The following is a 72089-nucleotide window of genomic DNA, read 5'->3' on the forward strand; positions in this document are numbered from 1 at the left end:
TGAGCATGCCCCGGCTCTGCTTCCTGGTTCACTATGATCCCTCCTCTGTGTGTGTTCCTCTTCAGACACCAGCCCAGTGTGCTACCCAGTCCTGGACCATGGACCTCCAAAGCCATGAACCTAAGCAGCCTCCTTCCTTCATAAGCATCTTGTCTCGGGTATTTTGTTGTAGTAAGAAAAAGCTGATTAATGGCCAGCGCCGTGGTTTAACAGGCTAATCCTCCGCCTTGTGGTGCCGGCACACTGGGTTCTAGTTCCAGTTGGGGCGCCGGATTCTGTCCCAGTTGCCCCTCTTCCAGGCCAGCTCTCTGCTGTGGCCGGGGAGTGCAGTGGAGGATGGCACAAGTGCTTGGGCCCTGCACCCGCATGGCAGACCAGGAGAAGCACCTGGCTCCTGGCTTCGGATCAGCACGGTGCACTGGCTGCAGCGTGCTGGCCACAGCGGCCATTGGAGGGTGAACCAACAGCAAAAGGAAGACCTTCCTCTCTGTCTCTCTCTCTCACTGTCCACTCTGCCTATCAAAAAAAAAGAAAAAAGAAAAGAAAAAGCTGATTAATGTCAGGTCCACTTCCTCTGAACATCACCACACTGAGGACCAAGCTACCTTGAACCATGAACCTTGGTGACACCCAAGACCTTTAAGAGGTGAATGGTAGAAGGTGATTGGGTCAAGACCAACTCTGTAAAAGGATTAACACTGGTCTTGCAGGAGTGAGTTTTGTCGAAAGCACTTAATATGAGAGTCAGTAAGCCTGACCCCGCCCACTCTGCTGCGTCCTCTCTCAGCAAGTGCTCCCACCAGGAGATGCCATCGCTGTTACTACACAGCCTTTCCTCAGAGGCTGACCCCACGGAACCACTCCATCTTGAATTTTCAGTGTCCAAAACCAATAAACTCCAAGCCTAATAAACTTTTTACTTTATAAAGCATCCAATCTCTGGTATTTTGTTACAGAAACACACACACACACACACAAAAAAAAAAAACAGGCTAAGACACATTTTTAAGCAGAAATTCAACTACTAGGAATTTGCTTAAGGCAACAACTTAAAATCCCAATACCCTATAGCAGCTGAGACCCAGCCCTTGACATCGGTAGTACCTAGGCTCGTGTCCTGATTCCACTGATCAGCTGAATGAACCTTCAGACACTGTACTGAATGGGAACTGTGAGGCCTGGATATGTGAACTGGGGATAGGAACGGTACCCATCTCACAAGGTTGTCATGGGGCTACAATGAGCTCAAGCATACAAATGCGCTACACTACGTCCAGCAAGGTGTGAGAGTGTGATAAATATTGCTGCTGCTCTTGAATCATATTACTCTCCACACATCTAAAAGGCCATGGTACAAGGACAGTCGTAACAACCATTGTTTGTAAAATAGGAAAGCTAACTGCAGCCAAAGTATCTCATGAATGATTCGTGAAACAAATTATGACACATCTAATATGACTTTTAGCTTGTCTTTAAAAACAATGTTATGAAAATGTACCTATTGCTATAGAAAAATGCCCACATTAGCCGGCGCCGCGGCTCACTAGGCTAATTCTCCGCCTTGCGGCGTCAGCACACCGGGTTCTAGTCCCGGTCGGGGCGCCGGATTCTGTCCCGGTTGCCCCTCTTCCAGGCCAGCTCTCTGCTGTGGCCAGGCAGTGCAGTGGAGGATGGCCCAAGTGCTTGGGCCCTGCACCCGCATGGGAGACCAGGAGAAGCACCTGGCTCCTGCCATCAGATCAGCGCGGTGCACCGGCCACAGCGCGCCAGCTGCGGCAGCCATTGGAGGGTGAACCAACAGCAAAAGGAAGACCTTTCTCTCTGTCTCTCTCTCTCTCACTGTCCACTCTGCCTGTCAAAACAAAAAACAAAAACAAAAAAAAAATGCCTACATTATTACTTGGTGAAAGAAGCAGGTTTACAAACTGGCATGCACAGTGTGATCCATTATTTGTTGATTTATGCCTATGTATTTATAGAAAAGCACACAGAATGATAGACTCAAAGATATTAAGATGGCTGTCTCGATGGATTTTTTTTAACCTCTATTATCTGTGGCTTTGTGTTATGTATTGCATTTATAATAAGCAAAAAATAATTTTTGTGGAAATGTCATATTTAAAGTGCAAATCCTCCTTGGGAAGTCATAGGTAAGTTTTATCAGGTAATTATTATCAAATATCAAAACTGTCTCTTATAGAGGAATTCTAATTCGATAATGTAGAAGGTGTGAAGAGAATAGAAAATCACTATCAGAACACTCCAGGAATCATGGCCACCACAGGCAATCGCTGCAAGTGGTGCTACAATCTGCTCATGAGAGTTCAGCAAGAAATACAAGGGAACTTCCAAAAGTTTGTGGAAAAAATGAAATTAGAAGGCGTGATCATTTTGATGTCAAAAATTTTGAAATCTATGTACAGTTTTTTCATACTATGTATTTCCCTAACTTTTGAAAAACCCTCATAGAATATTTGTACAGTCTCAAACGACCTCTGCCAAGATAGTATTAATTATCAAGAGGGAAAATAGCTACTTTAGAGTGGAGAGGCCTGGGGCAGGCACTCTGGCATAGCAGGTAAAGCTGCTACCTACAGTGTTGGCAACCCATATGGGCGCCAGTTTGAATCTGGCTGCTCCACTTCCCATCCAGTTCCCTGCTGTGTGCCTGGGAGAGCACCTGGGAAGATGGCTCAAGTACTTAGGCCCTGCACCCATGTAGGAGACCCCAAAGAAGCTACCAGTTCCTGGTTTCAGATCGGCCCAGCTCCTACCATTGCAGCCATTTGGGAAGTGAACCAGTAGACGGAAGATTCTCTCTTTCTCCCTTTCCCTCTCCCTCTCTCTCTGTATAACTCTGCCTTTCAAATAAATAAAAAAATCTTTTAAAAAATTGAGTGGAGAGGCCCAGCAGATAGCACCTTAATTAAGTGATCAAGTTTAACATCACCAGCACTGAGACCCAGCAACATCACGAACCTTCCGATAGGACAGCCAGCGTAAGAAGCATGTGTCACTTCTACAGTGTTCTTGCAGAACTTGAATCTCACCATGAAAAGACAACAGACTCAAAGTGAGATAGTTTCTGAAATCCCCCACCAGAGATCTTCAGGAGTATCAAGTTCACAAAAGATAAGGACAGGCCAAGGAACTATCACAGGTGCAAAGAGACAAGACAACTAGTGCGACACTGGGGTCCTGGATGGGCTCCTAGAAGAGCACAGCAACTTGGGGAGAAACTGAGGAAATCCAAACAGAGTCAGCCACTTGATTATAATAGCATGTCCCAACATTATTTTTTTTTTAGTTTTTATAACTATTACATGGCTATCAAGACATTAATACTAGGGGAAATTGAGTGAAAGGAATATGGGAACTGCCCATACTAAGTTTTGTAATTCTTCTGTAAGTCTGAAATTATTTCAAAATAAAATGCATAGATAAAAAGCAAGACATGAAGGTGGACATATGATGCAGCTGTTAACATGCCTCTCGAGGCACCTGCATCCCATTCTGGAACTCCTGGGTTCAAGTCCCAGCTCCACTTCCAGTTCCAGTTTCCTGCTAATGCACACCCTAGGAGGCAGCAGCTGGTGACTCGAGTAGTTGGGCTTCTGCTACCCATATAGTAGATCCAGACTGAGTTCTGGGCTCCTGGCCTCTGCCTAGCCTGGCCCCAGCTGTTGCACATATTTAGAAAGTGCTTTGTGGTTTTTTTTATTATTATTATTATTTGACAGGTAGAGTTACAGACAGTGAGAGAGACAGAGAGAAAGGTCTTCCCGCCATTGGTTCACTCCCCAAATGGCTGCTACGGCCAGCACTGCGCCGATCCGAAGCCAAGAGCCAGGTGCTTTCTCTTTGTCTCCCATGCGGGTGCAGGGGCCCAAGGACCTGGGCCATCCTCAACTGCCTTCCCAGGCCACAGCAGAGAGCTGGACTGGAAGGGGAGCAACCGGGACTAGAACCGGCGCCCATATGAGGAGCAACCGGGACTAGAACCGGCACCCATATGGGATGCCGGCGCCACAGGCAGAGGACTAACCAAGTGAGCCACGGTGCCAGCCCCAGGTATTTGGAAAGAGAATCAGCAGGGATAAGATCTCTGTCTCTTATCTGTCTACCTTTAAAATAAAATGAAAATGTTAAACTAAAAAGCCAGACTGACGTAGGTACTTGGAGCTAGGTACTTGGCTTAGACTTACGCATTATTGGAAAAGTCTCCCAAAGGGTCTGTGCAGGGACCAGCATTGTGGCAGAATGGGTAAAGCTGCAGCCTGTGACCCCTGCATCCCATAAAGGGGCTGGCTTGTGTATCAGCTGCTCCACTTCTCATCCAGTTCTCTGCTAATGTGCCTGGGGAAGCAGCGGGAGACGGCCCAAGTGTTTGGGCCCCCATCACCCAGGTGGGAGATCCAGATAAAACTCCCGGCTCCTGTCTTCTGGCTCCTGGCTCCTGGCTCCTGGCTTCAGGCTGGCCCAAGCTGAGTTATTGCAACCATTCGGGGAGTGAACCAGTAGATAGAAGATCTCTCTATGTATCTCTCTCCCTCTCTCTATCTGTACTTCCTTCAAATAAAAAAATAAATCTTTTTTAATGCAAAAAGGTCTGTTCAGGAAACATCATAGTTCTATGTATCCTCATATTTGAAAAGAACATATTACTTTTACAGCTTGTTAACTCATAATAAGATTAAAGCAAGCACAGGAAAGGTGGCATTTCAGTGTTCAGCACATGCCAGTGAGAACATCCACAGATATTATCAAGACTCAATACTTCTCTTTTGAATTGTCAGTCTTAATTTCCCCATTCTAGTGCATTGGTCCAATTCTTTTTATTTTTTTTTTAATCTCAGGAATCTCTTTTCTGCATGCCATATCTGTGAGTCAACAAAAAATCAAAATCAAGGACTTTTGAGTTTTAAATCTTCCTAAAACTATCTTTATTATCACCTAATTTTTGTATTTACCCTGTCAAAATCAGATACAAAATATTGTCCTCGATTGCTACCATACTGGTGGGGACACAGAGAGAAAATCACCAGCCCAGACAAGCTCGTGGCCCTCACGCCTCCTAAGGGCACAGACGCATAATCTCTCATTCTAAGACTCTTGGTGATTAAAACAAGGAGCAGCTACAAGCACAGCTAAATTTATTGAGCTTTACTTCACCCTCCTAACCACTCTCTAAGTGGGTAATATATCATTTCCATTTTACAGGTAACAAAGCTGAGGCTTAAGGGAATACATGATTTTTTTCACGGTAACAGACTGAGCGGATGAAGCAGGTCTGGGATGCCAGATTTATTTATGATTTATTGCTTAGTTTCCAAGATTTTGTCAATATTTATTGGTGGTATTCACTGGTATTAGAGGTTTACCTAGAAACGTAGAAATCTAAAACAATGGGTGAACACAGGAAGCCTCATGCGTGCGAGAGCCTGCTGCAAAGGAGAGTCACTCAGAATAGATGACTTTCTACCATTTATAGGGCGATGAAGAACACATAGATATGATTGCAACACAGCAAACCGAACTGACACCATGCCGATCAGTACAAGCTTGCTAAGCTAGTTGTGTGGGGGTACTCATGTATGTTGTAGTATGCAAAATGTCAGTGGGTTCAGGACGAATACTACATTTGCTGACCACTGAAAGTCGTGTGAAGAGACTGTCCGAGGGAGAGGACTCCTGCCCATGGGGTCTGTCGTTCCTCCTGGAAAACACCCCCCACCCACCCACCAGCTCAGTCTCCTCGGAGTTTTAATCACCTCCTTTCTCAGCTGGAGAACACGAAGTGACTCCACATGCCTTTGAAAGATTGTCTAAATTCCTCAACAGTCTGTCCAACCTCTCCTTCCAACAAAATTTTATTATCAGTTAGGCTAATTTCTATAACAAGGAACAGAAATCCTAACTCAAACTGGCCAAAACAGATGGAACTTATTTTCCTTAAAATATTTATAAGCTTTAAAAAATAAAATATGTATGTACATTTCTTTTTTAAAAAAGGTCTATTTATTTATTTGAAAGTCAGAGTTACACAGAGAGAGGAGAGGTAGAGAGAGAGAGAGAGAGTGAGGTCTTCCATCCAAAGGTTCACTCCCCAAATGACCGCAATGGCCGGAGCTGCGCTGATCCGAAGCCAGGAGCCAAGAGCCTCTTCCTGGCCTCCCACGTGGGTGCAGGGGCCCAAGGACATGGGCCATCTTCTACTGCTTTCTCAGGCCATAGCAGAGAGCTGGATTGGAAGAGGAGCAGCTGGGACTAGAACTGGTGCCCGTATGGGATGCCGGCACTTCAGGCCAGGGCTTTAACCCACTGCACCACAGCGCCAGCTCCATGTATATATATTTCTTAATTCACCTAAGAGGCAGAGAGACAGAGAGAAAGACAGGCAGACAAACTGAGAGCTCCCTAACACCAGCTCTTTTCCCAAATGACCCAACAGCTCCCTTAGATCAAAGCCAGGAGCCAGGAATTCGATCTAAGTGTCCCTCGTGTGTGGCAGGAAGCCAATCACAGGAACCATCACTGCTGCCCTCTGACTCCACATTAGCAGGAAGCTGGGGTCAGGAGCCAAACAGGATATGGAACCCAGGCACTCTGAAGGACAACTTATACAACCAGGACAAAAGAAATAGGATTGGGCTTCGCGGAGACTTACTCTAGCGGTCTCGTTGTGTCTCCTGCGGTCTCTCCCTCCCTCCTTGTCAACATTGTATACAAGCTCTAAAATGAACACGAAAGCCCCCGCTTTCCTACTTTGTCCAAGGGGTATTCTTCCCCCCACTTCTTCTCATCCTCCAAAGCCCACGTGTTCCACAGTCCATCGCTGTGTCTCCCAGGAGAAAGCCTGGCTGGCTTTCTCTGTGACCATGAGACGCTATACCTCTGTCTCTGGCCCGACCATGACCTGGCTTGTAAAACTGGCATTCCTCTCTGTGCCTCTCCCGCTGTACTGAACAATGAGCTCCTTGAGGTCTGAGTCCAAGTTCAGCTCCTCTGTAGCCTCATTTCCTGATGAGTGCTTTGTATGTGAGCACACAGTGAACAATCCAGTGGACAAAGAAGAGGACCTTGTGAGAAAATCCACATAATTAATCATTCTGAGACACCATTTGCTCTCCCCTGTTTGGTGGTCTTCAGGGCCTAACACAAATACAACAAGTATTTGTTTTTGAGTTACATGTGCTATTCTCATCAAGTAACAAAGAGGATTTTGTATATATTTTTAGAGAAAGACTTATTTATTTGTTTGAAAGTCAGAGTTACAGAGAAAGAGAGATCTTCCATCCACAGGTTCACTCCCCAAATGGCCACATCTGGGGCCGGGCCTGATCGAACCTAGAAGCCAGGAGCTTCTTCCAGGTCTCTCACACAGGTGGCAGGGGCCCAAGGACTTGGGCCATCCCCTGCTGCTCTCCCAGGCATATTAGCAGGGTGCTGGATCGGAAATGGAGCAGGTGGGACCCAAACCAGCGCCCATACAGGAGACCAGTGCTGCAGACGGCAGCTTAACCTGCAACACCACAGTGCCGGCCCCAAAGAGGGCTTTCTTTAAAAACAAAAATCAAGTTTCACAAAAACTCCTAAAACTTGGATTGAAGTCAATCAAGGGACACTCAAGTCTGGAGAAGTTCTCAACACAAATAGACTTCTGAGCAGAAGAGCTACTGCAAAGCTCGTCTAAGAACATCAAGGAACCCTGGACAGGGCTGTTTCAGTGACGTCTCCTGTGCTCCCTACTTACCTGTGCATTAAACTTACCAAAGTGAGACGCCAGACTAAAGAAATTGCCATCTCCTGACATCACTCACTGTCTAATCCCAGGCAGAGTCCTGAAGCTAAGATGTGTCTACCCAGAAGTGGAATCCAAGAGAAACTCTCAAGAGAGTATGACCTGGGGGAAAGTACATGGTAAAGTCAAGTTTCTCTCTACCCGATGTCATCAGCCACATGAAACCACGGGTGAGTCTGTCTTACCAACAACCAGTACTGGAACAATTGCCCATGTACATGAAAAATGTGTGTGTGTGAGAATCTGTGAATCTAGACACAAACCTTACATCCTTCACAAAAATTAACTCAAAATGGATCAGAGACTTAAATGCAAAATGCAAAAAGAAAAATAAAATTTCTAGAAAATAACACAAGAGTAAAACTAAATGACCTTGAGTTTAACAATTAATTTTAAAAAAAAAAAGATTTATTTATTCAAAAGGCAGAGTTACAGAGAGAGAGAGGGAGAGGGAGAGGGAGAGAGAGAGAGAGAGAGAGAGAGAGAGAGAGAGAGAGAGAGAGAAATGGCCGCAGAGGTCTGTGCTGGGCCAGGCTAAAGCCAGGAGCTAGGAGCTTCTTCCAGGTCACCCACCTGGGTTACAGGGGCCCAAGCAGTTGGGGCTTTTTCTGCTGCTTTTCCTAGGCCATTAGCTGGGAGCTGGATGAGAAGTGGATCAGCAGGGGCACGAACTGGTGCCCATATGAGATGCTAACATTGCAGGCGGCAGCTTAACCTACTGTGACACAGCTCCAACCTCAGCAAATACTTTTTAGGTATGACAACAAAGGCATGATCCATGAAAGAAAGAATTGATAAAATGGACCTCATTAAAATTAAAATTTTCTGGCCGGCGCCTTGGCTTAACAGGCTAATCCTCCGCCTTGTGGCGCCGGCACACCGGGTTCTAGTCCCGGTTGGGGCTCCAGATTCTATCCCGGTTGCCCCTCTTCCAGGCCAGCTCTCTGCTATGGCCCGGGGAAGGCAGTGGAGGATGGCCCAAGTCCTTGGGCCCTGCACCCGAATGGGAGACCAGGAAAACCACCTGGCTCCTGGCTTCGGATCAGCGCAATGCGCCGGCCGCAGCAGCCATTGGAGGGTGAACCAACGGCAAAAAAGGAAGACCTTTCTCTCTGTCTCTCTCTCTCACTATCCACTCTGCCTGTAAAAAAAAAAAAAATTAAAATTTTTTACCCTGCTAAATACTGTCAAGAGAACGAAAAGACAAGCTACAACCTGGGAGAAAATATTTGCAAAATACAAATCTGACAAAGGACTGTTATTCAAAACATACAAAGAATCCTTAAAATTGAATACTAATAAAATAATCAACACAATTTTAAAAATAGGCAAAAGAACTGAGAAGTCATCACCTCGCCAAAGACATATACTTGGCGAATAAACATATGAAAAGATGCTCCATGTCCTATGTCATCAAGGAATTATTATTTAAAACAATAGTGAGATACCACTACATAGCCTGTTAGAATGGTCAAAATTCAGAACACAAGGGTGTTACAAAAGGTTGATGGAGGGGCTGGCATTGTGGCGTAATGGGTAAAGTAATAGCCAGCAACACTAGCATTCCATCCTGGGGGCTGGTTTGTGTCCCAGCTGCTCCACTTCCAATCCAGCTTCCTGCTAATGGCCTGAGAACAGCAGTGGAAGGTGGCCCAAGTGCTTGGCCCCTGCCATTCATGTGGGAGACCTGAGTGAACCTCCTGGTTCCTGGCTTCAATCTGGCCCAGCACCAGCCATTGCAGCCATTGGGAGGAGTGAACCAGTGGATGGAAGATCTCTCTCTTTCTCTCTCTCTCTCTCTCCCACTCTTTCTCTATAACTCTCACTTTCAAATAAATAAATAAATCTTTTTAAAAAATGGTTTGTGGAAAATTGAATTAAAAGATAAGTTTGGGGCACTGGTTCATGTCCCAGCTGCTCCACTTCCTAACCAGCTCCCTACTAATGGCTTAGGAAAAGCAGCAGAAGATAGTTCAACTACTTGGGCCTCTATCATCCATGTGGGAGACCTGGAAGAAGCTCCTGACTCCTGGCTTCAGCCTGGCCCAGCCATTGCAGCAAACTGGGAGATGAGCCAGCAAATGGAAGACCTCTCTCTCTCTCTCTCTCTCTCTCTCTCTCTCTCTCTCTGGAACTCTTTCAAATAAATAAATAAATCTTTAAAAAATATGTTTGGAGTTTGCATTCGATTCAGTGGTTAAAACATCCATTAAGACATTTGCATTCCATATTGGTGTTCAGGTTCAGGTTCAGCTGGGTTCAGGTCCCAGCTTCTGCTCCTGACTTCTGACTCCAGCTTCCTGCTAATGCAGACCTTGGGAAGCAGCAGGTGATGGTTCAAGTGGTTGTGTTCTTGTCGCCCATATGGGCGACCCAGATTGAACTCTCTGCTCACAGCTTCCACCCTCACCCAACACTGGCCATTGTTGGCATTTGGGGAGTAAATCAGCTGACAGGTTCTCTCTCTCTCTCTCTCTCTCTCTCTCTCTCTGTGTGTGTGTGTGTGTCTGTGTGTGTCTCCTTCTTTGCACCTCAAATGATTTTTTTAAAATAAGGAAAAAGATAAGTTTGTTTTGGTACAACAAATGTTGAAGTCCATGCATATGCACTAGCAGCACCGAATGCTGGAGAGGAGGTACAACAAGAGACACACTCACTCATTACTGGTGGGAATGCAAAATGGTACAGCCACCTTGAAAGACAGTTTGGCAGTTTCTTCTGAAACTAAACATAGTCTTAACATATGATCCAATCATGCAACTTGGTGTGTACCCAAAGGAGCCGAAAAGCTAGCATCATGCAAAAACCTGCACGCAGATGTTTATAGCAGATTTACTCATAATTGCCAAAACTTGGAAGTCACCAAGATGTCCTTCAACAGGTGAGTGGATAATTAACTGTATTATATCCAGACAATGGAATGTTATTCAGCCCTTAAAGGAAATGAGTTATCAAATCATAAAAAAGTGAAAGAGATTTAAATACATATTACTAAATGAACAAAACCAGTCTGAAAAGGTCTCATCCTATATGAGCCCAACTATATGGCATTTTGGAAAAGACAAAACTATGGCAATAGTAAAAAGATCAGAGTTGCCAGGGATGAGGGAAGAGGGTGCAGTATAGCAAGTTTTTAAGACTGTGAAGCTGTTCTGTGGTGATGGATACATGCCATTATACATCTTCCAAATCCATCAGCTGTAAAGCATAGAGAAAGAATCCTCAGGTAAGCTGTTCTCTTTGCATAATAATAATATTATGCCAATGTAGGTTCACCAATTGTTAACAAATGTACCACTCTCAAGTGGAGCATTGATACTGAGGGAGGCTATAAAGGGGCAGGCAGAAGCTATATGGGAAATATCTATATCTTCCTCTCAAATTTGTTGCTGTGAAAAATAGAGTCCATTGCAAAACTTTAAAAAAAAGCCTACTTTTTCTAAAAGATTTATTTTATTTATTTAAAAGGCAGAACTACATAGAGAAAGAGGGAAAGGGAGGGAGGGTGGGACGGGGGGGGGGGGGGAGAGAGAGAGAGAGAGAGAGAGAGAGAGAGATCATCCATCCTGGCTCACTCCCCAGATAGCTGAAATGACCAGGGCTGGGCCAAGCTGGAGCCAAAAGCCTGGAACTTCTTTTGAGTCTCCCATGTGGGTGGCAGGGCCCCAGACACTTTAGCCATTTTCCATTAACTTCCCAGGAGCATTAGCAGGGAGCCAGATTGGAAGTGGAGCAGCCAGGACCCAAACCAGCACTCACATGGGATGCCAGCATCGCAGGCAGCTGTCTAACCTGCTGCACCTCAACATTGGCCCCACAATACTATTTGTTTTTATTTATTTATTCGAAAGGAAGAGACAGAGAGCTTCCATCTGCTGATTTCACTCCCCAAATGCTTGTAAAGGAGTCAGGAATGCTGTGTGGGACTCCCATGTGAAACTTTATCACTTGAACCATCACCATGGCACCCCAGGATCTACATTAGCAGGCAGCTGGAATCAAGAGCTGCAACTGGGGATCAAACCCTGCACTGATGTAGGATGCAGACATCTTAATCTCTAGGCCAAGCACCTGCTCCCAAACATATCACTTCCGACATGCAAGTAAAGCTGCACTGTAGAAGGCGGGTGGGAGCAGGCTTTTGACTATACTGAGCCAGTGACAACCAGAGCACAAATTTGGGTGCGAGGCAGGGAGAGGGGGAGGCAGCATATTAATGGACCAGTGGCTCAGAAGGGCGACTATAATTGCTGATGAGATGTCAGCTGTTCCATCATCCATTTATTCGTTCCTATATTGATTTAGTAATTTGATAACCATTTATTGAAGACCCTCCATTTGTCAGTTGCTCTGCCCCGGAAGAGCTGACAGCCAGGGAGACAGAAATAAACAAATAATGACCACATACTAAGATCAGCGCTATACCAAAAACTAGCACAGAGTGAGACAAGCACAGGGAGGAAGTGACAAACTCTGCCTGGAGAATGAAACCTAGAAGGCTCTGAGCCGGGCTAGTCCTGGGTCAACAAAGGATGTAAACATCACAGATGCTCCAAGCCACAGGCAAGTCCTGAGCATGCAAAGCAAACGTTTGTATGAGCAGAGTGCAAGCCCCACTTTAGATACAGGCAGCGCTGGAGAAGAATAGGTCAGGACTGCTTAGCTCGGGATGGGGAGAAAAATCATTGCGTGAAGATAACCCACCTTGCTAATCATTTTTTATTGACAGTAACAACTTCTGTCCTGGGGCCCTTCCCTGTCTCTTTAGTTCCCTGTTGTTTGTGGGTAAATAACCACCTGCTATTTTACAGTATTCCTGCTTAATTGGCAACCAGCTGCCTCTAGGAAATAAGATATTACGTTCAAGTGTGACAATTTTTTTCCACCCCCATCTTATCACAGAGAAAAAAAAGGCTGAATACAGGAAATATGCTCCTAAAATAGATAGCTGCTTTAAAAAAATAAATCCAACAATGTGACATAAAATTAGTGCTGAGAATTCTTCTCTCTTCTAAGGTGTCAGCTCAAGACAGACAAATCCTACAGAATCATCATTTGGTGAGTTTTATTGCCTTTCACAAAACAACAGGGCCAGACCTGGTCAAATCTTGGTGCTCATTTTTCTATGAAATTAAAGAATTCGCTGCTCCCTGAATTGCCTCTCTTGAGAATGTTTTCATTTGAAACTTTTATGGCCCTTGGAACTTTTGAGACTCCTCAATAGAAAGTTTCCATAGTCTGGGAGCTGGGTTTCTGGGCCAGCTGGATGCCGCCACCCCGCTCTGTGCGGCGCTGGCCAGTTAAGCCAGAGGAAGAGCACCCTGGAAGAGCACCCTGCGCACGTGACTGCAGCGTGCACAGGCCGTGCAGGTAGGACCACCACTCTTAAAGGAACAGCCCAAGAGGACAGGGAAATCCCTACAGCAAAGGAAATGACCAACGGGATTCCAGCCCACTCAGTCCATGCAGCGGAAGAGCTTTGTTCATAGGGGTGTGGTGAGGATGGAGCACTGTTGTATGTTGCCTGCTGAGTGAACCCTACTTCCCAAAGTCCCTGTCACTTACATTCGTGCTAACAATTAATTTTTTCATCCAGAAAACAGCAAGACTGTGAGACAGCTATAAAAATGCAGGGTCTTATAGATGTAACAGATTAAGGCTCAGAGAAATGCATGGGCTTCTTACAGTCCCAAAGAACTTAATAATATAAGGAATCGTGTAGTAAACATTTCTAAATTGAAGGTGGAAATTTCCCTACAGGCATCTCTGATCCAGGGCATTTTTCTCAACCTGAAAGGGGCAACAAGAAATGTTTGGTAGAGGAGTGTATTAGTTCCCCCGAGGTCATCATAAAAATCATAGCAAATCATAACATTTTGGAATTCAAGAAAATCTAATAAAGTTCAACTCCTTCTTTTTACAGATGAGGAAGACAAGGCCTGAGGGGATACAGTGACCTCCTTGCAGCAACACAGCTACCAAAGGATATGAAAAAGCCCAGACTTGGGCTCGGTTCCTTTGAATCTAGCTATCTCCAACTAAAAACAAATTTAAGAAAGATAATGAGTAACCATAAAAATAAAATCTCTACTTTTGTTTTCCAAAGGTAGGAAACATTTTTACAGATGTCTGCAGTTTTGTGGAAATATCAGCCTTGGATTTATCTCTTTGAATTTATCTACATTCCAGGCCATCAGTACCCCGGGTGCACACATAGCTGCTACCCACTATGTAATGTCACGCTTCTTTCAATGACTATAATGGGGGCTTGTAGTTCTAGCTGTCCAGGAATTGTTCCATAGTCAATGCACTCATATCTTTCTTGGTTTTAAAAATTCACTAGATGCAGTTCAAAATATCTTTCTCCTTAGAAAATCTCTCTGAGGTTGCAGCTCGGTGTATTGAAAGCGCTTTGAGAAGAGAGCAAGAATAAAAATCTTGTGGGAAAACAGCCAGGCCTCTAGCAGAGCCCTCTGTGCCCATGCACACAAGCCTCCCTCCTCCCGAAGCACAGTATTTGCTCTTGGTTTTGACCTGTTTTCACTTCCTGGCACCTGCTTCTAGACCTCTGCATTCATAAGAGCCTGCCCCTGGTTGAACACAAGGCAGGCTGCCACCCGTCATCCAGCTGTCACCCCTAGTGTGTGCCTTGTCGCCTCTCAGCAGCTCCCAGATCTCTTAGCTGTGCCACAGATTCCCAGTCACCACCTCTGTGTTGCTAATCTTTATGTGTCTTGGGTTGTGAGCAATGATCAGGCTCCTAAAAAAGAGGCTCGTGTATGTGTAGGATTACCTGGAGCAGTTATTTTGTAATATTTTTGAGACAGTATTTTTAATTTATATTATAAAGGCTCCTGCAAAATAAAGAGATCAACAAATATAAATTAAAAAGACCTAGTTCAGCTGGAATATAGAAAAGGGTTAAAAACAATATTCAAGTAAAAAGATGTTCAATTTCACTTATATAAAGTACATTTTAAAATAGTCACAAAATCACTAAAATTATAGTAGTTTTTATGAATTTACTTGACAAATATTTAAAGCTGACTTTGACAAAACACTATATTTGCAGAAAAACTGATATGGGCATTTCTTACTGCATGTTCTCCCTTACATGTGGGAATTAAAATGATTTTTTAATTGAGTCACTGCATTTTATTCTGCCCAATAAGCAGATGTTTTAAGAGCTACACTATGTATTAACATTATTACTTTATTTAATAAATAGCACTTATAGGGTTTTTCTTAATAAATTGTATTTTAATTCAAAAAACATAAGAAAAACATTATCTTGTTTTTTAAAATTGGCTTAACAAAAAACTTAGTATTTGTCTTTCCTTTCCTTACTTCTCCTCCATTGGGTGAACATTTTGTTCACAGGCCTGCATTTGAGAATAATGGCTTTTAGGGCCTATAGATGAAATATTCAAGCATTAGGTCAGTACGGATCACAGAATCTGCACACAGGTCCAGGACTGGAGTGAGGGAAGCAAGACATTGGCCTTGGATGCAAAATTCAGATGAATGCCAATAAATTCAGTAATCAAGATAAATAACATCTTAATAAACCAAAATCCATGCAAAAATCCATCCATTTTTAGCAAAATATCAACATTTCCAATAAAACAGGAGCAGTATTGCACTGGTCCTCCCTTCTGCAGCAACCCCAAGGTGGCTTTGCCTGCACTGCAAGAGGACTGCCCACAGTGGGAACAGTGGGCATGAGACTGTGCGTGTCCTGAAACCGTTCACTCCCATATGAAACACTGTGCCGACTGCACACAGGGCTCAACATGCCCGCTCAAGTCCTGTCGCAGACCAAGAGTGTGTGAGTGTCAAGTGGCTCAAAAGTAACCTTCCTCTTAGAGCTCCTCTAAGATAGGCAGGACCAGGCCGACTGATGAGTTTTCTTCTCAGAAGGAATTGACATCCTTCATGCAGAGTGAGGGGAACTGAAAAGCCCAGGTGTGAGGATCCAACAAGGAAGAGCAATGGGGCTGTCCCTTCAATGCCTATTGTGGGTGCCAATGGGAGAAGGTGTCCCTCCTGAGGGGTTCAAGGTCAAGCCGGCGAGCTCCATCTAGGGACCTTGTTTGGATGTCAGCACAAAGTGTCAGTGCTTGATGCTGGTGGTCTGGTGATCTGGCGCATCAGGTGGACACCAAGACTGTCAACCTCTGTGTGTGGGGTCTAATTGTGATTGCTCATGGCCGGTGAGCACTCATAGTGCTGAGCACCTTGCCTACATCATCTCACTTCCTATGGATAACGTCTCTCTGAGGTCTGTATTATCTTTTTCTCATGATATAGAAACTGAGTGAGTGATGGGGCTGGGACTTGGACTCAGATAGTCTGATCCAGAGTCTTTAACTTGATCCAGTGTGTTTAACCGCTCACTATAGTGCCTCTTAGGAACTGAGACAAGTAGAAAGCACTTGTCCAAAATAATATTGATGGAAAGTTGTCTTGGGACTATGCAGTCTTTCAATCCCCCTGGACATGTCAAATTTAAGCCTTGGATCAAGCCGGAGCACCAGCGAGCTGTGTAGCCATCAGCTTGACATTGAAGGGCATCACAGTCCAAAGCTGAAGGGCAAAAGGAATCTAACACAAAGATGCTGTTGAAGGCGTCATCCACCAAACTGACACAGACCCATGGGGAGGCACTTCTTAATGCTCTCAATGCCAAGAAAAGCTGTATTCCATAAATAGTTACTCTGTTTGTAAATATGAACATACTGAATTCTTTACCTATTTGGTTTCCATCTTTGTTATGGATGCGAGAAATGTTTAAGGCAAGTGTATATCCCGCATCTGTAAATTCTGCAAGCCCATATGCCTGTAATAAGCCTTTAGAATACTATGTTCACTTGTCGCTTTATGAGAGTTTTACCCATATTCTACTTTCGTCCTTATTTCCACCTTTATTTTTATCCTTTCTTCATTTGTATACTGTCTCTATTGTCCTATAGAAGAACGTGCCGAATGAATGAATGATACTCAAATAATAAGTTGCCTTTTATGAATTGGAATAGATTCATAACAGTCATTCAAACCCCTGAACCCCAGCCAGAGGAAAACTCAAATTCAATCAACAAGCAAAGTCATGCTATGATTAGAAAGGGTGAATGATGACCTCATGTTAGCAAAGAGAGGGAGTCTAATGGCCAGCCCAGAGAGCACTTGGACTACTCTAGGAACCCTGCCAGCCACAGCAGAACTTTGAGGGACTGGTCTCCATTGATGATGGCAGTAAAGGCTTGAAACCGAGACTTCTAACAACATGATCCTCAGTCTTGAGTCCTTCTGCACTGCCAAGTTTTGTGAGACATGATAGTTTACATTCTAGATTGGGCTATAATTTGTCACTGTTTTGCTTCACTGGTTTGCAATGTGTAGCTCCACACCATAGTTAAGCTTTTAAGTACCAACTTTATCCCATGTCAACAAATGATTAAGTTGTTTTACTTTTGAGGGCCCCCTAAATATTACCAAAGTTACCCTCTGTTCAAGTCATCGATGTTGCTAGTTATTAATTCAATATTGACCCAGCAAAGCCAGGTTGATTGTTCCGCTCAAAATGGTCAGCAAACAAAAGGGACCCCCAGGAAAAAGGTGAATTTGCCTGAAGGGGCATCACATGCGTTAGAGTCTTACTCAGACTGTGGAAGCAAATCCACCCTAAATCCCATAGTCAAGCTTCCCCAGGTTGGATCTTGACTGACAGACTGATAAGTACTTTAGCCCATGCATTGGCAGTAATCTGGAGCCTAATGATGTTTGATGATTTCAACACTTCTCTGAGATAATCATACATATCTTAAGATAACTTCCTGGGGCCAGCGCTGTGGCACAGTGGGTTAATGCCCTGGCCTGAAGCACTGGCATCTCATATGGGCGCCAGTTCTAGTCCCAGCTGCTTCTCTTCCCATCCAGCTCTCTGCTGTGGCCTGGGAAAGCAGTAGAATATGGCCCAAGTGCTTGGGCCCCTGCACCCACGTGGGAGAACCGGAAGAAGCTCCTGGCTCCTGGCTTCAGATCAGCACAGCTTTGGCTGTTGCAGCCATCTGGGGAGTGAACCAATGGATGGAAGACCTCTCTATCTGCCTCTCCTTATCTCTGTGTAACTCTGACTTTCAAATAAAATAAATAAATCTTGAAAAAAAAAGGCAATTTCCTGTGCTGGACAAGAAGTATCTGGAGAAGACATCCATGTTTCTGAATCAATCAGGCAGCCAAGATTTAACTATCATCACCCATGTGTTTCTCACTTTGTTAAGCTTGTGGATGAAACCACAGAAGAAACCAAGGTGCGATTGTTGCCCTCAAAGAACTTACTCTTCGGTTGAAAAAACAAGCCACATATTAAAAATTAAAGCATGCTTATAATCAAGACATTTGGCAGTAGTGATAAAAGCTCAAAGAAGGAAGAAAATCCTAAAAGTGGGTTTGAGACGACATAAAGAGGAGCTAAAATTTAAGCAGAAATTGAGAGAACTTCTTCCAGGTTTGGGAGAAAAGAAAGCTAACTGTGGACACAGCCAGCCAACATAGTTTTGAGCTGGTACTGACGTCCGCACGTCCCTCTGATTGGCTTAAGGGATGCAGTCGGATGCTCCAAGACCACACAGCTTGGGCAGCTTTTGCAGAAGCAGCTCAGCCTTTCCTTCCCTTGCTTACAATGGGACTTCATCTGATCCTTTCCCCCTTGCAGGTGGGTCTTCTCCCAGTTGTTTTCTGAGCTAATTCTGAAAGTGCGTTTTTATCATTTGTAAAGAGTGTTCCGAGCACATTGCTGCGTATTTTCCGGCGAAGATCATGGCTCTTCCAGACAGCTGCGCTGCAAAGAGCACTGTGGCTCTCTAAGTCGGGATGTGGGGCCATCTTCTCACTGTGAACACGATGTAACAGAGTCCTGTTTCCCCAGTCTGCTCCTCCATACCTGACCTCCATTTTTCATGGAGAGAATGATGGAATCATGGAAGGAACACGGTGGATGGGGGCAGGGAGATAATAGATTCCCGGCCAGTGGATGCCTGGTCTCAGAGCAGCACTGATGTTCCTAGAGCAAACTGGTGCCTCCATCCCCCTATCATGAGAAGGGCTTTAGAAATCCCAGAGAGACCAAAACAGCACATTTTGCTTCTATGTAATAAATCTCCCATCTTATCATCAGAGACATTTTGCTCTCCTGAGGACACAGGGCCTGCTTCTTAGCCCTTTCCACTTGAGCCCTCCTTGCCTGCCACCCATTTCCACTAAAGTGGGTTGCTGGGATCCAAAAGGGGCAACCTGCCACATCAAGCTTTGTTCTTTCTCTGAGCCCTTCCTCGGCCCCCTCCAATCCCATTTAGACTTTCCCTCTTCCCCTCCCACCTCTTCCCTGCCTCCACACACCGGTCTTCCTCCATCCTCCATCACTACCCATTGGATCTCTTTCTAGAGGTCTGCAGAGACAATTCCTGGATTGCATGGGAGGCAAGGCATCATGAGACGCTAACTCAATCCCAACTGCTACTTAGCCCTACATTCTATGAGTGACACATGAAATAAGACAGTGCTTTCCAAATTTAACTAGCATTATATAATGCATTTCTTTATTACTGAGGGTTGCTGTTTATTTATCACCTGAACTATGGATTAATATGAAAAAGGCAGTGTACAGGTTGCCATATAAATAGATCATTATCTAAAGTGGTTAATCATATATCTAGTTTGTTACCATGAATTTTCCTCCAACAACCATACTGCATATCACACAATGTACCAGTGGATGAAAATCAAGTCCACATGATCAAACCCAGGATAGAACCCAGCAAGAGATTCAAAAAGATGGCTTTCACGTCTATTGTTTGGAATACTAGAAAAGACGACTTAAGCAGAGTGAACTACATTTCTCTTCCACATACCCATCCTGACTTCGCTCCCTTTGCTAATAACCATAAGCTAAAACCACTTAAGGATTGCAATGATCCGTCATCATTATTGCCTGTATTATGACGAAGCTGCTACCCGTTGCAAATGATGTTACCGAAAATGAAAGATACTCTTCCGAGAGATTTTTGTTTGTTTGTTTTTTGCTTTATAGGTTCCTTCAGGCAGAATGGGGGCAGGGGGGAAAGAGATGGAAATTCAGTCAGGAAAACAATTAACTAGCACAGCTTCACTGCACAGTAACATCAAATCATACAGCAATTAGAGCTCGGCAAAAGCCCGGGGTTTGGTTGCCTGCACATTTAAGGATGAAAACTGATATGTACGCTAGCTGCGGCTGGACTGCAAATGAAAAAATCAAAGAGGTAAACATTGTACAATCTCATTCTCTGCCTAATCACATCTCCAGAATGGTGATTGAGGCCGGGAGTATTTATAGTCTGTACACAAGAAAACTCACCTTGCTCCCCAAGCCTTGGTAGATTGCTACAGAACTATCCACCCGTCACTGTGTCTCCCATGCTGAATTTCTAAATGTTAATGCTTGCTGAAAAGTCTGGTTCAGCAACCCATTGTCCTCACAATTCACCACAGATTTACTTGTTAAATCCAGAAAAAAATCACTGCCAAGCTTCCCAAAACAGCAAAGTGGGGAAAAGTCTATTAACCAAACACCTGCGCCATCCTCCATTGCTTTTCCCAGGCCATTAGCAGGGAGCTGGATTAGAAGTGGAGCAGCTAGTTCACACACTGGCACCCATATGGGGTGCTGGCATCACAGGTGGCAACTTAACCCACTATGCCACAATGCCTGCCCCCTCCATGAACCTTTTGAAGTCCCCTCATACACGTCTCCTCCAGTTTCCCCATCTTTACATCCAACTAGAGTACAGTTGTCAAAACGGGGAAACTGACATTGACCGATTGCTATTCATGAACTCCATAGTGTATTTGGCTTCCACAGTTTTTGCGTTACTATCTTCACCTGATGGTACAACCTTGCCTGAAGTTGCATGCCTCTCCTATTCTGCGACACTGTCTCAGACTTTCCTCATTTTTCGTGCCCTTATCTGTCTTGAGTACCAGCCAGGTATCCTGTAGAATGTTTCTAATGTGGGTTTGTCTCATGATCAGACTAGGGTTTGGGTTTTCAGAAAAAAAAAATAGAGGCGTGCCCTTCTCACTTTACCCCAGGGGTACATGGGGTACATGATATTCATATGATGTCACTTGGTGAGTTGGTCCTAGCTTCTCCCACTGCTTCCTGGGTTGCTACGTGATAGACCTTCCCCACACTCCAGCATCTCCAGATGCCTGAACCAACGAGGCTGCCCATGTGAACCTCAGAAACTACAAGCCAAAATAAATATTTTTCCTTACTCAGCAGCTCCTCCCAGGTATTTTAGTTGTGGCAACAAAAGATTGACAAATACACATGTTCTTTGGAAAGGGAGTATCTAGAAAGCATACTGTAAAGGAGACCTGTCTCTTCTTCCCAATTTATTTAGCCAAGTAGTCACTTCCCTTAATTTTAAAATAAAGCCGGCACCACAGCTCACTAGGCTAATCCTCCGCCTGCAGCGCTGGCACCCTGGGTTCTAGTCCCGGTCGGGGCACCGGCTTCTGTCCCTGTTGCTCCTCTTCCAGGCCAGCTCTCTGCTGTGGCCCGGGAAGGCAGTGAAGGATGGCCCAAGTGCTTGGGTCCTGCACCCGCATGGGAGACCAGGAGAAGCACCTGGCTCCTGGCTTCGGATCGGTGCAGCGCTGGCCACAGCGCACTGACCATAGTGGCCGTTTGGGGGGTGAACCAATGGAAGGAAGACCTTTCTCTCTGTCTCTCTCTCTCTTTCTCACTGTCTAACTCTGCCTGTCAAAAAAAAAAATTTTTAATAAGCCAAATCACCTGCACCCCATGTCAGAGTCCCTGGAATCCCTTAATCTAGCTCCCTATTCATGTACCTGGGAGGCAGCTGATGCTGACCCACTAGCTTGGACTCTGCCATTCACGTGGAGACCTGGATGGAGCTCCTGGCTCCTAGCTTTGGCCTGGCCCAGCCCTGGCTGTTGTGGCCATCTGCGAGTGAACCAGCAGATTAAAGATCTCTCTTGTTTGCACTTTCTCTTTCCTCTCTCTCTTTCCTTCTCTCTTTTTTTCAAATAAATTATAAAAATTTTAAACAATTAGATGAGACAAATCAATGAAATGGTGGGCCTCTTAACTATACAAAACAGTAAGAAAACACATTTGTGGAGTATAAGGGGGTAATAAAATGGTGCAGTTAGTTCCTGTACCTGCAGGAATGAATGAATGAATGAATGACTTCATAAAGATGCTGCTTCGAGGTACAATGCTCAGACAGAGAAAAGCAGAGAATAGGAACAAAGGATGACCCAGGGCAAATAGGTGCCTGATATAGGCACTGAGCACTTACAAGAGCTGACGACACAAGGCCACGCACCTTCTTTGACCAGATGAGTAATGGTTAAGTATTTTTAAGAGAACTCTTGAAAGAGTCAAGTCCTCTGGGAGAGTCCCTAACTGGCCGGCCCCTCCCAGTGATTTGTAGAACAGAAACATTTACCGAATTATTTAGCAAATGATGCACTTTGAAATTATTTGCTCCACGAATGTACCAAAAGGTTATAGCCCAAATCTCATCCAATGTAGAAGAGAAGGGAACAGAACGCATTGAACTAGTGTTTATCAGGCTTGCATTGTCCACAAGCACTGTGCTCAGTAACTTGCAAACATTCTCTCATTTTATAAGAGAATATTTGTTATTATTTTCAGTATTTTATATACTAGGGAACTCAATCTTAAAGGCTTACATGGCATGGGGCCGGCGTTGTGGCACAGTGGGTTAACGCCCTGGCCTAAAGCACCGGCATCCCATATGGGTGCTGGTTCTAGTCCTGGCTGCTCCACTTCCTGTCCAGCTCTCTGCTATGGCCTGGGAAGACAGTAGAAGATGGCCCAAGGCCTTGAGCCCCTACACCCACGTGGGAGACCGAGAAGAAGCTCCTGGCTCCTGGCTTCGGATCGGCGCAGCTCCAGTCGTTGCAGCCATCTGGGGAGTGAACCATCGGATGGAAGACCTCTCTATTTCTCTCTATCTCTCTCTCTCTCTCTCTCTCTCTCTCTCTCTGTATAACTCTGCCTTTCAAATAAATAAATATTTTTTTTTTTAAAAGGCTAACATGGCAAACACCAGCATTGTGGCACAGCGGGTTAAGCCACTGACTGGGATACCAGCATCCCATATCAGTATGCTGGTTCAAGACTCAGCTGCTCCATTTTTAACCCAGCTTCCTGTTAATGCACATGGGAAGGCAGCAGATGACGGCCCAAGTGCATGGACCCCTGTCACCCACGTGGGAGATCCAGATGACGTGCCTGGCTCCTGGCTTCAGCCCAGCCCAGCCCAGCCTTTTTGGGGTTGAATCAGTACATGGAAAAATCTCTCTGTGGGTGTATGTTTACCTCCTCTCTCTGTTACTCTGCCTTTCAAATAAACAATTCTTTTTTAAAATTTTAAATATATAAATTTTAAAAATATTTTAAAAATCAATATGGTAGGCCACATGGCTGATAAGGGAGGAAAAGCAGGATTTGAATCCAGTTCTCTTACTCCAAGCTCCTTCCCATCATAGCAAGCCCTCCCGTGGATGATGAATTTAAAATAGTGATAGTTTATGTTGTATTCTCAAATAACAGCAAAGGATCTTATGTAGACTTAATTGGTGTTTCCATACTGAAAGATCCATGATATTTATAAGGTCACTGCAATATCTGAGCATCACTGGGCATGTTTGTTCTGTTTATTTCCAGTAAGGCCACGGTGCCACATAAAAGCAGCAGATGAGTGCATTTAAGAGGGGGGAGAAATCAAGGTAAAGTTTACAGGACTTTTGGAAACAAATCTGGAGCCCTGAGACTAAGTCTGGGCAGAGTCACTATATTTTAGCTCAAACCTGAATCTAACACCTAAGATCTCAGGGATACTCACGCAGGAAGGAAGGGTAGGAGCACAACTTTCAAAACAGAGTCAATGAGACTGAGACAGTGGCCACATCAGAACAGGCTGAGCATCAGGTGAGACAGAGACAGTCAGTGGCCATGTCAGAACAGGCTGAGCACCAAGAGGTTCAAGAATCAAATTGAAAATTCTAATAACAAGTCAAGGTTAGAAAGAACTAGGCTCAGACCCAAAAAAGAAGATTGATGAGAACCAGGAAAGCCACCTCCGCCCTCCTCCCGATACCTGAGGGGGCTCCCAGGGCCTGCTTCCTTTCCCTGGTTACCTTATTCAGGAACAGAGACATCCAACACCAACATCAGCTTCTGCAAAATAAAGAGCTAAAAGCAAAATAATGATAAGCAAAAAAGAACTGGAAGAAACCGTACATAAATATCTACATCGGTGTTAACGTGAAAAAGAACTCTTCCTTTCCTTGTCTTAGATTGCAGCCACTTGAGAGACAGACCCAGGAGCCAGAGAGAAAGTAAACATGTTCATTCATAAAACAGACACAGAACTAGCTTACATCAGTAAAGGTGGGGGACTTCCTAATACTGGACTCCAGAAGCTGACTTTCGTGATCGTAGGCAGTGCCGACCATCTGCAGGTTTTCACCTGTGGAGACATGAGCATCCTATAAGGATCACTGGAGCTGGGCTGCTCGCAGGAATAGGGCGGATTCAATGAGGGGCTGAAAGGGGCTCTTTTCCTAAACAAGTTGAAGGAAAATGGGACTAAGAAGTAAAGCACAGTCCCATGAATTTCTGGCAGCCCCTCATCAGCACACAGCTGATTCTTGTCATTCATGGTAGTCACATGCAGACACTAAATTAACGAATATTGAACCATTGCTCCTAGGGGAAATAGAGGGCTAGGTTGCTGCAAGCTCTGATCCCAACACTTTGTCAACCAATCAATACATAATCTCGTGTTATGTGTGTTTCTGCTTAAATTTTCTGTTTAATAAGTGTGGTTGACTCATTACCATTGAACTCATGATCAACAGGACTGTAACTCAGGCCTGAACAAAGTTTACCCAAAACACATGCTCTCGGTAGAGCACATCTCAGCCTCCAGTGCAAAAGAGCACCAGACAGCACTTCTACACATGTATGGGGTCTGCTTGAAACAGCAAAATCAGCAACAAAAGGTACAAAAATGTGAGATCACAACAGGCACTAAATAGTCATGGAAAAGACACATTATAGTGTGAGACATGAAAAAGGAAGCACCTTGTTCTTGGGGATATGCATGTCAAGGAACTCAGATTTTGTTCATGCCCTCTTCATGTCCATAATTACTCAAAACACAAAATGAATTTTGATTTGGGGCTACAAATAAATTTAATGAGTGTGCAAATTTGCAAATACTGAATGCATGCATCATTGGGATTGACTTCACTCTCACAACACACACACCCACAAATGCACACACACACACCAGACAAAATGAGAAAAATTCCTTCGTGTAAGTCACATGGAAGATGTATTAATTACTACATAAAGAGATTGTATAGATTGAAAAGGCAAGAGGTCAGCATTGTGGTTTATCTGGTCCACCTACTACCTGTGACACCAGAATCCCATGTTAGTTCCAATTCAAGTCCCAGCTGCTCCACTTCTGATCCAACTCCCTACTAATGCACCTGAGGAGGCAGCTGATAATGGCCCAAGTGCTTGGACTCCTGCCACCCATGTGGGAGATCCAGATGGAGTTCCAGGCTCCTGGCTTTCGCAGGACCCAGCCCTAGCTGTTGGGGCTGCTTAGGGAGTGAACCAGCAGATGGAGGATTTCTTTCTCCGTCACTTTGCCTTTCAAATAAATAAAATATTTTTTCAAAAAAAGCAAATATCCCAAGAGAAAAAGTAATTAATTGATATATTTGGGCAATTCGTGCTTGAGGACATATACACATTTCCCAGAGAAAGAAAACTCATTGCAATTTTTAAATAAAACAGTATCCTCCCCTTCATACTGGCTTGTGCTTTTGAGTAGGAGGATAGTGAGGTGTGACTATTCGGGAAGGAAATGAGGCAGGGCTTTAGCGAGCTCATCTCAGTCTTCCTATTTTCTACTTGTTGAATATTATGGTTAGTAGTGAATAAAGCTGGTGATTATGGAGTAGATTGAAAATATGTCTTTGCAAAAATTAAAGAAAAAGGAGAAGGAAAGGAAGAAGGGAGAGGGAGTAATAGTGGAAGGAAGGAAAGTATGGTTACCTTTTTATAACTACTGTGAAATACATGAAAAATGTCTTTTTTATATTAATAAAAAATTTTTCTAAAAGAAATCTCATCTCATTTAATTAATTTAATTAATTAACTTATTAATTAATCCTAAGGACATAAATCAGGATGTATGCAAAGATTTTTGTGCACTGATAGCCTTTTTTACATTCTTTGTAATAGGAGAAATTTTATATTTCTATAAACAAAACATTGGTTGAACAAGTTGTGAATATTTGCACCCAAAGAATGGAATACTACACGAATATTAAAAATGATGTTACATTAAGGCCGGTGTTGTGGTCTAGAGAGTAAGGCTAGCACCTATAGACATTCCATATGGGCCCCAGGTTCCCACCCCAACTAATCTACTTCCAGTCTAGTTCCCTGTTGGTAGCCTGGGAAAAGCATCAGAGGATAGCCCAAGTGCGCGGGCCTCTGTACCCACATGAGAGACCTGGAAGAAGGCCCTGGCTTCGGCCAGCCTGGCCCAGAGCTGGCCATGTGGCCATCTGTGCTGCTAACCGGTAGATGTAAGATCTCTCTCTCTCTCTCTCTCTCTCTCTCTCTCTTCCTCCCTCCTTGCTTCCCTCCCTCTCTCCCTGTAACTCTGACTTTCAAATAAATAAATCTTTTTTAAAAAGATGTTAAATTATGCCTTGATATGATGCAACTAGTGTGTTTTTCTGTGTATAATTTTACCTAAATTAATTAAAAATGCTATTATCTCAGAGAATTGCTCCCAATTTATTTATGAGGAAGAAATGGTATAAATTAATATCTTCAGCGTCTGCCCATTTTATGGGTTCCCAAATATATTTTCCAAAACACTAATAGTAATTGTCCTCATTGGTCTGAATATCTGTATTTCTTACAACCTCCTCTTTATAGTCACACGATTTCTACAGCTACCATGTATATCTTTTGAAACAAAAATAGCATTTTAACATACAGTGTTCTTAGTATCCTTGATTTAAAAAGGAAAGCTGATCTTTCCTTGGTGCTTCCAAGATACTTAAGCATTTTTGCTGTTTCAAAGAATCCATAGAGCTAAATAGATTAATTGATTTGATAAGAAAAACGACCTTTTATGATAGATTTATGAGAAATTGTGGTCTCCTTGTATTTCCTTTTGTCGCCTTCAGACAGATGGGCAGTTCCTTTCAATGTCAGCTATGGAGTCTCAGTATGTGGGCTGGGCTTCACACACATGGGACAACATGTCTGTATGATTCCATAGTAAGTGGGATTTTCCTGTTCTATGTGCAGAACAGCACAATCTCGCAGTTCAGGGTGCTGTGGAGCTTTTGTCATTTTTGTAGTGTTTTGTTGGCAGCTCTTCACCACAAGATTATCCACTTAGCTGTTGGCAAAGGTGGGGCGATAAAAGATGTAGGTTTCTGCTCTCACCATATGGAGCTATTCTAGCAAGTGTATGCCCTGCCGCCTCACTAACTCTTAATAAAGCCATGCTGCTCTTTCCTCCAAGCTGAAGGCATCTCTTTAAGACGACGTCTGGATTCTGACACAGGTTTTCTGATTCTCGGAGTTTCTCCTCTCCCTCAACCTCTTGCTGCCATAAGCTGTAACTTCATTTCCAATCTGCCCTAACCTGTTTTCTTTGAACAATGTATTCTTTCAGGATATGGCTCCAGCTGATCTATATGGTAAGGGATAGAGTTAAGTGACATTAAAATGACAAAAGCTTATCCAGCAGGTCTCTGTGTGTGACCACTACCTACTGCAAGCCAGATGTTAGCGGAGAGCCCTGTCTACTCCTCCCTGGAGGAGCACTAAGTTCAAAGGGGGCTCACCATCTCCCTGATCCAACATCCTCCCCACAAAGGGATTCACACACAGGCACTCTGTCATCTGTGCCCACGTTCCAGCCTGCATACCTCTTTCTGTTGAAGAACTGAGAACTTACATCTGATGTTCCAGGGTTAGGATTTGTCAGAATGTATACACTCTAGTCCACCTCACTGTGACATATACTAAGCACCTGGGCATTTTTCTGAACACTCAGAAGCTTAAACTCTCGAGCTCAAAGGACATCTCAGGCCCTTGGCATGCTCTTCTCTTTAGGATGTCCAAAAGTTTGGTAAATGTTAATGCATTGATAATTATCACACTGAAAGATATTGAGAAATTTTCTAACTAAAAGCCAACAGATGACAAATCTGAAAAAAAAAATCACGTTTTTGTAATTAATGCAAAACTGGGAAATTGTTACAGTATTCTATTATATGTTGTTGAAAAGAATGTGAAGAAGCAAATATGTAATGACACTGTAGGATGTAGGCCATCGTTATTTATGGCATTCAATGTAATTTAGTGGAATAAACAGCTTCAGAGTCAGACAAACTAGGTTTCACTTTCTGTTTTTCTACTTAGTAACTCAGAAATATTGAGCCTTCTATTTAATATTGCCATGCAACATCATGGGTTGTAGTGAAATTAAGTTAGATATTATATGTGAGGACTAGCAGGTGTTCAGTTAGTCACACTTATTAAAACGTTGAGTGGTTTTGAAGAACTTTCTGCTTTGCCTAGAATCATTGGTGTACAGTAATTCAAGTACTGAGTAAGCTTTGCTGAGCGGCTGCTCAGAGTCAGGCTGGCATAACCACTGGGGAATTTTGTGAGCAGAGGCGGTGGGGGAAGAACCACATCCCACAGAAAGTGCTCACATGCTCCAGTCTAGCAGAGGTGGACAGGCGTATCACAAGTAAGCATGGGCAATGAGATAAGCTTATGTCAGATGTACCACAGACAGAAATGTATACGGGTTGATGAATGCTGATTGATGTGTTGAGGTAGGACTTCAAAGAAGAGTTGAAATGTCAGTTACTTCTTCAAAAAAAATAATTTATTTGAAAGGCAGAGTTACAGCAAAGGAAAGAGAGAGAGAAAGACAGAGATCTTCCATTCACTTGTTCACTCCCCAAATGGCCCCAATAGCCCAGACTAGGTCAGGCAAAGCCAGGAACCCGAATATTTTTTTTAAGATTTATTTATTTATTTGAAAGGCAGAGTTACACAGAGAGAAAAGGAGGCAGAGAGAGAGGTCTTCCATTCGCTGGTTCACTCCCCAAATGGCAGCAACGGCCAGAACTGGGCCGATCTGAAGCCAGAAGCTTCTTCCAGGTCTCCCAAATGGTGCAGGGGCCCAAGGACTTGGGCCATCTTCTACTGCTTTCCCAGGCCATAGCAGAGAACTGGATCAGAAGTGGAGCAGCCAGGACTCGAACCCACATCCATATGGGATGCCGGCACTACAGGCGGTGGCTTTACCTGCTACGCCACAGCACCAGCCCCTGGAATCTGGAATTTTCATCCAAGTTTCCCGGATGAGGGGAAGGGGTCTAAGTACTTGGGCCATCTGTTTCTTTCCCAGGAACACTAGCAGGGATCTGGTTCAGAAGTAGAGCATCCTGGACTTGATCCGATATTTATATGGGATGCCGGCATCACAGGCTGCACCACAACAGCCAGCCCCTCAGCAGCTTCTTAAAGCATGAATAAGGGTCCAAGACAGAGGAAGAAAAGCAAAGATCCTCAAAAGCATTTGATCATGAACTAATAATGGTAGCCCCCACTTCAGCAAAATGTTATGTGTATAGTAGCTACTCAATGAATATTTAATAAACCCTACTACACAGGTAAGGTAAAGCATATAAAGATATGTAGGTATGGGGCCGGCACTGTGGCCCAGTGGGTTAACGCCCTGACCTGAAGCACCAGCATCCCATATGGGCGCTGGTTCAGACCCAGCTGCTCAACTTCTGATTCAGCTCTCTACTGTGTCCTGGGAAAGCAGTAGAAGATGGCCCAAAGTGCTTGGACCCCTGCACCTACATGGGAGACCTGGTAGAAGCTCCTGGCTCCTGACTTCAGATCAGCGCAGCTCCAGACATTGCGGCCAATTGGGGAATGAACCATCGGATGGAAGACCTCTCTCTCTCTCTTCCTCTGCTCTCTCTCTGTGTAACTCTGCCTTTCAAATAAATAAATAAATCTTAAAAAAAAAAAAAAAAAGATGTGTATGTAGAGGTTACTAATTTCACCACGGGTATGCAAAAATAAATTATTTTCCTTCTAAAATCTTTGTTTCTTTGTTGAGCTCTACACAATTTGAGGAAGGAATCTATACTCACTTCCAACAGAAAATGACTTTTCCCATTCAGGATTCTGACCCTTCCCGGGTTCTTCTTCCTGATCTGTAAAATGGGACTAATCATACCTACATGGGTGTAACTGTAGAAGGAATGCTTGTAAACCTTCTAAGAGCAGGCACAGAAGTTGCAACCCACCAGAGAGAACAGAGGCCTTCCCTCTCTCTTATCTAAGTCAAGGAAATTCTTGGCACCCACTGGTCCAAAGAAGAATGTCACCTTTTTAAAAAAGGAAAGTAAGTTACAGAATGGCATAGAGAAATTGCAGCTTTCCTCCTGCCCCAATTACAGGATTCCAAACCCTATAATTCCACTGCCTACAATTGTACATTTCTTCAGCCAGGGTCCTTTTAACTATGCTACTTGGGAAAGCAAGCTACAACCAAGTTAGGTAAAAGTCTCTCTTTTCAAGAACAGGACAATGAAACACACAGGCTTAACACTTCTTTGATAATTGTGAAATGCATGTCAATAAAATTTTGGCTGTATTTTTTCTTGATCCATTTGATGTTTTTTTTTTTTCTTTTTAACATTTTTTACTTAGTTATTTTAGGACAGAGGGAAGATAGACAGACAGAACTACTATTGCTGCTTCTTTCCCCAGAGGCCCACAACAGCCAGGACTGGGTCAGGCCAAAGCCAGGAGCCAGAAACTCAATCTAGGTCTCTCATGTTGGTGACATAGACCATCACCACCTCCCAGGTCTGCATTAGCAGGAAGCTGGACTCAGGAGCCAGAGCAAAACATGGGGTTTAGCTACTCCAATATGGAACACAGGCATCTCATTCACGAGGCCAAATGGCTCCCCCCTAATTAATATCTTTAAGAAAGACCTTGCGGTCAAGAAGGCATTTGAGATCCCCTAATGGGTTATTTAAACCATCTGGACCCAAGAAGTCCAGTATTAGCAGAATAAAATAAGTATAAAGTCATTGGCTATGATTTTAGACAAAACTCCAAAATGATGTTACATTAGCCTTAAAACTTGGCAAAACAGTAGCATCATGGATAACCTTAGACTATATTAGCAAATAAATAAGTAAACTATTCACTTACATCATAAAGTGAGGTTAAGGGAGTAAGAATCATTTAAAAACTTTGCAACGTCCATATTCTTCAAGTAACCCAACTATAAAATACAAACCTTTTGTGTAATTAGGTGGGAGATGACCTAAATAGAGCCAATTAAGTAATCATGATGGTGGTGATGAGAAAACTGGAAACTGGAAAATGAACCACAGCTAACAGACCCAGATACACTTTCTCATCCATAGAATGGGAATAGCAAGACCATCTGCCTGGACAGGACCATCTTCGGGATCAAATGTGAGGACGCACTGAAGTGCTTGTCTGTGTGTCTGCGTGTCCAGGACTATACAGGTGTGTCAGGGAGCCCACTGTCACGCTAAGCCTTCTCTGTACACATGCAAGGTATTTTATTTGGTCACATCATTGTAGAGAGATGACTGTGAACAGTAACAAAAATGGGTTAGAACTTTCGGGCTTTCTCTGGGTTTCATAGAATTAGGAACAAATAGGTCATAGGTGTGGGAAATCTGAGGTTATATAAGTCATGGTTTTGCTGATGTTTATGATGAAATCAAATGAAGTTGTAGGATGAGATCTTCCTTTATTTACATGATCTTCCTGTCTCACTCTTCCTTTTCTAGGTTTTTGTTTTGTTTTGTTTTGTTTTTTTGGCTGACATTCAAGGCTGTAAGGGGTATAAGGGGAGAAGACAGAGGAGAGAGGGTATGGGACAAGTTCCCAAGTCAAGAGCTGTGCCCAGTGAAAATCCAATCCTTCCCATCATTTCAAGTCAACAGCCTACCAATGGACCATTTTACCTAGGCACCGTTCTTTTAATCCTTCTTGTATGGTCAAGGGAGAACAAACACTGAGTTCTACAAAAACCAAACTTTCTCAAGTCTACTTCCCTTGAGTCCTGAGAAAAGCATACACATCATTTACAACCTCACACATGTTTAAAGGATGCACAACAATAAATAATTATTCCTTCTTTTTTTTTCATTCTCCCAGACCTTAGATGAGGAAGAATTTTGAAACAGAAAATATGGAAAGCAAGGTCCCATATATGACGTATTTACATACTGTGCTTCCTACCTTCATTTGCTCTTGCCTGTTAAGCTTGTTTTCAGGTTACTGACAAAATTACTTCTGGATTAAAACATCTCCTGAGTTGTGAAATTTGGGTTGAAATATGGTACCCAGGAACAGCTACATTGCAATGTAACCAAACTTTCTCCTATATAAGAGTTCTTCCCACACTGCACTTGCCAGCACAGAAAGTGTAATGTCCAGGTCATCCTATAATTAAAATGTGATTCTGGAAAAGTCATCAGTACCACACATACCTGTGATTCACTACTTCAAGTATTAAATTCTTTATTGAATGTTGACATATTAATATTATTACTTTATAAATCTCCCTTCTGTTGGTTTAGGGGAGTCATTTGCTCTTATACAGAGCCAAGGCAACTGGAAAACAAAAAGACAGCCAGCTGATGTCAAACTGAAGCCAAGTTTTGGATGTTGTACTTTAAAACAGTCTTGGAATCTAAGCTCCAGGCATTTTTCTGATCTAGAGAAACAGCAAGGAATAATGGGGATGTTTCTCAGGAAAATGTTGCACAGCATTCTCATAAACATGTGTATCTTTTAAATATCAAGAGTATTAATTTTGGCTATAAAACATTCAAATTCAAGCTATCATTTGTATGACAAGAAGACAAATGACTTCAGACATTTCCACATTATGCTCCAAAAATTGTTCTTTAAATTATATGCATGGAAGTTGAAAATGAATTTTCTCATTGAAACAAGGTTTTAAAATAGCAGTTAGTCCCCTCCAACTAGCCTTCAGAAGTCAATTTATCCTAAAATGTTGTTGAACTATTGGATATTCAAAAAGTATTACCCTATGCTACTATATTTATCATTTTATTAGTATAGTAGCTACTACAATATTCCCAAATCTCATGACAAAACTAGACATAGAAAGTTTCATTACAGGACCAGTGTTGTGGCTTAGCCAGTAAAGCAGCTGCATGCAATGCAGGCATCCCATATGGACTCTGGTTCTAATCCCTGTTGCTCCACTTCCAATGCAGCACCCTGCTGATGGCTTGGGAAAAGCAACAGAAGACAGCCCAAGTGCTTGGGCCCCTGCTACCCATGTGGGAAACCTGAAAGAAATTCCTGGCCCACCCCTGGCCGTTGTGGCTATATGGGGATTGAACCAGTGGATGGAAGACCTCTCTTTCTGTCTTTCCTCCTCTCTCTGTAACTCCAACTTTCAAATAAATTTCTAAAAAAGTTTCACTGCAAACCGGACAAGATAGACTGCAGATTAACGCCTAAAATAATCTTTATTTCAGGGAAGCATATGTGTGTGGTATTCTGGGAACTTGCATTTCTGTTTCTATCATGTCAACTTGGCTAGGTATTAAACATTTTAGCTACCTCTACCCCTTTAAGTCCCACAGATATTGTTCTATTCCCACCCCACTCCCAACACACACAACAGAGAGAGAGAGAGAGAGAGAGAGAGAGAGAGGCATACAGGAAATTCAAGGCAGCAGCTGCATAAGCCATTGCAGGGGAAATGTTGTTCTTGTTACCATTTTTCACTTGGGCAGGGGTGAGGGCAAGATGGAGGTTAGGGAGCCTGTAGAAAGCGATTGAAGAATAGATCCCAGTCTAAGTGTTGCTCCATTCATAACTGCAAACTCCAGTCTTTCCTCAGCTGAGAAATGTGTTAATTGCATTATATCTTCAACTCTTTTATGTTTATTTCATCAAAGGAATTTAAGCAAAGAAGTAGCATGATTTACATGGTAAGCATTTTTGTGGTGGGGCCGGGATGGATACTGGAAAATGCATTAGGCGTCCCCTGAGAAACATCAAGATACAGAGGATGTCCCTAACAAAAAGATGGAGAAGAGGATGCAAACAAAAGAAATATCTAAGAGATAAAATCCAAAATGACATAATCTAGTGATTTATTGGACATGAGGGAATAGGAAACATTCAGAATGAAGGTTCACATAATGTATGGGTGACAGTGTCAGTAGGACCATCATTAATCATGAGTGTATTTTAGGGGAAGGAGTGAGTTGAAGCGTCTATGTGTTCTAGCTAACTAGTGCTGTACAGCAACGCTCCTCCAAGTGATGACGAAATCTCTCACCAGTCTGCAATTTGGGCAGAGCTCAGTGGGGAAGTCCTTTCTCTATACCTGGTGTCCTGTAAGGCAGCTTGATTAGGAGCTGGACACTGCACTTCCAAGATGGCTTGCTCACATGGCTGGCAGGGTGATGCTGGCTGCTTGCTGGGCCTCTCCTGTCAGCTTAAACACCCATAGGTGGGCTCTGCACACAGCTGCTCGGCTTTTCTCAGCGTGGTGCTTGCAGTCCCAAAGCAAACAGCTCAAGGTACAAGCAGAAACTGCCAGCTTGTTAAGGCTTGAACCTGGCACCATTTTGCTTCTATTGACCAAGCATTTATAAAGCTTAGGCAAAAATGAAAGTCATAGGACCAGCTGGGGTTACCCACATCACATATCCAAATGCCTGGTTTGAGACCTAGCTACTCCACGTTTCCAACCCAGCTTCCTGCTAAATGAGCCCAGGAGGCAGACAATCACAGCTCAAACGCTTGGGTTTCTGTCACCCATCTGGGAGACTCAGATGGATTTCTTGGCTCCTGGCTTCCATCTGGCCCAGCCCCAGCTGTTTGGGGCATTTAAGAAATGAACCAGCAGATGAAAGATCTTTCTCTCTCTCTCTCTCTCTCTCTCTCTCTTTCTCTTTCTCTACTGCTCTGCCTTTCAAGTAGATGAAAATACAGAAAAATAACATTAGAAGGAAAGAGGGTCATAGACCCTACTTCTCAATAAGCGGTATGTCAAAAACCTTCCTAGTCATGTTTTAAATCCTCCATGCTACAGAACATCTCAAGTCCTACGGTGAGCCAGGTAAGTCCAATAAATAATTTAATCCACAAACCATAAGTTTACTAAAGAGGTCAAAAGAGAGAAACACATTTGTTGTTGTCTTCAGGAAGCTTAAATTTCAAGCCCTTTACTTCCTTTTATTTTTTTCCCTTTACTTCTAAGGCAAGGCCCTGCATTTAATTTTATGTACTTTTTCTTAAAGTAAAAACCCAAAGTTAGATGAGCTTCAGTTGGCACAAAACCCTAGGTGCAGTTTAAATCATTAGAGCAGGTGAGACTGTGCGAGTGGACTAAGAATGAAAACCTGCAAACATCAATACTCGCACCACAGGCGAGAAAGAAGGAGGCTGGGATAAGATGTTTAGAGATGATCAGGGCGAAAATCAAGCCCCAGAAATTTCAGGAAGAAGTGGCTGGTAAACAGCCCAAAATAACGTATAACATTCCACTAAAAAAAAAAAAAAAAGCCCTGAAAAGACTCCTTTCGGGTTGGTGTCATGAAGATCCATTAGCGACCTTGTCAGAGCAGCCTCAGAGGGAAGCAGAAGCCGGCTCTCGGGGTGTGGAGAGTAAACGCTAATTGAAAAAAAAAAATGCAGACAGCCAGAAATTTGGCTGAAAACATTAGAAATAGATAACAAAGTAAGGGAGGTTAGGAGCTAGAAAAATAAACTTTAGATGGCTTTCCACAAAAATACAAAGCCTGAATAGCGTTATAACTGTTAAAGAAATTGAAGCAATATTATAAAATATCCCCACAATGAAAACATCAGACTCAGACAGCTTGAAACAAAAAGTCTCCCAATCTATCTCCCAAGAAAGAAATCGTCTGCTTTACACAATTTCTTCCAGGAAATTAAAAAAAAAACCACCCCCCCAGGTCATTTTACACAAATGATACCAAAGCCATGCAGATATTCGGAGAAGTGTAACGTTCAGGCCTTTGTAATTCATGAATAAAGATGCAAAAGTCTTAAACAAAATACCAGCAAAGTCAAATGGAACAGTAGAGATAAAAAATAATATACCATGACCAAGTTGCTTTTATCCTGGGAATGCAGATGGTTTAATATTAGAAAAATCTATAATGTAATTCAACACATTAACAGATTAAAAAAGAAAACCATATGACCATTTTAATAGACGCATAAAAAGGATCTGATAAAATTCAGCATAATACAAACGCATAGCGACAGAAGAAAAGCAGGGAGCTTGCTTAGCATAGTGTCTATTATTAGGGAGTGTTGGCAGCCGCCTCTTAAAAGTCAGGAATGAAACACTATCATGACTTCTCATCAACATAGTTTTGAAGGCTCCATTGATACCAAATGTCTAGTGACCCAGTCCTCCTCTGGTCTCTGCTCTCCCTGCCTCTCAGTCAGTTCCACTCGGCCCCTGCTGATACAGAGTATCTGGAACCCAGGAGCTGCCTCTCAATCTGGATGGCACAATGGTGTCCTCTGTCCTGCAAACCTGCAGATACCTGAGAAACTCCCTTTTCATTTGTCTGGGGTATAGCACGGGCAGCTGGATTTCCAAAATCCCCCCTGCCAATTCTAATGTGCAGCTCAGGTGGGGGAGCATTGAATTAAAGCAAGAAAAGAGGGGAGGGAAGAGTACAGCCAGGATTTCCAAACTTAGCTGTGCACTAAAATCATCTAAGGAGCTTCTAAAAATCTTGGTGCCCAGACTGCATCCTAAATTGATTTTTAAATCAGAGACAATGGAGGTAGGATCCAGGCATACATAGTTTATTCTAGAACACTACCAAAAGCTTCCTTACATGTAGTCAGATCGGAGAACCACTATACTGTACTTCCTTCCTTCGCGTTATCAGCTCCCACGGATTCAACACCAAAAACTGACAATGGCTTCTATTATGGGTTCAGCAGGATCTGTCTGCCCAAAATTCATGTGGCTGTTTAAACTGATGTCTTTCTGTTCATTGGTTGATGGTTGAAGGGTGAAGATTGATCTAATTATAGTGGCCAAGAGGGGAGGGTGACAGAAGGACTTTGGATCATTGGAGGCGAGCCCTGAGAGGGGCCGGCAGGGGCTGGGTAGGGGGATGATTCCCTTGGGAGGTTTGATTGCTTTGTTCAAGTTCCACCTGGGTTCTGTCTCTGCTTCTGCCCCGGCATGAGATCAGACCTCCATACCCGCCATGACCTGCCTCCACAGATGCCTGAGAGTGGGGCCACCCAATCCTGTAACCTCCAGCTGTCAACTGAGACAAACCTTTTCTTTCCCAAAGAAGCTCCTCTTGGGTTTTTCAGTTAAAGTACCGTACAGCAGTGTCAAATCTGTAAGTCTTGCCTGCAGCTTTCTTCTAACTACGAACAGCCAACTCTCCATCTTCTCTTGGAAGTCTCCCACCGGCCCAATGACCCAGGCTTCCCCTCTGTCACCCTTGAACCCACACACACTTTTGCCCACTGTGCAGTAGACTCCATAGGGTGAGACCTGTGGTTGCCCTGGGTGCTATATGGGAGAATGAAACAAAGTCCCTCAAATTTCCCTCAGCTAGAAGTAAAACAGTTTCCACATTATAGGAATACCCAATGAGTAGAACTTAGGAGTCATGGCTAATAAGAGGAAGAGAGGTACAGAAGTCAGTGCAGCGTTGATAGTAATGATGGTTAAAGACTTGTGGGAGAAATGGCACTGAAAGAATAGGGTCAGCCTATAGCGAAATATTCACTGAAAATAGACCAACACGTCCATCCCCAGAGCCACAAAACTGATGGCAAGAACAGAGCCTGTCTCCACTTCTATCATCCTCTGAGGCACTTGGCCCGGAAGCGACTCTCCCTCTGCTTTCTTTCCCTCCTTTTCTGTCAGTAGTAGAGGGGTAAAAAGGGACTCCCCTAGCCCTCACTGCCTCAGCGGTGAGAAGAGAAATCTTCTCACACCTCTGCAAGCCGCAGAGGAAGAGGGACTTTCCTGCCCAAGTGACAAGATGGGAATCCCCTGCCACACAGGCATCTACAGAGCCAGGGATGTCCGTCCATAAATGCAGCGTGCAAGCATGTGCCTCGCAGCCAAGAAAGCCACCTTCCCCGAAGACCAGCTCCAGCTGCACTTTCCATAAGCTATCCATTGAGTGTGCAATGCTATTCCTACTGTACAGGAAACAGGACTTGTCCAGGGTCACAGAGCCAGTGAGTCACGGAGTCCAGTTGCCAGCCAATATATGTCCAAATAATCTCCTCTTTTATCTACTGTGAAATACACTAGCCTGTCCTTGTTGTCAACTTATTTTCTTTTTTTCTACAGCTGATGCAAGAGGCAAACAAGGCAGATTTAACAGGAAAATTTGGGGCAGGGCTGGGGTCGCCAGTGCTGTGGCACAGCAGGTCAAGCCATCACTTGGAATGCTCACATCCCATAATGGAGTGCTGGTTCAGGTCCTAGCTACTTCTCTTCCAATCCAGCTTCCTGCTAACGCACCTGGGAGGCAGCAAACGATGACCCAAGTACATGGGAGTCTATCACCAATGTGGGAAACCAAGATGGAGTTCCGGCTTCTGGCTTCAACCTGGCCAGTCCTGGATGTTGCGGGCATTTGAAGAGTAAACCAGCAGATACAAGAACTCTTTCTTCTCTGCTTCTCCCTGTCTCTGTCATTCTGCCTTTCAAAGAAATACATAAATCTTTTTTTAAAGTTTTTTTCTTAAAAAGGGAAAACTCAAACAAGCTGATAAAGGCTGAAGAGTCCTTCAAAAAATGTTTGCAAAACACCCCTTACCATCTCGAGAACGAAGGCAACTCATGTTTGATCTCATGTCAAAGCAATGCAGAATAACACCGTGAACTTTTTCCATCCACCACTACCCAGATCAAGAACCTGAGATTCATCTTTGTAAACAATCTGTTAACACCAAACTCCAGGCCAGCTGGGGAAACCCCTGCACCCACAGCCCTGGGGAGCACACGTAACCCAGGCTATGTTCCCCGGTCTACGGTTGCTAACCCCCAGCTTTCATCAGGCAAAAGGTGAAGATGCGTAGGAGGCACAATGCCCTTTGGGAGGCTGCCAGACAAAGCCTCCTTCCTGCTCAGTCCATTCGACTGAGGCTAAAGGGCAAACAGGGCGTGGCTGGAAAGTAAACGGAACAGCACTGCGAGTCCCAGCGTGGCCGTGCCAACTCTGCAGTTGCTTCCATTGGAACCACTCCTGACTCATGGCTATGCCAATTTATTTAGCTGCTTATATTCATTAGATTAAAATGATTTAATTAGGTGGTGAAGTGTGGGCATGTTTGGTGTGCAGCATCACTCCTGCATTTTTTGGTTGTGTCCGTATATTTAAACCCCAGGGGAAAAGGAGAGTGTTTTTATTCCCACGGCACTCTTTGAGAACAAAATAAATATTGTTTTCTCTTGCTGCCTACCTCATGATCTCACTGCTTTTTTGGCTGCATAATGGGAAAGAAACCATTTCAGTAATTGCCATATATGTAAAGAGCTGTAGGAAATGTTATAGCTTCTGTGACATGGCACTCAAGTTTCAGTTTATAAGAATAAAAAGATGGCCAGAGCCGCGGCTCAATAGGCTAATCCTCCGCCTGCGGCACCGGCACACTGGGTCTAGTCCTGGTCGGGGCGCCAGATTCTGTCCCGGTCACTCCTCTTCCTGTCCAGCTCTCTGCTGTGGCCCGGGAGTGCAATGGAGAATGGCCCAAGTCCTTGGGCCCTGCACCCAAGTGGGAGACCAGGAGAGGCACCTGGCTCCTGGCTTTGGATCAGCACGGTGCGCCACCACAGCGCGCTGGCCGCAGCGGCCATTGTGGGGGTGAACCAACGGAAAAAGGAAGACCTTTCTCTCTGTCTCTCTCTCTCTCACTGTCCACTCTGCCTGTCAAAAATAAAAATAAAAAGAATGTGGAGGACAGTCTTCAAGGCTGGCTCATATTTGGCTCTCTGTGCCTCTTGATTAAAAGTGGTCGAGAACATACGGACATCATCTAAGTCTTCTTTTCCCATCTATGCACATTCAGGGGAAGCCAGCACCAATGTGAAATGCAGCAGGAAAAGCATGAAGTGGTCCCATAACTTGTGTTCAACTGGTGCTCAAAAGGAATCTTTGGTCAGTTGATCTTCAGTATGATTCCCAATCCTGATCTTTTCACATCGTCTCAACGTTGAAGACCAATGCTTCTTAGTAAAAGCAAGCTTTCTTTTCCCTCAGCAGTCCCCCTCTTTATCTCCCAAGTCCCCCTGCTTTATCCAGTCCTTCTACAACACCCTCAAGCCCAACCCTACACCTACGTATCATTTTATTCCTGACTAGGACCTTGGACCTCCTCATTGAGTAACTCCTGAGAGCCTGACCTCCTAAGAAACCTGCTTCCACACAAGCGTGCTGTCATATGATTTCTGTGATTCCTGTCTCACGGTGACATGGTGTAACTAGGCAGTTAGTTAATGGTTAGGTGAGCTTGAACTCTGGCATCCTTGTAAAATGATACTATCTCTTTGTCTGTTTCATATGTCCCACCATCCCAGAATATACTTATCATATCCAGGACCAGGACTCTTGCTCAGACCCCAACCCAGATGTATATCCATTTGGGGTACCACCCTCTTCTTTATAAAAAGAGGTGGAAGGTGGGAAAGGCCTCTTTCCACAGCTGAACACATTTGGACATACCACTCTCATTTGCCCTCTCTTCAGCTGTGGACCAGTCTCGGAAGGACCTCTCTCACACTTGCTTAGAGGTGACATTTTTGGATTTCCTTTCTCTCTCATTTATAGGCCACACTTTGGCCCACTCATGGTGAGTGTTTCTCTATGTGGAGTGGCCCACACACATGCATAAATGAATATTTATTTGCTTGCTGTTAAATAAATTATGCACTTATTTGCATACTATGCTAGTCTCCACTTAGTGTTTTTACCTCTGTAGGAAGCAGGAACCTGGATTGGAAAATAAAAGAATCATTGCCCACATTAACAGCACCTCCACAGAATCAGTGACTTCCTTCTTTAGATATCAAAGACTTCATTTTGTATGTTTGTTGCCTACAGTTCAATTATTTTTCCCAACTATAGAGCAAGAAATGAGTACAATGAGAAATGGAACGGGAGTCCATCTGCTGTGTTGGAGATGGTCTCGAAAGCTGGTTTAGTTCCCTGTCTACAGTGGTACTTGGTATGACATTAAGAGAGCCCAGGAGAAAACACCAGACTGAAAACTTGCTATTTCAGTGATCACAAGCAAGAACAGGGTGTCCTGCCTGCCTGCCTATCTGTCCTCATTGCTGCTGTAGGCATAGGTTACAGTCATTTACGCTCATTAGAAAATCACAGAGAATGAACAAAACCGTTCTAAAACTATGATTCACACCTCATAGTCATCATTTCAAAGGCACCATTAAAGGCCTCCTTGCCCGTGGGAGCAAGGTCCTAGGAGTTTTGCTTTGTTGCTGCTCTGGTTGTATTATCTTGAGCATTTATAAAGCCATCCTAGTTCTTTCCTAAATGAGTCAGCTTCTCCACTTGCAAATTTTGCAGTTTAGTGGGATCTAACCCCATATCAAATGGCAGCTTTATACAGTCTCTGTTACGGAGTTGAACCAGATCTGGCTCCCCAAACTCAGGTAGACATTTAAACTCCAAAGTGTTATGTTAACAACTAATGGATTAATGTTAATTGTTGATGGATTAAAGGTGGAGACTTGTTCTAATTATGGTGCCTGGGAGGTGACCCCAGTGGGAGGTCCTTAGGTTAGTGGAGTTTGCCTGGAAGGTAGAGATGGTTGGTTTTGTAAGCACAGTGTGCTTCCTTTTTCTCTTGCTCTCTCTCTCCCCCCCCCCCCTTCTTCCCTCTCTCTCTTTACTTCCTAGCTTGCCATGTGATTGTACCTCTAGCCTCCCCAGGGCCGTGAACCAATGGAGTCTGCCTGATCTCGAACTGAACTTTCGTAACTGTAAGCCAAAATAAACCTTCTTTCTTCCTAAGAAGTTTCTCGCAGGTGTTTTAGTTACCATAACAGAAAGCTGACTAATACAATCTCCTATATGTATGTGTCCCTTACATGCGCAGAGAGCCTGCCTGGCCCACACTGCCATCCATCCATTCATTCATTCAAAGCATTTTTATTAATGGCCCTCAATACGTTATTGTGGGCACTGAAGTTACGACCCTGAGCAAGCAGACATGAATTCCGTAGTATGAAAACTACTCTGTAGGGTATAATCCCCTTCCCTGACCTCCAGAGGAAGTTGCAGAAGAAGCACAGTTGTATCCTTTTATAGCCTTTTGATATTTGGAAAAGGCTTAGCTAGGCCACGTTCTGCTCCACTGCTGGCTTTCTGTTCCCTCCTATAGCATGGAAGGATCAGGCAGAGTGATAATCACTGGTTTGTACATAGTGCCCATGTCTAGGTTTTATTTTATAAACCTATCTGCAGCTCACATCTCACAATAGAATGTGCTCAGACATGGTGACCATAATGCCAATAAAAGCCAAGAGACATCCCTAATTCAACTGAACAATATTTTAATAAATATAGAAATTATAGCCTTTCTGGATTAGAAATGTCTTAGAAAAATGAATGATTATCCACTTCAAAGATCATTGGGAAAAATAGTACACATGTGTATGTCTATAATGTCTACATTTGAAGTGAATGTGGCAAAATGTTAAAAGTTGTTACATTTTAAAACAAAAAAACAGAATTTTTTTAAAAGGTCATTAAAATTAGATGCAAAGATACGACTTACGGTCTCAACGTTGACATATTTTAAGAGTCAAAGTAATGAAAACTCCAGTCAAACATAGTCGCCCCCTGAGTCCTTCCACTGCCCTGGTACAACTAGATATAGCAGATAGCCTATCAAAAAACAATGAAGCAAGAGACTTTCCTGATAGACAAAATGAGGAAAAGTTGTGGTTGCAACTACTGTTCATCATTACCCCAAATGGAGGCTATTTATCCAGAAATGATTATTTTAAAAAAAAAAAAAAAAAAAAAGCTCTGCCAGGCTACTGCAGTCATTACCAAGCTGATGTGTCCAGGTGTTAAGCACCTTCGACAAACTGAAAAGACAACTCCTAAAGTCAAGCGGGAAGGTGGTACAGACAGAGCATGTGTGCCCTCCTCACCCCACTCACACGGCGAAGCCTCCTGGCAGCTTGATGGTAGTATGTAAGCGGGGTCTTTGGGACGTAATTAGGTAGAGATGCCTGCGGAGTCCTCATGAATGGGATCAGTATCTTTGGAAGACACAAGGGAGCGAGGCTCTCTTCCTGCCAAGTGAAGACACTGCTGTCTGAAAACCTGGAAGAGATCATTCACCAAAAACCCTGCTGCGCTGGTACACTGATGGATTTCTGGATTCTGGGTTTGTGAGAAATATGTGTCTGTCATTTGTAGTAACCTGTTGAAGCAGCCCAAACTAAGATAGAGGCAATCCCCAGAATTCATCAGGGCAACATATTTTTCCCACAATGATGTGCATCTTTTTAATTCCCAGAAATGTCGAGATTTAGGGTTGGCAACGTGACGTAGCAAGCTAAGCCACCACCTGCAATGCCTGCATCCCGCTTTTCTTTTCTACCCGCTTCAGCCTGCCTCAGCCTTGGCCACTGCAGCCATCTGCAGGGTGAACTGGCAGATGACCTTTCTCTCTCTAGCTCCCTCTCTCTCTCTCCCGGTTACTCTTTCAAATAAATAAGTTAAACTTTTAAAAACAATCTAAGTGCATAAATACTTAAAAAATCAAACCTGTGATATTTATAATTTTGTATTAAGTGATATGTGATTTGACATTTAAATAGATGCATGAGAATTTGGACTCTTAGTGTAAAAGTAACTTGTAACTTTAATATGTATAATCGAGGGGCCGGTGCTGTGGCGTAGCTGGTGGAGCCACCGCCTGCAGTTCCAGCATCCAATATGGGCGCCAGCTCGAGACTTGGCTGCTCCATTTCCGATCCAGCTCTCTGCTGTGGCCTGGGAAAGCAGAACATGGCCCAACTCCTTGGGCCCCTGCACCACATGGGAGACTGGGAGGAAACTCCTGGCTCCTGGCTTCAGATCAGCGCAGCTCAGGCTGTTATGGCCAATTGGGGAGTGAACCAGTGGATGGAGGATCTCTCCCTGCCTCTCCTTCTCTCTCTGTGTAACTCTGACTTTCAAATAAATAAATAAATCTTAAAAAATGTATAATCGAGTTGTTGATTTAGAGTTGTGGTTTTAAATAAATACAATAGTGGCAGATTTAATAGATGTCAGCATCTCTTATCTGTGAATTTGATTCATTAGATTTATAATAGTTGTTTAAGTACATAGGACAGGTTTTATTAAAGGATTGTAGTTTATAAAAGGAAAGTCAAGCATATTTAAATCATAAATGAAATTTTAAATGTTCTTAGTTGTTTAAGCTTATAAAAGAGACTAAACATTAACCAAAGACTCCTTAAAATTATTATTTAAATTTGCTGGATTTGTAAGCAGAAAATTAAAACTTTAAAGCTGAACTTTTTTTAAAGATTTATTTGTTTGAAAGGCAGAGTTACAGAGAGGAGAAGCAGAGAGACAGAGGTCTTCCATCCGCTGGTTCGCTTCCCAAATGGCCTCAAAGCCAGGAGTCAGGAGCTTCTTCTGGATCTCCCACATAGGTGCAGGGGCCCAAGGATTTGATTTCCCAGGCCATAGCAGAGAGCTGGATTGGAAGTAGAGCAGCTGGGACTTAAACCGGCACCCGTATGTGATGCCAGCACTGCAGGTGGCAACCCCACTTGCTACGTATGCCACAGCATCTGTCCTTAAAGCTGAACTTTAAAGAAAAAAACTTCTGTGAGGGTTGACACTGTGGTATAGTGGGCGAAACCTCTGCCTGCAGTGCTGGCATCCCATATGGGCGCTGGTTCTACTCCTGGCTGCTCTTCTTCTCATCCAGCTCTCTGCTATGGCCTGAGAAAGCAGTAGAAGATGGTCCACAAGCTTGGGCCTCTGCACCCTCGTGGGAGACTCGGAGGAAGCTCCTGGTTCCTGGTTCCCAGCTCCTGGCTTCAGATCGGCCCACCTCCAGCCTTTGCAGCCATTTGGGGAGTAAACCTGCAAATGGAAGACCTTTCTCTCTGTCTCTCCATCTCTGGAACTTTAGTTCTCAAGTAAATAAATAAAATCTTTTTTTCTCAAAAGAAAAAAAAGCCTCTGAGTAATTTTTCCTGCCACAAAAACTGCCCTAAAGAATAATTATGCTTTATTTGAGAGCCAAAGAGACAGAGGGGGAGAGAGAGAGATGGACAGGGTGAGCTGCTATTTGATGATTCACTTCCCAGATGCCCACAATAGCCAGGCTCAGCTGGGGTCAGAGCCAAGAACCAGAAACTCAATCCAAGTCCCCCAAATGGGTGGCAGAAATCCAATTATTTGAGCCATCACTACTGCCTCTTAGTGTCTGCACTAGTGGGAAGCCAGAGTCAGGAGCTAGAGTTGGGATTCCACCTCAGGCACTTCTATGAGGGATATAAGCATCTTAACCCTGAGGCTCAATGCCTTTTCCTCGAAGGATGATTTTTAAAGGCACATTTAACAATACCTTTGGTAGTTTAGGGGGTGAATGGAGAGAAAGAATTATGCTTACAAAGAAAAGTTGGAAAAAATATATATTTTTGTAAGACCCAGAGTTAATACTAAATATTATGCTTTCACCTACCCTCTGCTATCTTCCAATAAATATAGGAGAAATGCTACAAGATTAATGTAGATGAAACAAAAGGTCAGAATTATTCAACAATTATTTATCATTGAGTGTCTACTCTGTGTACAATATCAGAAAATACAAAAACATGTTTAGTTAATAATCTAGTGAGGCAGGTAAGCTGCACAAATCTGAAACAATTACAGAACACAATGATTCAGTTCAATAAACATTTATTGAAGAATCAACCTTGCAAGAGATACGGTGATTGGCTCCAGGAATAGGGAGGGGGCTAGCCTCAAAAACAAACAATAAGCTTTATAATTAAGTGTTAAATTGTGTGTTGCAGAAGTCAAGTGTAAAGCATTCAAAGAGAGATACCAAAGTATATTGGAACAGCTGAGATTTATGGATGAGGTAAAAATTGATTGGGGCTTTGAAGGCTGGAAAGGGCTTCAATATACAAAGGCAGACAGGGCTGGAAGAAGGAGGCACCAGGAACATGTGCGCAAAGAACAACAAAGAAAGCAGCAGGAAAGAGATGCTATGTTGAGTGATCATGGGATTCTATTAAGGAATGATTTCTAAATCACACAAGACTAAAATGTAAGTTAATTACTAGCTTAAATTACAAAAAAATTAGGACTAAAACAGTAACAATTACTACTAAGCACTGAGAAGAGGTATCCTAGAGTATGATAAATCCAGTAGGTACTATTCAAATTTGATTAATCAGGAAAAGAAAGCATAAGCACATATTATTTATATCCTTCTTGGAGTAAATGCCAAGGTAAAGCGAACGTTAAAACAGCTCATCTCTGGAGATAGAAGCAAAGGTGAGGATGGTCAGGGACAAGATAATGCTGCGTTTCATCCTAACCCCCCTGCACTATTTGAGTTGATGCCTCATGAATGTGTCACTATGACCCAACTATAAAAATCCAAGACAAATCAATGCAGTTATGAGGCCCCACTTGTTTGACCCAGAGTCAGTTTATTACTATTCTGAAGCTAATAATACCTATACTCCAAGGCCTCTCATTGGCACTGACCCCTTCCAAGACCAATATCTAATTTTGCAGTTAAGGGCCGGCGCTGTGGTATAGCACGCTGGTAAAGCCGCCGCCTGCAGTCCTGGCATCCCATATGGGCGCTGGTTCAAGTCCTGGCTGCTCCACTTCCAATCTAGCTCTCTGTTATGGCCTGGGAAAGCAGTAGAAGATGACCCAAGTGCTTGGGCTCTTGCACCTATGTGGGAGACCCAGAAGAAGCTTCTGGCTCCTGGCTTTGGATCAGTCCAGCTCCAGCGCAATCGGCCATTTGGGGAGGGAACCAGCGGATGGTTCTTTCTCTGCCTCTCCCTCTCTGTAACTCTGCCTTTCAAATAAATAAATAAATCTTTAATTTTGCAGTTAGTATACACTTTACATTCTCTTTTCTTAAAAACGGTCCCCAAGTTGTATAAGCGTCAGACCCTGAGCAACCCTGATTTGACCTAGGAACGTAGGATCTTTCTCATTCGTACAGCCCATCAATGCCTTTCTCATTTGCATTTCCTAGAAGGAACTCAGTGTCTGCTTCTTATGTCACTTTTAATCAAAGCACATGATCTTACATATGCTAATAAATTATTTTTATGCAAAAGAAAAATCTCTACTTGATTCAGTAAGCAATATCAAGGTACTCTTTTAATGATTTATTTATTTATTTGAAAGTCAGTTACAGAGAGAGAGAGAGAGAGAGATTTCCATTGGCTGGTTCACTCCCCAGATGGTTACAAAGGCCATGTCTGGGCAAGGTCAGAGCCAGGAGCCAGGAGCTTCACCTGGGATGCCCACGTGAGTGGCAGGGGCCCAAGCACTGGCCTATCTTCTGCTGCTTTTCCCAAGCCATTAGCACAGAGCTGTATTGGAAGTGAAGCAGCCAGGATATGAACCAATGCCCATATGGCATGCTGGCACTGCCTTCAGGCTGCAACTTAACCCCTTACAGCACAATGCCCCAAGTATACTTTTGTTTTTCAAAGGCAGAGAGACAAAGACAAAGACAGTAATATCCACTGATTCACTCCTCAAATGCTCACAACAGCCAGGATTTGGGACAAGCCAAACCTAGGAGCTGAGAGACTCAATTTAACTCTCTCACAAAGGTGGCAGGAACCCAGTTGCCTGAGTCAATAGTGTTGCCTCCCAGGGTCTACATTATCAGGAAAGCGGAGTCAGAAGTGGGGCCAGGTTTCACATCCCAGCTTCTCTGATATGACACACAGGTGCTTCAACTGCTGGGCTAAATGCCCACCCCAGGGGCATTTTAAACAGGGAAACGGTGAGGGATGTGGAGGTCTGGTGATTTACAAAATTCTCCCTTGATACTTGTGGAGTGGAATTGAAGTTGAAAGAACCTGGAAGCAGAGGGACCAGTTGGAGCTGTTGCAGCAATCAGCAGGTGAGGCAGGAAGGACTGGAGGTGCTGTAGGAGGTGGGATGGAGAGGATGGAGATAGATGCAAGAGACAGCAGAATTTGCCAGGCCTGGTTACCAGCTGAAGAGCTGCCCCACACCAATATCAGCCCATTAGGATTCTTCCAAATCAAAAGCTGGGACAGAGCCGGGGTCTTTACTCTTCATTTGAGAAATTTCTCACAGGTTTCAACTGAACGTTTGACCAGTAAAACCAAACTGGATGAAGGCATCCTGACAGTCATTCTGTAACTCTATCCAAACATGTATGGGTAGAATTCTACCAGCAAGTTTTGAAACACTCAACTTTCTTTTAATAATAAAATTGGGAATTTTCAGGTTCTGGGTACATAGTCTTCAGAGAATGTGCTGATGAGGAAGGCTAATAAATTGAGTCAATTAAAGCAGCCAACAGTCTTCTAGACCAAGGCAATTTTTATTTAGACACTGTTTAACTGCTGCCCAGGTTCCTTCTGCGGAAGACTGATGGGGAGGCACATTACAAGGTGGTGCAGCACCGGGAACACCACTTGGCAAGCAACAACATGTTAAAGAGTTGGGGACAGAACATCTGAATCTCTTTTCACTTGTGATCTTGCAGTTCTTTTTATCCCTACAGGATACTTTGGGCTGTGTGTTTGTAACATGGGCATTCTGCATACACGAACTGTGTGGACCTTTGAATTGCTCTGTGGAAAGACGAAATTTAACATCATGTTTGCGTGCAGCCAATCGAGCACCACTGACCTGGGAAGTGAAGCCAGTTTAATGATGCACCTGGGCTGTCTCCCAATTGATTGGTTCAGCTACAATGCATCTGGACAAATTAACGGCCAGGATTGACACTGGGTAGGAACTGCTCTCCTGCCCCCTCCTTCCCCTGGTTTGTATGCCTTTTTTTTTTCTCTTACATATGGTACCTAAGAAATACCTTAACTTTTTTTTATTGCATCAATACAAGAAGTCTGCAAAACGTTCATGGAAAATGTATATTATGAAAAAATGATACATGGATTGCGAACTCTTTTGAACCAAAAATTATTTATCTTTTAATTGTTTCTCCACAAAGTACCCTCTTAAGTCCTTACATTTCCCTTGCTAATCATAATGCCTACTGGGAACTAAAAGTGAGTTAAGAACTCACTGGCAAATAGAATATTGTGCTAAGCACGTGTCATGTCTGCCTGCTGGGGGTAAACTGGACAGTGACCCTGTGAATGCAGTGGTGGAGGCATGTTAGTTTCCATATGCAGTGACTTTACCAGGGCTTAAAAAGAGGAGGAGGAGACCTGCAGCACACCATACATGTCACTGCCCTCGAAAGCACAGCCTTCCGGGGTTTCTCTGGCCTCTCCATTACGTGTCCTCACTCTCTGCCCAGCTGCAGCTCTCCCCCTCCACTGGCTCCCTGCCATCACCAGCATTAGAAACAGGTTGAAGCGGTCCCCTTCCTTTGTGGCATACAATCCCTCCTTCACAATTCGAGCTTCATGAAAAAGCTGTGTCCCATCACAGCTTCCTTGGCCTCACAACTTCCCTTCTCACCCTCTGCACTTTCACACTTACTACTTCTCCCCCAGGAACTGCTCTTGCCAAAATGTCTACCGAATTCCTTAGGACTGGTCCAATGCCTTTTATGTCGGTTCTCTCCTAGCTTTTCCCATTACCTTTAACACTCTTGACAAAACAAAAAAAGCAAGCCAAAGGAAAACAAAAACGTTTTCCCAGCGTTCTCCCGTCTTCTCTGGCTATGCTCTCCCTCCATGTCATTCTCCACTCAGTTTCAAAGACAGAGACAAACAGAGCTCCCACTCGCTGGCTTACTCCTCAAATGCCCACACTGACCAGAGTGGGCCAGGCCGAAGTTGAAAGCCAGGAACTCAGCCCAGGTCTCTCTTGTGTATAGCAGGGACCAATTACTAGAGCCTTCACCTGCTGCCTCCCAGAGTCCGCGTTAGCAAGAAGCTGGTGTCAGGAGCCGGAGCTGAGTGCTGAGCCCAAGCATTTCAACGTGGGACATGAGCATCCTAACAGCTAGCCTCAACACCTACTCCCTTTCATAATGTCCTTTGCCAGCTCATTATTCTGATCTGCTATGATCCCCGGCTCTTGTTTTCTGGCTCTCTTCTCTTAAACACACTCTCCAGTGATCTCATCCTCTCCAGCAGCTTCCATCACCGACGCTATACAAATAACTCTCAAAGTCCAGGTCCCCAGAATGCTCTCATCGGTGACACCAGATCAAATGGTGGGAGCAGTGAAGACAGGCTTATCTTCCAGTTGACTCTAACTTACATACCGCAAGCCTGCAAATTCTCAAAACTACCAAGGAAAGAAAGTGGAGAACAAAAGGCCACACCTGGAATACTGTCAGCTACCTCCTTTAGAAAGTCTTGGCTCACCTTGAGCTTCCTTCTTTAAAACAACACCAACACACTTGGGAGATCATTTGTGGGGGAGGAGGGCCTGACAGCTGAGAATAACAGAGGAGGAACAGGAACTGCTTTTTCCACCAGTGTATGGTAGAGGGATAAGGGTATGGTGGAGAGCACAGCCTTTCCCACATTATTCCTACTAGAGTCCCAGCCAAAAGAAAGAAGCAAGCCAGGCTATCCCTGAAAAGCCCATGTTGCATACGCTCTTGGGCGCCCAACCATCAGCAACTTCACAAGGAGCCAGAAGCCCGCAGCCAGGCTCCCTTCCACTGTTCCCATAGGGGAGCTGACAGGGCGCACCCTAGAAAGAGCCACAGAATATGATGTGCCTCTATTGGAGCACAATGGATATATAATGACTACAACCACTGACTGCATTGGCCTCCATGGAGCTCTCTTTTACTGCAAGAACCGAGGCCTGAATTTGTTTCCTTTCTCCTACTTTACAGAACAAGTGCACCCCTCACACTCATATCAGATCTTACTGTGCTGCACTGCCCTGGTCATGAGTACCTCTAGAGTATGAGAAAAGGAAGAACTAAGTCTAAGGACAGGTGTAGAGGAAGCAAACACAGACCCTTTGTTGACTAGAAACACTTTCGCTAATCAAGTAGCTTCCCACTCTTTGCTCCCACAAGATTGAAGAAGGATCTAACTACAACTGATTTTTGACAAGCCAGGAGATCTTTGGGAAATGATTCAGGAGGTTCAAAAAATTATTTTCACTGCCTACTTAAATGATAACGCTTCTTGTGTCCATATGTGTACCCACACATGTGCATGAATGCACAAAAAAAAAAAAGAAAGAAAAATAGAATAAGTGCAAACCTGGGTTGGCACTGTGGTATAGCAGGTAAAGCCACCACCTTCGGTGCCTGCATCCCATATGTGCTCATCCTGGCTGCTCCACTTCTGATCCAGTTCTCTGCCATGGCCTGGGAAAGCAGTAGAAGACGGCCCAAGTCCTTAGGCCCCTGCACCATGTGGGAGACCTGGAAGAAGCTCCTGGCTGCTGGCTTTGGATCAGCCTAGCTCCAGCCATTGCAGCCATTTGGGGAGTGAACCAGCAGATGGAAGATCTCTCCCTCTGCCTGTGCCTCTCTGTAACTCTGCCTTTCAAATAAATTAATAAATAAATCATTAAAAAATTAGTACAAAACTACCTCCATCTAACAACAGGTCATATTGGTTTATTACATAAACTAATTGAAAGAAAAGGCATACTGACCTTATTAAGGTAAATATTTTAAATAAACATTAGCACTGAGAGTTATATAATCACACCATTTTATAGTTAATTTTTATGAAATATAAGGATAGCTACATAAATTCAAGCATAAAAATGATGTAAAACCTGTCAGTATTACAGAAGAGCTTGTTCATGAATTTTTTAAGTGAATGATGATAGATATTTGATTACTGTGGTATTTGGATCCCATTAGATATATTTTTTTAAATGATGTAGTAGTTTTATTCAAAAATGTCAATTTTTGGAAAATATTGTATATTGCATCCTTTGCAACAACATGGAAGACCTAGACTGAGTTCTTGGCTTCCAGCTGCGACTTGGCCCAGCCCCAGCCATTGTGGGCATTTGGGGAGTGGACCAGCAGATGGGAGCTCTGCTTATATGTCTCCCACTCTCTCTCCCCTCTGCCTCTCAGGTAAATAAGTAAAATTACATACATAAATTATTGGGCACATTTTTATGTTCATAAAAATAGTATCTGACTTGCATCTGAGGATATTTACCCACATGGATCCAAAGTGTACGATCCACTTATCTAGAGATTATCTGGGGCACCCAATGATTCATAGAAACTGTACCAACACCATGGCCTCCAGGCTCAGACCTCCTTTGCTCTGGATGGCTTCTTTCGACCCTGGCAGAATGTTCTGTCCCGGTGAGTCCCCTGGGAGGCAGCCAGAAAAAGCCTCAAGAAGCCTGTTTCAAGCAGAGGCACCGTGAAGGGATGCAAAGACTCAAATGCTTTTTGTCACCAAGCAAACAGCTTAAATGAGTGAGCCTACCTGGGGGAGTGAGAGGACCGGAAGAGGTTAGAACTGTGGGCAACAGTGAACTGTGCTGGCTTAGAGGAGGCAGCTGCTCAGCTCCACCCGGTTGCTGATGTGGCTTGTGTTGCCCAAAGCTGTTTACTCTTCAGGAAAAATTGGATTTTTACGTGAAATCTCTGGGTTTTTTAATCCAATTTTTAAGACGCCTATTCAGGCCAACCTACATAGACACGGGACCTCAATTTGGCTCTTAAGCCTCCAGATTGCAAGGCCTGCTCCTGTGCTCCTCAAAGTTCCTTCCCAGGTTCAAGAACTGTTTGTTACATTCCGCCATGAGATGTGCATAGCAACTGAGAATAACATTTAGAAACCTCAGTAACCATTTGACAGAATGATTTTCTGAATCTAATTTTCTGAATCTAATAATAAAAAAATTGGCTTGTGTTTTGTATATTTTTTATTTAATTTTTTTTTTAAAGAAAAGAAATCAGCATGCAAGCAATTGAAAATCTTGCCCAGAGATAATTTTAAAAAGCAATGCCGTGGTCTTCATCGAGCCAAAGGATCCATTTGAAGACACTGCCTTTCCTACAGCAGGGTCAGGGCTTTGTAGCTGAATGTCTTCCCAGGGACCCCTGAATGAAAATGCTCCCGGTATAACCAGCTGACAAACACGTGACAGTAAAGGCCCTGGGGGTCCCCTCCTTTCCCGCAGAGGATTGTGGGAAATGCCAGTGTCACTCTAACCGGACTCCCTCTATGCCCACCAGGTCAGGGGTGCCTCCTCCTCCCCCGACCAGCCCAGGAGGACTGACACTGGAGAGACACAGGGCATGCTCTGGCGCTGATGCTTGTCCAACACGCTGCGCTCCTTTGGAGATCCTCAACATGGTTCCTTTGCACAAATTCTCTTCTCTTCCTTCTCATTTCAGGGCGCTCTGCTAGGCCAAAGCGCCAACTTCCTAATCCCAGGGGTTCTGCCCAGGCCAGCCCTCTGGCCTTTGTCCTGCCCTGCCTTGGCAGAAACCCCAGGGCGGCGAGCGCGTTGCCAAGTTTCAAAGCTCAGCACCCTGAACTCGGCAGCTGGTACCCTCGCTTAGCAAGGACCCCTGGATCGGGCACTTGTGTCTGGCAGGCCTTGGGCAAGGGCCAGAGGGTCGGCTGGGTTAGGAAACAGAAGTGCTTAGAGATGTAAGAGACTCTTCCTGCGGAGAACCAAAGAGGCAGACTCATCTCCAATGAGCTCAGAAAACCCCCAGGCGAGAGAGGCTGCCCCTGGCGCAGGTCCTGGGCACCGCCCCTCCTCCCCACTTCGGTCTCCACAGGCGGAACAGGAACAGGAACACGCATGCACCGAATGGCCTGGAAGGCCTGCTTGGCTGCTCAGGCTCCCCAGCTGCCTCGCCTCCGAAAGGGGAAATGGGGAAGGGGCAGGCCTGGGGAAGTGATTTTTAGAAGTGCAAGCCTGGTGGGAGAGTTTTCCTTCGGACCATCTGGAAGGAAGCAGTCATAACCGACTACAAATTCTCCTGAACCGATCAAGTACACATAGGGAAATTGTTACATTGTTGAGACCCGAGTCTGCTTCGCTTCCGGGGGCGGGGGGCGGGGGGAGCGTTTCTATCGCTGCCTATGGCGCTGGGCCTGGGGCCTGAGGTTCCCAGGGTAGGATGGGGCCAGGCAAGAACAGCTCTGCCCTTGTACTTCTCCGGGCAGCCAGCTCGGGGCTGGCTGCCATTTTTTGCCACTTAAGATACTAAGAAAATCTCAAATGAGGTCAGTCAGCCCTGTGTGTGTGTGTGTGTGTGTGTGAAGAAAGAAATCGCCTGTTTGGCCAAATAGAGAAGGTACAGTGTTGTCTAAGTTTTACGGCTGTTTTTTTAAACTTAGGTGTGTGTGTATTAACAGCACAGTAATCGATAGTTAAGTCATTATATAAGCTGTTTCAAGTACCACAGCCAAGAGGAGGGAGGGGATCATCGAAAATACATAAAATTATTTTTAAAAACTCGTTCTAGGAAAAGGAAATGCCAGAGTAGCAACATAAAGGAGTCTTAATTAACAACAAATTCATCTACTTCCCTTCCCCCCCCCAAAGAAAACTGAGCCACTCTGCACGAGGGAGCCGTTGGGGGAGCAGTCTGCACCGTGGATCTGGGACATGTTTTCTATGGATGTGTGTTTGCCCTGCGTGCGGCTTAAAGAAAAACACAGCAACCAAACCACCCAGCTCAGCCCTGGAGGGAGGACGAGACCAGGAAGACCTAATCAGCCGTGATGGCGATTACATAAGAGCCTCGCACACGCGAACCCCAAGAGGCTCAGAAGAATCAGCTTTGGGCTCCTGGGCCTAGAAGATGCCTTTCTTTTTTTCCTATGCGAAGATCACTAAGAACGCTTCTGGATGTCTCTGGTAGGAACACAGGTCACTTAAGGATGATTTATACGTGCGCCCCCAAGCCACAGCGAAGGCTGTATCGATATCTAACGTGCATCTGCATCCAGCGCAGCAGAAGCTGATGATCTGCCCCTAATTGGTGCCCCGGAGACGCGCCCCGCCGAGCACCAGGCCCGGCTCCGAGCGGCCGCCCGCCCCAGGCCTCCAGGCTCCCAGTTAGGGCCCTTTCTTGGGCAGCCAGAGTGCTCCTCTCTTAGAGAATGCCAGGTACTCTGGAAAGTAGCCGTGTAATAATACACAAACCCCTGATGATGTCAGCGTGTTATTGACTTTCCAAGTCTGAATGACTGAGCAGAGGAGCGGGGGTGGGGCGCGATCCATCCGGCAGCGCGGGGACCGGCCAAGCGAAAATGGGCTCGCGGGCGCGGCGGGGGAGGGGCGCCTTGCAGCCGCTCGGTGCTGGGGCTCTGCCGCCGCCGCGCCGGGGTCGCAGCCGCCGGGGCTTGGGGGGTGGCGGGGTGGGGGGCTCGGGCTCCCGCTCCTCCGACGCTTACGTTGGGTCAAAAACTCTAAAGGCAGAAATAACTGATGCCGCCCCCTCCACCCCCCGCCCTCCGGAAGCTTTTACCACGTGGCAGAGCAGGGCTACAAAGCCGGGAGCGGAGGCACGGGGTGGGGGGAGGGGAGGCCGCCGGCGCCCATCCCCCACCCGCGTGCCCAGCCTCCCCCGTGGGTGCGGGGCCCCGGGGCGCTCTCCGTGGCGGACTTCCTTCTCCAGGTGACCGCTTGGATTTTGCGCCTCAGCGGCGGTGGCATTTTATGGGCCTCGATCTGCTTGGTTTATGGAGCCGGCAGTGCAGGTGCAGAGTTATAGGCTCCCGTTCTCACCCCTGCACATGGACCACAGAGCCATCTGTCATCTTCAAGGCTAGGTGTGAACCGGGCCGGGTTGTCCTTAAATGGGATTGCAGTCTAAGGCCGGGATCTGGAGGGACGCTCTCCAAACCAGGGCGTGGCCTTCCCCGCGGTGCCCGGGGCCTTGCATTCAGGCCCCGCGCACACCCCCGCGCCCGGCTCGGCGTGGGCTCCTCAGGCCGCATCCCTGCACGCCTCGGGCCCGGGTGGGACCCCGGCCCATCCCGCGGTGACGGGCTGCCCCTCCCCCAGGGCCGGCCTTGTCCTCCCCGCTGAGCTGGGTGGGTGCGCGCCCTGGGTGGTGCCAGCAGCCCAGAGACTTGGAAGCGCCTGGGAGCAGAATGCTGCTCTGTGGGCTTCTTAGCTGCCTAAGTGTGCGCCGGGTGCTCAACGTCTCTGAGGCCCGCATCTGTGAAATGGGGGCAGCAGCCAGGCCCCTCAGTGACCGTCAGGAGGATTCAGTGAAATCCAGATTTCGCAAGGGACTCGCTTGCCCAGAGTCCAGTCCTGGGCGGTCGGTGAGGCCAGAGCCCCTGCGGTGGTGTCTGAAAACGCACCGGCAGCCCGGCGTCCTCCGCCCTTCCCCCTCCACTCCTGGCTTAGTGGCGCCCCACGCCCGCAGTTACAGCAGGAGCCGCTTTGTCGGCGCCGACGGGGAGCGGGCAGCGAGCCTCTGACCTAAGCTGTACCAGTCGCTGCCCTTCCCCAACCTTGTGGCAGCAGGGAGTCCGCGAGCAAAGACCTGACACAACTCAGGTTTTCTGGGGGGGATTTTGAAACTGGAAGTGAAAAAACAGTTTCTGCCCAGGGCTAAAACTGCAAGTTGGTGTATTTAGGAACCTTGTGTATGAGCCAGTTTCCCAGCGTGTGTGAAGGCAGGGCTGGGGGTAGGGACAGAGCCCAGTGGGGGCTGATGGAATTGGCGGTTGGTGCGTGCTGCCTGCCACGGATGACTTGTGACCACCTACACATTCTCCCTATTGCTTAACCTGATTGGTGTTTTGTTACTTGCAACCCCCAAGCAGTCCAAAATGGCTTTTGTTAGTCTTAACTTGCACAGAATCTTAGTGCAAAACTCACTCCCCATCCCCCACAGTAAACCCCACCCCACCCCCAGGCAAAGCTGTGTCTTTTGTCCTCCACAGGCTATATAGTTGTCAGTGCCCCATCACCAGGTGCTTAATAAATGCTCTTTAAAATGCAGGGAGCCAAGTCTGTGTGGACAGGAAGTGCACCGGTGGCTTTTTGAACAAGAGACTGGCGGGTTAATTTAAAGGGGAAGCAATACTCATCGCGGCGGACTTCAAGAAGCCCATCTTATTCCACCCTAGTGGTAATTAGGGTTTATTCGAGTGAGGAGAAAGAAGGAAACTTTATCCCCTCTAAATTGCATTTAATAAAAATCTTGGAGAAAATGAGTGAATTGTCGCGCTTAATAAGTCCCCCTGGGTTTTGTTGGAAGGAGGCTGAGGTAGTGCACAGTAGTCAACGTTTATGGGACAGCAGATCTGCATTTTATCTGAGCATAAAATGCAGCACTGGCTTAACCTCCTTTTTTTTCCCCCTCATTTGTTTCCAACAGGTTTTTTTCCAGCCCATGAGTCACTTCCAGTCAGATTCAAAGACAAAAGCCGGCTAATTGTGAGTCTGTGAGTCAAGGGTCCCACCCTGCCTTATCGTGCACACCCTCTCTGGCTTTAATAAGACAGACAGGACAGGGCGCAGCCTGTGAGGCCCTCGGTGCTTCTGGGAGGGGCCCTGCCATCCAGCAGCTGACCCCTCAACCGGTAGCACCTGGGAGGTGCAGCCAGGAACTGTTGGTGCAACCCATGTGTTCCAAGGCACTCTGCTGTGCTCAGAGCTACAGAGGGGAGCATAACAGGACGGGACTGGGAATGGGAGAGGGAGGAGGAGGTGGGGTGCGAGGGTGGTTATGGTGGGAAAAACCTCTATATTCCTAAAGTTGTACTTAGAAAGCTGTACTTAACAAACAAATGGTTTCAAAAAAAAAAAGAAAGAAAGAAAGAAAGAAAGTAGGCCGGCGCCATGGCTTAACAGGCTAATCCTCCACCTTGTGGCACCGGCACACCAGGTTCTAGTCCCGGTTGGGGCGCTGGATTCTATCCTGGTTGCCCCTCTTCCAGGCCAGCTCTCTGCTGTGGCCAAGGAGTGCAGTGGAGGATGGCCCAGGTCCTTGGGCCCTGCCCGCACATGGGCGACCAGGAGAAGTGCCTGGCTCCTGGCTTCGGATCAGCACGATGCGCTGGCCGCAGCGGCCATTGGAGGGTGAACCAACGGCAAAAAGGAAGACCTTTCTCTCTGTCTCTCTCTCACTATCCACTCTGCCTGTCAAAAAAAAAAAAAAAAGAGGCCAGACTCTCTAACAACTTATCAAATAATGAAGAACAAAGCTGGAAAGGAAAGAAGCCAACGTTAGACACGTTTGCAGGGCTGTGGAGGAGTAAGTCCTAAAACTTACCGGTAGCCCCCTAGCCCTGCCCTCCCAGCCGCACTGTCATCTGGTTGACCATTTTTAATGTCATGAACAGTTTCCTAGATAATGGTTCCACGTCCACCTGGCTGCTCATACCAAGGACACAGTTTTAGTTTGTTCTTTGATTCACTACATTGCCATCTGCTGACTGGTTTACCTCCGAAACATACCTGTGTCCTGCCATGCACCTGTCACCATGTACACGGCCAGTGTTTGACAAAGCCAGCCTCATCTTCCCACACTCCAAGCACCCCTGCTAAAACTCTATCTCACTGAGTCAGGCGTCGGGTCACCTGCTCCATTTAAGCATTCACTGGCCCCCAGCTCAGGCCACGGCTGCCATGTGAGACGCCTATCTGTTACCCTACCACCAGAGAACGTTCCCTCTGCCTGGAGGATTTTCCTGGGCCTTCCTGAGACTTGCGCTTTTGTATGTGTCTAAGTCAGCTCAAGCTGCTGTAACAAAAAATACCATACACAGTAGAAATTTATTTCTCACAGCCTGCAGGTTGCAAATCAAAGATCCAGGCACCAGCTGATCTGGGTCTCCGAGGAGGGCCCTTTTTATGGCTTGCAAGTGGATATACTTTAGCTGTGTCCTCACAGGGAGAGAAGTCTTTCTCTCATCTCTTCTTACAAAGGTGCTAATCCCGTTACTGAAGGCTCCACCCTCTGACCTAATCACTTCTCAAAGGCCCCACCCCCAAATACCATCACCTTGAGGATTAAGGCTTCACAGGAATCTGAGGATACTCAAACATCCAATTCATAGCAGTGTCCATCTGGTTTCAGTTCAGTGATCACCTTCCCAGAGAGGCCTCCCAAGGCTACCACAGCTCACATTTTATCCGCCACGCCACACCACGCAGTCTGTGGCCTGCACAACTCCTCATAATCTGTAGTGATCAGTTACTTTTTTTCTTTGTTTACTTCTGTAGTCTTGGTCTCCCCATTGGATGGTGACCTCCAAGAAGGCAGAGATCTTGTCAGGCTTCCTCACTGTTCATTGATGAGTGTCTTATTTCATAATAGGCACACATTAAGTCCTTTAAAAATATTTATTTATTTACTTGAAATGTGGGGAGGGAGACAGAGAGAGAGAGAGAGAGATTCCATCTGATGGTTCACTACCCAAATGGCCACAATGGCCAGGACTGGACCAGACTGAAGCAAGGGCCAGGGGCCCAAGCACTTGGGTCATCTTCCGCTGTTTTCCCAGACACATTAGTAGGGAGCGAGATCGGAAGTGGAACATCTGGCACTCAAATGGGTGCCCATATGGGATGCCAGCACTGTGTACAGCAGCTTATCCCACACCACCACAGCACCGGCTACAATAAGTCCTATTTTGATGAATCAATGCAGACAGTACATAAAGTTCAGTATATATATGCTCACATTAGCTTCTCAAGAAGTGAAATTTCACCAGATAGACTGGAGGAGAACGGCTTTTTACAAAGGCAGGACGGTGTCAGACCACCTAGTGGGTTGGGAGAAACCTCTGCTGAGTTCAGTTGCTGATGAAGCTGCTGCCTCAGTGCTCTGCTTCCTCTCCCACTAGACCGGCCTCAGGAGAGTTGTGGAGATGCACTGCTTTCATTCTTCTCCTATACTCTCTGGTTTATTTCCAAGCAAGCATTTGCCCCAACCACTCCAGCAAAACTGCTTCTCTCAAGGCTATGGATGCCCTCCATTTTGCTAAATCCAACAGTTTTTAGGCTCATCCTAGTTAACCTATCAGCAGTATCTAATATAATTGATCACTGGTTACCTCTGGAAACACTTTCTCCACCTGGAATCTGGGATGCTACCCTTTACTAATTTTATTCCTCTGTTACTGGCTGTACTTTCCCAATATGTTGATTCTTTGCCCATATTCTATCATCTAGGTCTTATAATACCCCACATTTGAATCTTATGGAATGTATTTTTTAAGATGCATTTATTTTTATGTGAAAGGCAGAGTAACAGGAAAAAAAAAAAAAAAAGAAAAAGCTATCTTCCGTCCACTGGTTCACTCCACATATGCCTGCAGCAGCCATGCGGAAGCCAGGAGCCAGAAACTACATCCAGGTCTACCTTGCAGGAATCCACATTCTTGGGCCATCATCTGCTGCCTCCAAAGAACATTAGCAAGAAGCTGGATTAGAAGCAGCAGTAGCCAGTACTCAGAATGGCACTTCAATATGGGATGTGGGTGTCCCAAGCAGCGTTTTACCCCCCTGTACCACAACACCTTCCAATGTACTTCTAAGAGATTCCTAATCTGATCACCTCTTATACCTCCACTGCTGTGACCTTAACCGTAATCCTCTGTCCTGATTATTGTAGCAGATTCATAACTTGTCTCTGTCTTCAGCCCATCCAAGTGTAGCAGCCACAGCAGTCCTTCAAAAGCACAGGTCAGGGCATGACATTTGTCTGCATAAAACCTTCCAGCTGCTTTCCATTTCACTCCAAGTCAAAGCCAAAATCCTGACTCTGGCATTCAGGAGCCTACTATATCTGCTCCCACCACCCAACTCCTTCCCAGTACCTTCTAGTCTCTTGCTTTTCTCACTGCATTCCAGCACACCAGCCTTTCTGCTGTTTTCTTTTCTTTTCTTTTTTTTTTTTTTAAAGGGTCAAACAGCCATCATTATCTTCAGGCCTCCAAGGCAGGTGAGGCTATTCTTTCTGTGTTTAGATGCCCTGAGTTGTTGTTATTGCTTGTGGTGGTTTCCCTACCTTCTTTTCCTCCCTGCTGTGCCCTGCTCCATTCGCTGTCAGTGTCTATGCCTCTAGCTACTCTCTTTTCTTTTTTTTTTTTTTTTTAAGATTTATTTATTTATTTGAAAGTCAGAGTTACACAGAGAGAGGAGAGGCAGAGAGAGAGAGAGAGTCTTCCATCCAATGGTTCACTCCCCAGGTGGCCGCAATGGTCGGAGCTATGCCAATCCGAAGCCAGGAGCCAAGAGCTTCTTCCAGGTCTCCCACATGGGTGCAGGGGCCCAAGGACTTGGGCCATCTGCTACTGCTTTCCTGGGCCATAGCAGAGAGCTGGACAGGAAGTAGAGCAGCCGGGTCTCAAACAGCGCCCATATGGGATGCCGGCACTTCAGGCCAGGGCGTTAACCCACTGCGCCATAGCGCCGGCCCCTCTGCTGTTTCTTAAACACAGTAGCCACTTCCACTTCCTTTCTCCAGACATTGGAGACGGCCATTGCCTCTACTTAGAAAGCTGTTCTCCAAGATGTTTGCATCGCTTGCTCTCTGTATCAGCCAGCTCTTATTACAATAAAAGCTGCGTAACTGAAGAATTCCCTTCCCTTTGCAAAGAGGCCTATGCTGTGTAAAATGCAACTCCTATTCCCATTCCCTGCAGAATGAATACTCCCATAGTTCTCATCATCCTGCAATATGCTGTGTAAAGTTGATCATGTTTCCCCCCTGCACCCCATAACGCAGGCTCCGTTGTATTTGCTGATCTATCCGCAGCACTGAGAACAGTGCCTAAACTCGTTAGTCAACAGGCTTTAAATATTTGCTGAGTAAATAGCGAATTTAAGAATGAAAGTTCACAAACCAGAGCCCTGAATTTTGCTATGGAAGAGTGGGTAATAATCACAACAAAAATGGAATTGTGGAAATAAGTAGAGGCCAGAGAGTACCCTTCAAAGGCCTTGTGTGCTACGCTAAGGTGTTTGCGTGTTATCCTACAGGCAATGGAACAGCATTGAGTCTTTAAAGCAGTAGGATTTCATATGATGCCGAATGTGCCTAACATGGCTCTGGGGTCATCGTGGAAGAGAGCAGGGTACAGCCTGGTGGCCTGGAGCCCAGGTGGCAGGCTGGGCAGTTGGACTGACGAGCAGGAAGTCTGATTTCAGCCTCTCAATTCAAGCTGTGTGAGCAGTTGCTAACTTTGCTCGTTGGCCTACCTGACAAGAGCACCCAGTGTCTGCCAGAAAGCAAATCTGAAACCTGAACGTTGGCAAGGAGGCCCTGCTGGCCAGAAGCTAGACCTCATGCTATGGAGCTTCAGACTGTGGGTGTCACTTGAGTGTGTACTGTAAGAAGAATCATCACTTACCCTTATATAGCACCACAGAGATTACAAAGGATTTTCGCAACTGTTTCATCTAAAGACTCAAAGACCCAAAGTACTCTAGCCAGTATGTTTAAGTACCTAGCCACTTCACTGCCTGAGAAAGGAAATAAATAGCACTTATATCCTGAAATACATGAGGAAACTTTTCTGGTGAGTTACTGAGAACGTGGTTAAAATGCAATCTGGGGCCCTACTTTTCGCCTTCTCACAAACACTGCATTGGACTTTAAATTTTCAGAGATTGAAGATCAGTACTGTTTTCAACATGGTCAATAGGTTCTTTAGAATCCATCAAATGACTCCTTTCCACATTTTAGTCACTTAAGGATGTGCACAGAGGCACATAAAAGCATCAACAGACAAAGTAGGTACTTTCCCCAGCTACTTCTGCATAGAATTAGAGACTGTATTTTGTTTCCCTCAACTACCAAGAAAGCGTTCAGGCTTATAAGAATATTTATAGGACTACGAGGAGTTCCCCATTAGTCCCCCTGACACATTACATACCCCTGAAAAGGTTTGTTTCTACATAAATAGTCTTTATACACTCCATGTGCCTCTCTCCCTTGGCAGAAACCCAGTTTGGCCATGCCTATAGTTGAATGTTACACCCCAAGCAATTAGTTTCATCAAGATACACAGACTTTCATAGCTGAAATTGGCTTTAGAAATCATCCTGCATCTCCAAACTCTTTGTTTTCCATGTGAGAAAACTGGGGCTCAATGAACAAAGGGAGGGAAGAGAATGAGAACTGATGCCAAGATCAGTTATGGCCAGCCAAGTTCCATACATGACTTCCTTTATTCCTCCTTGGGCAAAAAAAAAAAAAAAAAAAAAAAAAAAAAAAAAAAAATCCCTTGAGGTAGATGGATTAGTCAGTGCTCTCCAAAGAAACAGAACCAATGGGATATATCCACATAGGTAAACAGAGAGTTTGTTTTAAGGAATTTTCTCACACCATTACGGAGGCTGGCAAGTCCAAAATATGCAAGTTGGCTCTTACCTTGAAGACCCTAATCAAAGAGCCAATGTTGCAGTTCAAGTCCAACGGCCATCTGCCAGCAGAATTCCTTCTGGCTCAGGGAGAGGCCAGTCTTCAGCTGACTTTAGAAGAGACCTACACACATTATGTAGGACAGTCTACTTTCTTTAACATCCACCATGCTAACAGTAAATTTCATCTAAAAACACCCTCACAGAAACATACAGAATGGTGTTTAGCCAAATATCAGGATGGGTGAACCAGGTTGGGACATAAAATTAATTTCACAGGATATAATGTCTTAGTGTTGCAAGTATAATTATAAAACTGAGCCCCAGAAGGTTTGAATGACTTAAGATCACCTAGCTGATGAGCTGGTACTAGAAATTTAGGACTCTTAAATCTGACAGGGTCATCTTTCTATTAAATGTTTTATTCTCCAAGGAAACTAACATTTTTCAAATGCCTAATATCCTGCTTTTTGCCAGACTCTGTGTTAGATAATTTACATAAGTGCCCATTTGATAGATCACTATTGCCTAGACAAGGAAATGGAACCTGAGAAAGGTTACATTGTTAACCCAAAGTACTGAACGGGTACTGTGGTTTGATCTAGGTCTATGTGGTTCTAACACTTCCTGCCATCTGGCATTTCTTAATGATGTTTTTCCTGCTTCTCATCTGTCACTCAGTTTAGCAGGATGTAATTTCTCCCCAAATTTAAAAAAATTACCCAGTCTTCTTTCACAAAGACCATTTCCTTAATTCAAAATGAGTTTTCAAATATCAGATGTGAATATAAAATGAGGAAACTGAATTTAAAGAAATATGTGAACTCTTCTACATCAAAATGAGTATTGTCCCAAATAAGAAAAGCTACCCACTGCAGCAATACACTTATTCCATTACTCAAAACTTTTCTAGCTCCTCCTTTGGATTTGCCTTCAGGGCCTGTATCATTTGGTTTTCCAATATGACTTTAAAGTTAATAACTGTTCATTGATTTGATTTTTAGTAAATAGCCCAAAGGCATCTGGTGCTAAATTTGGTAGAAAAGGTACAAGAATCTTCAAACAACTCATGGGAGCAAGTAGATGTTGTGGCACAGTAGGTTAATGATATGTTCTCATGCCATATCAGAGTGCTGGTTCAAGTCCTAGCTACTCCCATTCTGATCCAGCATAGGCAGTAGATGATTGCCCAAGTACATTGGTTCCTGGATGGAGTTTCTAGCTCCTGGCTTCAGTCTGGACCATCTTGGCTTGTTGTGAACAGCAGAAAACAATTTTCACACACACACTCTCTCTCTGTTTTACTATGTCTCTCTCCCCATTTCTTAGTCTGCCTTTCAAGTGAATAAATAAACTTTTAAAAGTTCATGGAAAAGTGTATTATGTAAAAAAAAAAAAAGCATGGATTTCAAATATTTTACACCAAAATAATCTTATCTTTTAATTCTACCTTCCAAAAAATGTTTAAGTTCCCTTGTACATGATCAAGCTAATGCAATTTAGGTTAAGAGTAAAAAATGATATGGAACTATGAAATAGTGATTTTTTTAATATATATAGCTAAGAAAGAACCTTCCAAGGTAACCCAATCTCATTAACACAATGACAGCAAAGCTGGAACAAATGCTGAAATTGGAGAACGTGGCCTCTCAAGTGACTACACAGGATGGACCATATAGATTATACTTGCTTTATGGTCACTCTACATGTTAAGGTTATCTTAAATATAATCACTATTTTTAGAATTGTTTTGAAATGAGATTCTCAAACACACTTGCTTGTTAGTTTTGGCCAGATGAAGATCCGGAAAACAATTTCAAGAGCTACAATATCTTAGCAGTTGTAGTACAGAGGACATGAGTACGCATTTTCCACTCTTGCTTTTAAATCCTGATAATGCACAAAATGTCTGGGAGAAAAGAAATCTTTCCCAAAAGCAAATTAGGGAAGTGTAGGTCTTTGAAACTTTAAAAAAAGAATGTCATCTTGCTACACAGCTGTCTTTCTTAATGTCCCTTCATAATACCCCTTGTAATCCATACATGGAAGTCCCCTTGGATTCCACACATAATTAACACTTGGCAGAAACAAGCAGCGTGAGCCTGAGGCTCTCTTAAATTTCATTTAAGAAATTCAGATTTCCATGGAGGTGATAGGGAAGGGAGAACTAAGGCCCCACAGCTCTCACACGGTATTCCCAGTTGCCGAGTTGTACATGAATTCATAAAGATGTCCTCAGCCAGTCAAAAGGTATTTATTGAGCATCTGCTATGTGTAGGGCCCTGTGTCAGTGTTGAGGGAGCTACAAAGTGGTGTGAACCAAAGTTCCAGCGTGTGTTCATTTCACTGAGGTCACTGCAAGTCCTAAATGAGATCCATGTGTGACGAGAGGAAGTAATGACTGAGAAGCTGGAAGGAACAGAAAAGACCCGACAGAGAGCTGAGAGAGGAGCTCTGCCGAGGAATCGTTCGGTACAGATGGTTAGAGTTGGGGGAGGGTACCTCAGCCAGAAGAACAGCAGATGAGCGATGGAAATGGGACAGCGAGTTGTCAGATCAGCCCATGGAGACGGTATGAGGAAGACATGCAAGACAGCTAGGGGTGGAACCCTCAGAGGCTACAGATTTAGCTAGTTGACTATTAAGTTTCCGACGCTTTTTGACATTGGACAGCCATAAGAACCAGAAAAGTCCTTTTTAAAAATTGTATATATTTATGATATACAATAGGATGTTTGGTATACTTCCATAATAAAATGGTTATCTAGTCCAACAAGTGAATATATCCATTCTTTTTGCATAGTTACCCCTTTTGTGGCGAGAGTGCCAAAAATCTACTCTCCAGCCAATTTCAGGTACACGATGCAGTATTCTAACTGTAGTCCTGTGCTATAGCTTAGGTCTCGACACTTACTCAGCTTGAACTCTGTACCCTCTGACCTACATCTAACTCACCACTTTTCAACCCCTCACTGCTGCCCTTGGTAATCATTATTTTATTCTCTATGATTTTTTTAAAAGATTTCACATAAAAGTGAGACCATTCAGTTATTTCTCTCTCTATGGCTTATTTCACTTAGTATCTTATCCTCTATGTTGAGCCATATTTATTCATTTGAAAGGCAGAGCAACAGAGAGGGAGGGAGAGAGAGACAGACAGAGGCATCATCCATCTGCTGGTTCACTCCCCAAATGCCCATAACACCCAGGGCTAGGTCAGGCCTGAGCTAGGAGCCAGGAATTCCATTCAGGTCTGCCACATGGGTGGCAGGAACCCAGGTACTTGGACCATCATGCACTGCCTCCCAGACCTACATGCAGGTAGCTGGATCAGAAGTGCAAATTAGCTAGGCCTGAACCAGGTGCCTTCGTATGGGGTGTGGGAATATCAAGGTGTAGCTGAACCTGCTGTGCCACAATGCCTGCCCCTATATTGTCTTGATGGTTTCATTTGCTCATAAAAGTAAAGACAGAGTCAATCTGCTTCTTTGTAATACTAAAAATATCCTGCAGAACCACATCATCCTACAGCTACCCTCTACCTCTCTGGTTGCCCTGGTGAGTTACTCTGGAGCCTGATCATTTCTGAGCTTGCCCCTTTCTGAGATGTGTGCCAGCCATGCCAGAGTCCCGAAGGCACATGGCTGTACACTGCTCTCCTCAGGCTGAGGCCTGGCCACCTCTCCCTGCACAGAGCTGGGAGAGGAGGAAGCAGCTCACAGGGACCTTGCTGAAGTGGTTTAAGTATCATTTCCCCTTGGAGGAGTCCAGAAAATGTCAGGAACCCCTAAAAGATACACTTCCATCTTCTACTTTTATCTTGTCCTCATTAAGAGGTATTGGGGAATAACTGAGTAAACCATGGGAGGAAGCCATCAGTTGAAAAAAAAATGGCATATCCCTCTCTCCCCAACCCACAGTTTAGAAGAGAAAATCTATATACCTGTGTGCTGCCGGATGGACCACAGAACAGATGTTCAGCAGATTAAAAAAAAAAAAAAAAAGACTCCACTGGATACTTTAAACAGGAAGGGATTAAGAAGATTATTGAAAATGTTGGAGGTAAGGCTGTAGGCCAGATGTTCTTGAACTTTCATGAGTGAAACCCATAGCTAGAAATACATTTTACATATTGACTCAGAATACACACACATGAATTTATGCACACACATACACAGCTGAAAGGCAACTTTTGTAAACAATGTTAACCCTTGCTCTGTGCAGCATTCTCAGCTATGTTTGCTGTTCCATTTTCATTTTATTCTGTTTTTTAATGATTCGTGCATTGCACTAACTGTGTTTAAGTATCCGTAGTTTGAGAAACACTGCTCAAGGCTGAGGTCCTGACCCTGGAGCCTCAGCACCTGCCCTGTTCCATGGTGAGGTCTGTCTCCATCGATGCAGAGCTGCTGGATCAGGAGGCCTCCTAACAGGTTCAGGAAGACACAGCTCAGCTGCTGGCTCTGGACCCAGACCATCTCTACTGTAGACCTGCATCTCTCACTTCCAAATTAAAGTCTTCTGAGAGTTTATCTCAGTGGTGGAACCTTAGCTGCAAGAGATGACGTTTTGAGCTTTCCAGCCTCAACAAGCAATTAGGGTTTCAGAATGAGAGAAGATGGATGATATTGAACAAGTTAATCATTTTTCAAGGTTGAGAGTGCCTATTCCATATTCCAGATATCCCTAGGCTGCAAGGCCACCTTGTTCCCTGGACTTCACCATGACAAAGCTAAAGGACAGTGTCCCTGATGTGCCTGCCCTTTTAGAAATCCAAGAACTCCTACTATGACTATGTATGGACACTTAAAACAGTTTATGGGAAAATGGAATTAAAAGATGGGGTCTGGTGCAAAAAAAAATTGACATAATACATAGTTTTTACCAACATGCATTTTCCATGAATTTTTGGAAAACTTATTTTTTTTTTACTTGCAATGTTTGAGGTAGCATTTCTGAGGAAATTTTTTTTTAAGTTTAACAATAGAAATATGGGCCGGCGCCGCAGCTCACTAGGCTAATCCTCCACCTGTGGTGCCGGCACCTCGGGTTCTAGTCCTGGTTAGGACGCAGGATTCTGTCCCAGTTGCTCCTCTTCCAGTCCAGCTCTCTGCTGTGGCCTGGGACTGCAGTGGAGGATGGCCCAGGTCCTTGGACTCTGCACCTGCATAGGAGACCAGGAGGAAGCACCTGACTCCTGGCTTCGGATCGGTGCAGCGCGCTGGCAGCAATGCACCGGCCGTAGTGGCCACTTGGGTGGTGAACCAATGGAAAAAGGAAGACCTTTCTCTCTGTCTCTCTCCCTCTCACTGTCTAACTCCGCCTGTCAAAAAAAAAAAATAGAAATATGGTCACTGATAAAATTGCTTTCCCATTTATAATCATTCATGCATGCAATTTGTGCATATCATGTATAGGTATGAGTGTGTGCATGTGTGTGCACATTTGTGTGTGTGTGCCAAAAACATATAGGATTGGATTTTAGGTTTAACTTAGAAATAGTGGCATCTATGGGGCCAGTGCTGTGGTGTAGCGGGTAAGGCCACTGCCTGCAGTGCCCACATACCATATGGGCACCTGTTCTAGTCCCGGCTACTCCACTTCCGATCCAGCTCTCTGCTATGGCCTGGGAAAGCAGTTGAAGATGGCCCAAGTGCTTGGGCCTCTGAACCCACGTGGGAGACTCGGAAGAAGCTCATGGCTCCAGAATCGGCACAGCTCTGGCTATTGTGGCCGATTGGGGAGTGAACCAGTGAATGGAAGACCTCTCTCTCTGCCTCTCCTTCTCTCTCTGTGTAACTCTGACTTTCAAATAAATAAATAAATAAATCTTAAAAAAAAAGATAGTGGCATCTCATAAACTTAGCCTTTCTAAGCGTTGCATTCTACATTCACAGATCATTTGGAGAACATTTGTCAACCACTATTCTGTATCAAGAACCGTTATAGATGTGATTCACAGTTAATTAACTCATTATTTCTGCCCTTAAGGAACTTAAAGTCTGATGGAATGATCAACAGGCAAATGACACTCATAAGATTGTGTGACTAAGGCTAGGATGAGCTGAAGGGGATTACTTGAGCAAGACCATGGAATCATGGGTTTCGCAGGTGGTGACCCGAGACCTGAATTTTGAAGAATAAGCGGTTGTTACTGGGTAAAGCAGCAGAAAAAGAACATTCCAGGGCAAAATAGCCAGAGTAGCAGCCTAGGAGCACAAAGCAGAGTGATGTGTGAGAGTCTAGACTGGAGGGGCTTGAAGCTAGATCCCATATCATGCCTACTCTGCTAAGGAAACAGCCCAAGATAATAACTGGGATTCACTTGAACACTGTGCGCTGACTGCCTCGGAGGTTTCCAGGATAGAGCACGTGGATTTTGTAACATAGTTTTCATCTTTTCTCAAAGTATATTGTGGAAGGTGGGGGAACATAAAGCATGGTAGTAAATATTTTCTTATGTTTAATATCATGTACTCATGTATAATATATCTACTACTGGATCCTACCTCTGGAAATGTGTCATTGATAACAGTGCCATTCTAGGTAAGTGAATGTTTTTTTGTCTATTCCAGGGAATACATATCTACATACACTTTAGTTTTTTAAAAATCTTTAAAATTGGAAAGAAGCGACCCACTTATAATTCTGTCCTTGTTAGCAGTAGCAAGCGTCTTTCATGTGACTTCACAGTTGTCATTTATGAAAGCAATGCTCTAAGTCTGAACTCATGTATATTAGCATTGTAATTTTGGACTGACTCCTGAGCTCCAAACCACTTAGAAACTTTTTGCCAGTTCTGGAATAGACAGGGTGATATTCATTTAATTCCTTTGCACAGTAATCTGATGGCTGAATATGCTTCAGAGATTCTTTTAAGACTAGCTGGGGAATGAAATCAATCATAGTGCATAAATTACAAGAAAAGTGCTGTTGGTGTCAATTACCTAAGCTCTGTGAATGCAAGTCTTCTAATTTCCTGTTAAATCAGTAATGTAACCAATCTCACTCTATTATTTTAAATAGGACTGTAACTGCAGTTGCTAGGAGTTGAATGAGGGCAGACAAATGTGAATAGTTAATGAACCTCACCAACTATTAGCAAGTTTAAGGTGTCAATAACAGGGATATTATAACATGACTCTCAAAGCTCCACCCTGGTGTCTATGAAAGGTTTAATTGCTTCCTTTTTCACTTATGCCCGTGTGCCTTCCCTGAATCAATTTGGTACACAGCAAATGCCAGGTGAATGTAGGCGTTCCCCTTGCATGCTGAGTTCCTACCTTCCCCCAGAGATAATGACCCTGAGTTGGTACAGGAAGTCTTGGCTGCACTTTCCCTAGCAATCTACCCACCCCCACTGCTGGTGGCTACATTTCACTGACTCATAATTTCCAAGTATGATCAGCATGCTAACAGGAAAGATACAGTCACTGGGCAAAGCAGCAGCCCTTAGGAGCTGGCCAGGCCTATCCGATAACCGCCACCATTGATGGCAAAAAGGATATGAGAACGAGAGCAGCAGCATCTAAGCCTAGAGCACAAGAACACTGGAAGAACCAAACCCCTGCTGCTTTTGTTTTTTTCCCCAGAACACCAAGCAGTCCCAATACACACCCACCGGACTGCAGGAGTGCGGCGTGTTTAGCATTTGGCTGTCCGTTCACGTCCTACTCCGTAAATAAAATAAAAGTAGCCAGTGGGGTATCACACTGAGTAATATTACAGAAAGCGAAGTGGTGGAAGCACAGTTACAGCTGGGGTTTTGGATTCAAGTCCAGCAGTGTCACACACTGTGTGGTCAGGGCGGGTCTGGTGTGTGGGGCAGGCTGCCTCCAGTCGAGGAGCATTATCTCAGACCGCTCCTACCCGACACTGAGCAGCCGGCCCGTGCGCAGGAAGCAACTCCTCCCTTCTACTTTCCTTGGTAAAACCTCACTTAGGTTAAGTCAAGGAAATGGAACTTTCTAAATCACCACACTCTTTAGAAAAAAAAAAAAAAGATTTATTTATTTATTTATAAGGCAGAGTTAGAGGCAGAGAGAGGTCTTCCATCCACTGGTTCACTCCCCAAATGGCCGCAAGGGCCGGAGCTGCATCTCTCCAAAGCCAGGAGCCAAGTGCCACCTCCAGGTCTCCTATGTGGGTGCAGGGGATTTTCCAGGCCATAGCAGAGAGCTGGATTGGAAGTGGAGCAGCCAGGACTTGAACCGGTGCCCATATGGGATGCTGGCACTGCAGACAGCAGCTTTCCCCACTATGTCACAGCGCTGGCCCCCTCATTGCACTCTTTTTAAATGTGCATTCTTTTGTCAGAAGCTGGCAAATCTGAAGGTCCATACAGTTCCCTAAACCCATTCCTAAAAGTCCCTTTATCTCTAGTTGGGCTCACAGACTGCTGCTTGAATGAGGGAAGTCCTGTGACCAGGATAATGCTGACTTGAGTCAAACGCCCGCCTGTCTCATGAACTAAGTAGCTAAATGCTAACCAGATGGAAAG

The sequence above is a fragment of the Lepus europaeus genome, chromosome 2, assembly GCF_033115175.1.
Source record: "Lepus europaeus isolate LE1 chromosome 2, mLepTim1.pri, whole genome shotgun sequence".
In the NCBI taxonomy this organism is placed as follows: domain Eukaryota; kingdom Metazoa; phylum Chordata; class Mammalia; order Lagomorpha; family Leporidae; genus Lepus; species Lepus europaeus.